Source organism: Somniosus microcephalus, unplaced genomic scaffold (assembly GCF_052327205.1).
Source record: "Somniosus microcephalus isolate GS21.2 unplaced genomic scaffold, FLI_Smic_1.0 unresolved_chr1, whole genome shotgun sequence".
Taxonomy (NCBI): domain Eukaryota; kingdom Metazoa; phylum Chordata; class Chondrichthyes; order Squaliformes; family Somniosidae; genus Somniosus; species Somniosus microcephalus.
This window is the reverse complement of record NW_028225179.1, coordinates 156,545,915-156,618,003: the sequence shown is the minus strand read 5'-3', so window position 1 is coordinate 156,618,003 and position 72,089 is coordinate 156,545,915. Positions and strand designations below refer to the sequence as shown.

Genomic DNA, 72,089 nt, shown 5'->3' with positions numbered 1-72,089 from the left:
GTGGGGGAGGGGGGAGAGAGCAGGTGGGGGAGGGGAAAGAGAGCGGGAGGGGGAGGGGAGAGAGAGCGGGTGGGGGAGGGGAGAGAGAGCGGGTGGAGGAGGGGTGAGAACGGGTGGGGGAGGGGAGAGAGAGCGGGTGGGGAGGGGAGAGAGAGCGGGTGGGGGAGGGGAGAGAAAGCAGGTGGGGAGGGGAAAGAGCGGGAGGGGGAGGGGAGAGAGAGCGGGTGGGGGAGGGGAGAGAGCGGGTGGGGGAGGGAAGAGAGAGCGGGAGGGGGAGGGGAGAGAGAGCGGGAGGGGGAGGGGAGAGAGCTGGTGGGGGAGGGGAGAGAGAGCGGGTGGGGGAGGGGAGAGAGAGCGGGTGGGGGGGGGGAGAGAGAGTGGGAGGGGGAGGGGAGAGAGGGCGGGAGGGGGAGGGGAGAGAGAGCGGGTGGGGGAGGGGAGAGAGAGCGGGAGGGGGAGGGGAGAGAGAGCGTGTGGGGGAGGGGAGAGAGAGCGGGTGGGGGCGGTGACAGAGAGGGGGAGGGCAGAGAGAGCGGGTGGGGGAGGGGAGAGCGGGAGGGGGAGGGCAGAGAGAGCGGGTGGGGGAGGGGAGAGGGGGAGGGGAGAGAGAGCGGGAGGGGGAGGAGAGAGAGAGCGGGTGGGAGAGGGGAGAGAGAGCAGGAGGGGGAGGGGAGAGAGCGGGTGGGGGAGGGGAGAGAGAGCGGGAGGGGGAGGGGAGAGAGAGCGGGTGGGGGAGGGGAGAGAGAGCGGGAGGGGGAGGGGAGTGAGAGCGGGTGGGAGAGGGTTGAGAGAGCGGGTGGGGGAGGGGAGAGAGAGCGGGTGGGGGAGGGGAGAGCGGGTGGGGGAGGGGAGAGCGGGTGGGGGAGGGGAGAGAGAGCGGGTGGGGGAGGGGATCAGAGCGGGAGGGGGAGGGGAGAGAGTGCGGGTGGGGGAGGGGAGAGAGAGCGGGTGGGGGAGGGGAGAGAGAGCGGGTGGGGGAGGGGAGAGAGAGCGGGAGGGGGAGGGGAGAGAGAGCGGGTGGGGGAGGGGAGAGAGAGCGGGAGGGGGAGGGGAGAGAGAGCGGGAGGGGGAGGGGAGAGAGCGGGAGGGGGAGGGGAGAGAGCGGGAGGGGGAGGGGAGAGAGAGCGGGAGGGGGAGGGGAGAGAGAGCGGGAGGGGGAGGGGAGAGAGCGGGAGGGGGAGGGGAGAGAGAGCGGGAGGTGGAGGGGAGAGAGAGCGGGTGGGGGAGGGGAGAGAGCGGGAGGGGGAGGGGAGAGAGAGGGGGAGGGGAGAGAGAGCGGGTGGGGGAGGGGAGAGAGAGCGGGAGGGGGAGGGGAGAGAGAGCGGGTGGGGGAGGGGAGAGAGAGCGGGTGGGGGAGGTGAGAGAGAGCGGGTGGGAGAGGGGAGAGAGAGCGGGAGGGGGAGGGGAGAGAGCGGGTGGGGGAGGGGAGAGAGAGCGGGAGGGGGAGGGGAGAGAGAGCGGGTGGGGGAGGGGAGAGAGAGCGGGAGGGGGAGGGGAGAGCGCGGGAGGGGGAGGGGAGAGAGAGCGGGAGGGGAGGGGAGAGAGAGCGGGAGGGGAGGGGAGAGAGAGCGGGTGGGGGAGGGGAGAGAGCGGGAGGGGGAGGGGAGAGAGAGCGGGAGGGGGAGGGGAGAGAGAGCGGGTGGGGGAGGGGAGAGAGAGCGGGAGGGGGAGGGGAGTGAGAGCGGGTGGGAGAGGGTTGAGAGAGCGGGTGGGGGTGGGGAGAGAGAGCGGGTGGGGGAGGGGAGAGCGGGTGGGGGAGGGGAGAGAGAGCGGGTGGGGGAGGGGAGAGAGAGCGGGAGGGGGAGGGGAGAGAGAGCGGGAGGGGGAGGGGAGAGAGAGCGGGTGGGGGAGGGGAGAGAGAGCGGAAGGGGGAGGGGAGAGAGAGCGGGAGGGGGAGGGGAGAGAGAGCGGGAGGGGGGAGGGGAGAGAGAGCGGGAGGGGGAGGGGAGAGAGAGCGGGAGCGGGAGGGGGAGGGGAGAGAGAGCGGGAGGGGGAGGGGAGAGAGAGCGGGAGGGGGAGGGGAGAGAGAGCGGGTGGGGGAGGGGAGAGAGAGCGGGAGGGGGAGGGGAGAGAGAGCGGGTGGGGGAGGGGAGAGAGAGCGGGTGGGGGAGGGGAGAGAGAGCGGGTGGGGGAGGGGAGAGAGAGCGGGTGGGGGAGGGGAGAGAGAGCGGGTGGGGGAGGGGAGAGAGAGCGGGAGAGGGTGGGGGAGGGGAGAGAGAGCGGGTGGGGGAGGGGAGTTCGTTGCAAGGGTCTGGTTCAGCCTCAGACAGTGGTCAAGGAGGGGATGGAGTTGATGGCCAGGATGCAGAGTTGTTGACAATTTCCAGAGACGATGGCTTAAATCTTCTCAATGTTTAACTGGAAAAAATTCTGATTCTTTCATAACTGGATTCCAGTTAAGCCGTCTGACAACACACTGGTGGTGGAGGGTTCAAGAGAGGTGGTGGAGAGGTAGAGCCGGGTACCATCGGTGCACATCTGGAAACTGAGCCTGTTTCTGTGGATGTAGATCAGTTGACTACAGTTTTTCTCGGGCTCCTTGATGCCACACTCGGTCAAATGCTGCCTTGATGTCCGGGGCTGTCACTCTCACCTCACCTCAGGAATTCAGCTCCTTGGTCCATGTTTGGACTGAGGCTGTAATGAGGTCGGGAGCTGAGTGGTCTTGGCAGAACCCAAATTGGGCATCAGTGAGCAGGTGCCTCTTGATAGCACTGTCAGTGACACCTTCCATCACTTTGCTGATGATTGAGAGTAGACTGATTGGGGAGAGCGGGGGCGGTAATTGGCCGGTTTGGATTTGTCCTGCTTTTTGTGGACAGGGCATACCAAGGCAGTTTTCCACATTGTCGGATAGATGCCAGTGTTGTAGCTGTACTGGAACAGCTTGGCTAGAGGCGCGGCTAGTTCTGGAGCGTAAGTCTTCAGCACGATAGCCGGGATGTTGTCCGGGCCCATAGCCTTTGCTGTATCCAGTGCACTCAGCCGTTTCTTGATATCACGTGGAGTGAATCGAATTGGCTGAAGACTGGCTTCTATGATGGTGGAGACCTGAGGAGTAGGCTGATAGGGATCATCCACTCGGCACTTCTGGCTGAAGATGGTTGCAAACGCTTCAGCCTTGTCTTCTGCACTCACGTGCTGGGCTCCACCATCACTGAGGATGGGAATATTAATGGAGCCTCCTCCTGCTAGTTGTTTAATGGTCCACCACCATTCAAGACTGGATGTGGCAGGACTGCAGTGCTTTGATCTGATGATTGTGGGATTGCTAAGCCCTTTCTATAACATGCTGCTTGTGCTTTGTAGTCCTGTGTTGCAGCTTCCCCAGGTTGGCACTTCATTTTTAGGTACGCCTGGTGCTGCTCCCAGCATGCTGTTCAGCACTGCTTATTGAACCAGTGGTAGAGTGAGGGATATGCCGGGCCATGAGGTTACAGATTGTGGTGGAATACAATTCTGCTGCTGATGGCCCACATCGCCTCATGGATGGCCAGTTTTGAGCTGCTAGATCTATCCTATTTAGCGCAGTGGTAGTGCCACACAACACGATTGAGAGTGTCCTCAGTCACTGCTACCTATCCTGTCTTGGACAGATGCATCTGTGACAGGTAGAGTGGGGAGGATGAGGTCAAGGGCCCAGACTCGCAGTCATGTCTTTCAGGAGATGGACATTGAAGTCTTGCTACTCTCATTGCTTCACGTTAAATGGTGTTCAACATGGAGGAGTACTGATTCATCAGCTGAGGGGTAATCAGCAGCAGGTTCCCTTGCCATGCTTGATCTGAAGCCATGTGATTTCGTGGGGTCTGGGGTTAATGTTGAGGACTCCCAGGGCCACTCCTTCCCGACTATATCGCACTGTGCTGCCACCCCTGGACATACCCAGAGATGGTGATGGAGGAGTTGGGGACATTAGCTGAAAGGTATGATGGCAGTTCAGGACATTAGTGAACCACGTGGGGTTTTACTACAATTATAGCTGTTTATTTATTTAACTGAATTTAAATTCCCAGCTGCCGTGGTGGGATTTGATTTATCGCTCAACCGACATCACGAATACAGATGATCTTGTCATTATCACATTGTTATTTGTCGGAGCTTGCTGCGTGCAAATTTGTTGTCGCTTTTCCTACTTTATAACAGTGACTACACTTTAAAATTATTTCATTGGCTGTAAAGCGCTTTGGAACTTCCTGAGGTGGTGAAAGGCGCTATATAAATGCAAGTTCTATATTTATTTCCCTTTTGTAACAGTTTCTCTGTGGCCAGGAGGTGCATGAATTGTCCTTATTGCTGCTGCCGCTCCTCGGCTTTGTCCCTCCACCTCCCCCAACCCCGCCCCCACCCACTGCATTTTCCTGTCACCCCCTCACCGCTCACTTGCCTCCAGGGAGGATTTGGCGGATTTCCTGTCTCCCGCCTCCCTCCTCAAGGATCACCGAGCACCTTCCCACGCTCCAAATCCGTGAGCAACTCGCCAGCAATATTGTCCTGAAGCCCAACCCTGAGAATGGATTGGGCCTCTGACCAGTTTCATGGAGCGAGCAGTGGGCTCACTGACTCACTGCCTGCCCGATCAATGGGGTCACTCAAAAACCCAACCTCGCTCAATCCAAACTGCCTTTTCACCCTCCCTTTTCTCAGTTTGAGACTATCCCCACTTTGTTGTAGACTCTGTGACTGTGTTAAACCTGTGGATGTTTATCTTCTCTGCGGTTTAGGATCTTGAATACTTCAATAAGATCACCCCAAGCCCTCCCTTATCCAGAGCAAAGACTCCTGACTTCCAGACTAGACACGGACATCAGTGAACATTTAATCTGGGATCTGGGAGCCGGTTTTGTATCTTCTCATCTGGATTTATCAATCAGGAAAAGGAATATAAGAGATTTACCGGGGTTAATGGCGTCTATCATTTCTCTCCACGCTGTGTACTGTAAAGGGCCGTTGAACTTTCCGAGACTCAGGACGCCATCTGCTACTGACAGTACTTGACCGTCCTCACTAATCCTGTAAATATTAAACAGTTGATGTTATAAAGCGACATTTAACACTTTTCTGAGTTATTTTAGCAAATTGTGCAGTTTCAGTAAAGAGCATGTCCTACCTCCTCTTCCGACAAGCTTCCTCCTGAAATAAATAAAACACAAACAGTGAGGAGGATAGTAAAAGACTTCAGGAGGACACAGACAGGCTGGTGAAATGAGCAGACACAGGGCAGGTAGAATTTAACACAGAGAAGTGTGAAGTGATGCATTTTGGAAGGAAGAATGAGGAGAGGCAAAATAAACTAAATGGTACAATTTTAAATGTGGTGCAGGAACAGAGAGACCTGGGGGATCACATTCACGCATCTTTAAGACAATTGGCAAAATAAAGAGAGAGTGGGGATTTTTTAACAATGACTTGTGATGATCTGGAATGAACTGACTGATAGGGTGGAGGAAGCAGATTCCATAGTGATATACACTTCACAGAATCACAGAAACCCCACAGTGCAGATAGAGGCCATTTCGGCCCATCGAGCCTGCACCGACACATATCCCACCCGATCCCGTAACCCCTACATAGAGTCATAGAGTCATAGAGTTTTACAGCACAGAAAGAGGCCCTTCGGCCCATCGTGTCTGCGCCGCCCATCCATCCCTGTCCAGTCTAATCCCATTTTCCAGCATTTGGTCCATAGCCTTGTATGCAATGGCACTTCAAGTGCTCATCCAAATGCTTCTTGAATGTTGTGAGGGTTCCTGCCTCTACCACCCTTTCAGGCATTGAATTCCACATTCCAACCGCCCTCTGGGTGAAAAAGTTCCTCCTCAAATCCCCTCTAAATCTCCTGCCCCTTACCCTGAATCTATGCCCCCTTGTTATTGACCCCCCCACTAAGGGGAAAAGTTCCTCTTTATCTACCCTACATATCCCACCCTATCCCCATAACCCCACGTATTTAATCCCCCTAACACTAAGGGTCAATTTATCATAGCCAATCAACCTAACTCGCACATCTTTGGACTGTGGGAGGAAACCGGAGCACCCGGAGGAAACCCACGCAAACACGGGGAGAATGTGCAAACTCCACACAGACAGTCGCCCGAGGCCGGATTCGAACCCGGGTCCCTGGCACTGTGAGGCAACAGTGCTAACCACTATGCCACCGTGTTGAAAAGGAAAAAATTGCAGGGCTATGGAGAAAGAGCAGGGGGAGTGGGTCTAATTGGTTGCTCTTTCAAAAAGCCAGCACAGGGAAGATGAGCCGAATTGTCTCCTTCCGTGCTGTCGGGTTCGATCATTCTATGTAGTTTGAAAAGTCTGATTTGTGTGTCAGATACTGGAACTCAACATCAGTGTCACTCACAGACACCGTGACTCTCACACCCACCGCACCAGACACACCCACACACTCACAACGTGGAACTGGAACTGGATTGCAATCTGAGTGCCAGGAAAATATTAAACTTGAGCAACACGGAAATAATTACACGCAAAATATCAAGATCGCGGAAGCTCATTCCCGGGAGGTTGCAGGTATTCCCGGGAATCTGCGGACATTGTGGTAGCCGGTTAGTTCGGTGACAACAACAGAACCGCCCCGGAATAGACAAAACAATCTGTCCAATCAGTGTCGAATTATTCAGCAAATGCTGCATTTATTTCAGTTATCATCGGTTATTTTATGACTGTGAAGTTTCACTGAACTGACCCGCAATATAATCCTCACCTTCAGAAATGTCAGCCCGTCTTTTTGTTCCATCTGTTTCTGCAACTTTGAGAGTTTCTCCTGAATAGAATTTAAATTCTCTTGAATTTCTGGGAGGTTTTTCTCCATTGTTTCTAGAATCTCCCCCTCTTGTTCCCTGAGATCTCTGATTAAACGCTGCTCTTTCTCACTGAGAATCTGGTGCATTTTAGCGAACTCGGATGTGATGCGGGTCTGCAGAATGCTCGACTGTTCCTACCAAATGAAATGTGAAACATAATTAATGTACCGCGATAAAGGGAACAAAACTAACCGAGATCCCAGAATATCAGCACAGGGAGACCTTACCCTAACTGCGGAAATCTGCTGTTTCTGTTTTAATTCCGTTTCTAGAACCGCCGATTTCTTCTCTGTGAGAGAATCTGAGGAAGATTTCAGCTGATCCTGGGATTGGGAGAGAAAATCCCAGAATAAAAGTGTTTGTGAAAACAGGCGAGTGAAAGAGTGGATCAAGTGAATCTCTTGTTCATTTTACCCTGTAGATCTCAACAGCTTCATTGATGGGCAGGAAGCGGCGCGACTCGTCACTCTGCCCGTCTCTCCCCGCAAGGCCCGTCACACAGATCAGTTTCTGGTCAGTTTCACAAAACAGCTTCAGTTCTTCCTGATGTTCCTCACAGTGAAGTTTACTTTCCTTCTTTTCCCATTCAGGTTTAATTTTCGCGCTTTCTGGGCCAGACTCGCTCAGGCCCGATTGACCCGGAGGTTTCTGTCTGTAAATTCCTCTCTACATTCCGGCCCGGAGTTTGTCGCCTCCTGGTGTTCGAGGCCGGGTGACACAGGCGCGGCACAAGTTGTGCCCGCACTCCAGTATAACCGGATCGGTGAAGAAATCAAGACAAACGGGACAATTTCAATCCTCAATGAAACTCCCCGCCTCGTGTCTGGAAGCCGGGATGAGTTTCAGCGCTTCCTGATTCAAACTGCTGGGCTGATATTTCTGTGGGTGGATCAGCCCCGGTTCGCCCATCAAATCCTCCTTCAGTTCCCTGCGGTGTTACCGTATTTACTCTGACCGTGATACAAAGTTATATAGTCACACAAAAAAAGACAATTCCCAACTCCCTGTCATGAACTAACACTAAATTGTCACTAAATTGGTCTCTTCGGTTCCCAGCTCTGTTACCGTATTTACTCTTACGCTGTTGCAACGTTATATAGCACACATTAATATTTCTAATCCCTAATAAAAACAGAAAATGCTGGAAACACTCAGCAGATCAGGCAGCATCAGTGGAGGGAAAAACAGAACGTTTCAGGTCGGTGACCTTTGGTCAGAACTGGAAAGTGTTGGAGATTTAACAATCTGTCAGCAAGTACAGAGCCAGGGGAAGGGGGAGGGGCGGGCGCGCTGGGAAATAACAACAGGGAGGGTCTGTGATAGGGTGGGGGGCAGGAGAGAATAAATGTCAAAAGGGATGATGGTGCAAAGCAAAAGAGGGTGGTAATGGGACAAGTAAAGAGACAAAAGGTGGGTCCAGAGGAGGCGTGAATGGTTCCAGCAGAATGGTGACGGTGGTTATGAGCTGAAGTTCTTGGTCTCAGTGTTGAGGCCGGAAGTTGTAAAGTGTCTAATGGCAAGATTCCTAATCCCTGTCATGATGAACTAACGCTACATTATCAGATGCTGCCTGACCTGCTGAGTGTTTCCAGCATTTCCTGTTGTTATTTCAGATTTCCAGCATCCGCAGTATTTTGCTGTTGTATTAGTGTTTGGTTCACTGCCACTTCTCTCCTCGGAATGCCCACCTTGAAGAAGTTCTGCTCTTCTCTCCGACGGGATTTCCGTTTGTCTCTTCAACCTTGTTCATCTTCATTGCTTTCGGTTTCCCTTCTCGTGTTTGATCAGGTATCTGCCAAGACTCGTTTTCACAGCCACGTCTCTTTCCTCAGCATCTGTCTCCGGTTCCGACTTATTCCACGTGGATTCCAACTGAAATTCCACCCTTCGTGTTTCGGATCCCCCCAGGATTACAGATATCTCCGAGATATTCAGCGTTCCTCGAACTACTGCTCTCGCCACATCCTGAGATCCACGCTCAACGCCATGCGTCGCCACATCAACACTCTCGCCCTCTCCATTCAGCAGCACTGACGCACTCTATCTCAAAGCTGTCCTGGGCCACAGTTCCAGTTCATCCTTCGCCTGTAGGGTAGGATTGATTGGGGAATGTTACTCAAATGGTTGATGGTGGATAGGCAATGGCAAACATTCAAAGATCGCATGGATGAACTACAGAATTTGTTCATCCCAGTTTGGCATAAAAATAAAACAAAAAAGGTGACTCAACCGTGGCTAACAAGGGAAATTAGGGATAGCATAAGATCCAGGGAAAAGACATATAAATTGGCCATAAAAAGCAGTATACCTGGGGACTGGGAGCAGTTTAGGATTCAGCAAAGGAGGTCAAAGGGATTAATTAAGGGGGGAAAATAGAGTATGAGAGTAAGCTTGCAGGGAACATAAAAACTGACTGTAAAAGCTTTTATACATATGTGAAGAGAAAAAGATTGGTGAAGTCAAGCATAGGTCCCTTGCAGTCCGAATCAGGGGAACTTATAATGGGGAACAAAGAAATGGCGACCAATTAAATACATATTTTGGTTCTGTCTTCACACAGGAGGACACAAATAACCTTCCAGAGATGTCGGGGAATTTGGGTCTGATGAGAGGGAGGAACTGAAAGAAATCAGTATTTGTAGGGAAATGGTGTTGGGGAAATTGATGGGATTGAAGGCCGATAAATCCCCAGGGCCTGATAATCTACATCCTAGGGTACTTAAGGAAGTGGCCCTAGAAATGGTAGATGCATTGCTGGTCATCTTCCAAAATTCGATAGACTCTGGAACAGTACCCATGGATTGGAGGGTAGCTAATGTTACCCCACTATTCAAAAAAGGTTGTAGAGAGAAAATGAGGAATTATAGACCAGTAAGCCTGACATCGGTAGTGGGGAAAATGCTCGAGTCCATTATAAAAGATGTAATAGCGGAGCACTTAGAAAACAGTGACAGGATCGGACAAAGTCAACATGGATTGACAAAAGGTAAATCGTGCTTGACTAATCTACTGGAATTTTTTGAGGCTATAACTGGTAGAATAGATAAGGGAGAACCAGTGGATGTGGTGTATTTGGACTTTAAGAAGGCTTTCGATAATGTCCCGCATAAGAGATTAGCATGTAAAGTTAAAGCACGTGGGATTGAGGGCAAGGTACTGACTTGGATAAAGAACTGGTTGGCAGACAGGAAGCAAAGAGTAGGAATAAACAGCTCCTTTTCTGAGTGGCAGGCAGTGACTAGTGGGGTACCGCAGGGATCAGTTCTAGGACCCCAGCTATTCACAATATATATAAATGGTCTAGACGAGGGAACTAGATGTAATATTTCCAAGTTTGCAGATGACACAAAGCTGGGTGGGCGTGTGCGCTGTGAGGAGGATCCCGAGAAACTCCAGTATGATTCGGACAGGATGGGCGATTGGGCAGAAACATGGCAGATGCAGTATAATGTGGGTAAATGCGAGGTTATCCACTTTGGTGGCGAAAACAGGAAGGCAGATTATTATCTGAACGGCAATAGATTGGGAGAAGTGGAAATGCAACGAGACTTGGGTGTCCTTGTGCACCAGTCACTGAAGGTAAGCATGCAGGTGCAGCAGGTGGTTAAGAAGGCAAATGGTATGTTGGCCTTCATAGCGAGAGGGTTCGAGCACAAGAACAAGGATGTCTTGCTGCAGTTGTACAGGGCCTTGGTGAGACCACACTGTGAGTATTGTGTGCAGTATTGGTCGCCTTACCTGAGGAAGGATGTTCTTGCCATGGAGGGAGTGCAGGAAAGATTCACCAGACTGTTACCTGGGATGGCAGGAATGACGTATGAGGAGAGATTGGGTCGATTGGGCTTATACTTGCTGGAGTTTAGAAGAATGAGAGGGGATCTCATTGAAACTTATAAAATTCTAACAGGACTGGACAGACTGGATGCAGGAAGGATGTTCCCGATGGCCGGGGTGTCCAGAACCAGGGGTCACAGTCTAAGGAGAAGGAGTAAGCCATTTACGACAGAGATGAGGAAGAATTTCTTCAGCCAGAGAGTGGTGAACCTGTGGAATTCTCTACCACAGAAGGCAGTGGAGGCCAATTCATTAAATATATTCAAGAAGGAGTTGGATATATTTCTTAAGGCTAAATCGATCAAGGGATATGGGGTGAAGGCAGGGACAGGGTACTGAGTTTGGATGATCAGCCATGATCTCATTGAATGGCGGAGCAGGCTCGAGGGGCCGAATGGCCTACTCCTGCTCCTATGTTTCTATGTTTCATCCGGCGCTTCAACAAAAAACGTGTTTTCTTCCTTTCAGATGTCAAGGATCACAAGCTTCAACAACTCTTCGACACCAGCGCCCCTCCGGAACCTTCTTCCCCTTCACTTTCCTCTGACCCCATCCCTTCTTCCAATCTCACCCCCTGCTGTGTTTTCACTCTCCCCTCTGACCTTCCCCTCTCTGACCCCGAGCGAGGGAGGCTGCCTGGCCTGCTGAGTGTTTCCAGCATTTCCTGTTGTTACTACATTATCAGAGCTGCTCATAAGCGGCCGTTTGGAAGAGACAGACGAGTAGATGTCATTTTAGAGACAAAGGCGGGAGTTAACAGTGAACTCAGGAAACGGGAGTGAGAAATATATAAGGACACATTTGAGATGGAAAGTCCGGCTCTCACAAGCGATCTTACAGAGCTCCGTGACCCTATGAGCCTCTGTCCAGTCTAACCAGGTCCGCAGAGAGAGTTGAGCGACACACATTCTGCCCGCAGAGTGAATGCCATCGCGATATTCGCCAGAAGAACCGACACACCAGGAGTGCAGCAGACTGGAGTTGACTTGCCCAAGACAGAGTCTTGAGACCAAGACTGACAGCGATCCTGTTCAGTTCCCGAGTTCTCCAATCACTTGTTCTCCACCATTACTCGACTGAACTCGCTCTGTGGGCACAACAATGCCTTGGTGTCAATCATATTGGTTTATGTCGGGCAATTCAAAGCTCGCTAAATACTGCAGCATATATCAAACCCTACACATTAATGGCGAATCCTAATGTGTGTATATTTCCCACATGATAGTGGATATTAATGTGGCATTTTCTAGCTAATCTTTCCCAATGAGGGCCTTGGAACGTGTAATCAAACAATGGGATTGAATGAAATCAATTTTGAGAAGGTGGATTTGATCAGATCCAAGTGTAAGAATACATAAGAATCAGAGGATGATACAGCACAGAAGGAGGCCATTCGGCCCATCGTGCCTGTGAACCTTCAGAGACAGTCACCGCTTCTTGGGCCGTTTTTAATGGGGATTCTTTCCTGCAGCACTGATATGCTGCCAGCAGGTGGCAGTAATGCACTTTGTAACAATGACAGACTTGCGATCAAACAGCGTCTCAGGGACTGGGAGGGCAGCACTGCCTGAGATGTGAATCCACAGACCCAAAATACCCGACACACCGTTTGAGTATCTCGAGAATCTTTTCTATTTCCGAAAACAAACTTCATTTACTCAAACATATACGAAACAAGCTCCAAATACATTCTGTACAGTATAAAGTCATCTTGGATTTCAAGCCTCACTTTCAATACATCAATGCTCTCAACTTCAACCACCCAATGAGGCAGCGAGTTCCCCATTCTCACCAATCTCCATGTAAAGAAATTCCTCCTAATATTGGAGGAAAGTTGACACTCCAAGGCCTTCCAACATCAGTTGATGTTTTTTCTGGGCCAGTGTCCCTGGGAAGGACCCATTGAGCACAGGGGCCTGTGTTATGGAGTTTCCTGGGAGGACCTGGCCTCGACAGAAAATCCAATGCATCTTAACATAAGAACATAAGAAATAGGAGCAGGAGTCGGCCAGTTGGCCCTTCGAACCTGCTCCGCCATTCAATAAGATCATGGCTGATCTTCTATCTCATCTCCACTTTCCTGCCCTATCCCCGTATCCCTTGATTCCCTTAATATTCAAAAATCTATCGATATCTGTCCTGAATACACTCAATGACTGAGCCTCCACAGCCCTCTGGGGTAGAGAATTCCAAAGATTCACCACCCTCTGAGTGAAGAAATTTCTCCTCATCTCAGTCCTAAATGGCCGTCCCCTTATTCTGAGACTGTGACCCCTGGTTCTAGACTCCCCAGCCAGGGGAAACATCCTCCCTGCATCTACCCTGTCAAGTCCTGTAAGAATTTTGTATGTTTCAATGAGATCACCTCTCATTCTTCTAAACTCTAGAGAATATAGGCCTAGTCTACTCAATCTCTCCTGATAGGACAATCCCCCCATCCCAGGAACCAGTCTGGTGAACCTTCGTTTATTCCCTCTATGGCACGTATATCCTCCCTTAGGTAAGGAGACCAAAACTGTACACAATACTCCAGGTGTGGTCTCACCGGGGCCCTATATAATTACAGTAAGACGTCTTTACTCTTATACTCAAATCCTCTTGTAATAAAGGCCAACATACCATTTCCTTTCCTAATTTCTTGCTGTACCTGCATGTTAACTTTCAGTGATTCGTGTACAAGGACATCCAGGTCCTTCTGAACACCAACATTTCCCAGTCTCTCACCATTTAAAAAATACTCTGCTTTTCTATTTTTCCTACCAAAGTGGATAACTTCACATTTCTCCACATTATATTCCATTTGCCATGTTTTTTCCCACTCACTTAGCCTGTCTATATTCCCTTGAAGCCTCCTTGCATCCTCCTCACAACTTACATTCCCACCTAGCTTTGTATCATCAGCAAACTTGGATATGTTACATTTGGTCCCCTCATCCAGATCATTGATGTAGATTGTGAATAGCTGAGGCCCAAGCACTGATCCTTGCGGTACCCCACTAGTTACAACCTGCCAACCCAAAAATGATCCGTTCATTCCTACACTCTGTTTTCTGCCCGTTAACCAATCCTCAATCCATGCTAGTATATTATCCCAAATCCCATGTTTAATAACCTCTTGTGTGTCACTTTATCGAATGCCTTCTGAAAATACAAATACACCACGTCCACTGGTTCCCCCTTTTCTATTCTGCTAGTTATAACTCAAAAAACTCGAACAGATTTGTTAAACACGATTTCCCTTTCATTAATCTGTGTTGACTCGGCCCAATCCTATTGTTATTTTCTAAGTGCCCCGTTACCACGTCCTCAATAATAGATTCCAGCATTGTCCCCGCTACTGATGTCAGGCTAACTGGTCGGTAGTTCCCCGTTTTCTCTCTCCCTCCTTTCCTAAACAGTGGGGTTACATTTGCTACCTTCCAAGGCGCTATATAAATGCAAGTCTTTCTTTCTAGCAGATAAAATCGATCCTCAATGCTTCAATCCCTCTAAAGATCTTCTCTGTACCTGTCATCTAAAGTCACACCTTGACATTTGCGGAACTTTGTGTTTTAGGGTGAGCGGCTGCAATCATTAACACAATTCAGTTTATGGATCTCTATCTCACACCGTGTGTCACCAGAGGGTTTGTAGTCGGCAGTGAGTTCAGTCTGGAGCAAAGTGCCCTGGAATCTCGATCCCCGCCCATCTCCGCCTCCTCCCTCCCTCTCTCTCAATACAATACAATACAAATCGCTTTATTGGCATGATAAGGTACATCTTATGTTGCCAAAGCATCAAAATACATTTATGGTTGAACACATAAACGCGGTTCCATTCATACCCACTGTCAACACCCCAGGAACCTTCACCCTCCCGGCCAGGGTTCAATTATTCCCCTCCGTGCTCTGATTGGCTGAACTCGCTGAACTGAAGGTGTTCGGCAGCAGAAAAACATCGACACTGAAAGCGGTTTGAATCAGGAAGTGCTGAGGGTGAACATGGCTTCCAGACAGCAGGCCGAGAGTTGGACCGAGGAGGCAATTTGTCCCATTTGTCTGGATTTCTTCACCGATCCGGTTTCACTGGAGTGTGGACACAACTTCTGCCGCTCCTGTATCACACAGTGTTGGGAAAAGAAGGAGACAAACTCCTGCCCGGAATGTGGAGAGGAGTTTCCGGAAATAAACCTCAGAGTCAGTCGGGCCTTAGCGAATCTGGCCGAGAAAGCGCGAAAATTAAAGCTGAATCCGAAAGAGAAGGAAAGTAAACTTCACTGTGAGGAACATCAGGAAGAACTGAAGCTGTTTTGTGAAATTGACAAGAAATTGATCTGTTACATTTGTATAGATGCGCGGGAACACAGAGAGCACCGCTTCAAGCCCATTAAAGAAGCTGTTGGAATCTACAAGGTAAAAGGAACAGGTTTGATCGCCTGATTATTTTATCACATTTTCATGGTCGAACACGTTTATTCTGTGATTTTCTCTCCCAATCCCAGGATCAGCTGAAATCTTCCTTCGATTCTCTCACAGAGAAGAAATCGGCGGTTCTAGACACGGAGCGGCGGCAGAAACAGAAGATTTCCGAAATTAGGGTAAATCTCCCTTTGCTGATTTTCGAAGTTTGATTCGGTTTTTTTTGGTTTTAATGCGGAAAACTATAATTTTTCACATTTCATTTGGTAGGAACAGTCGAGCAGTCTGCAGACCTGCATCACATCCGAGTTCGCTAAAATGCACCAGATTCTCAGTGAGAAAGAGCAGCGTTTAATCAGAGATCTCAGGGAACAAGAGGGGAAGATTCTAGAAACAATGGAGGAAAATCTTCGACAGATTCAAGAGAATTTAAATTCTATTCAGGAGAAACTCTCAAAGTTGCAGAAACAGATGGAGCAAAAAGACGAGCTGACATTTCTGAAGGTGAGGATTATATTTCAGTTTAGTTCAGTGAAAGTTCACAGTCACAAGTTGACGGGCGAGAATTTTGACATAAATGCAGCATTTTCCCAATAATTCGTCACTGATTTAAACCGATCGATTGTTTTGTCTATCCGGGGCGGAGCTGCGATTGTCACCGAACTAATCGGCCTCCCAAATATCTACAGGATCCCGGGAATACCTGCAACCTCCCCGGGAATGAGTTGCCGTGATCTTGATATTTAGTCTGTAATTTTTTCTGTGGTGCCATGTTGTGAGTGTGTGGGTGCGCCATTCAATAAGATCATGACTGATCTGATCCTAACCACCAATCTACTATCACCGAACCATCTCCTGAATCTAACAGAATTAGACACACGAAATAGGAGCAGGATCAGGCTACACGGCCCCTGGGCCCGCTCCGCTACCCACAGGGCCATGACCGATCCGAACCTAGACTTATGTCCAAATTCCTGCCCGCTCCCCGTAACCCTTAATTCCCTTTACTTCTAGGAAACTGTCTATTTCTGTTTTAAATTTATGTAATGATGTAGCTTCTACAGCTTTTTGGGGCAGCATATTCCATGGACTTACCACCCTCTGAGTGAAGTAGTTCCTCCTCATCTCAGTTTTGAAAGAGCAGCCCCTTATTCTAAGACTATTCCCCCTAGTTCTAGTTTCACCCATCATCGGGAACATCCTCCCCGCATCCACCCGATCCAACCCCTTCACAATCTTATATGTTTCAATAAGATCGCCTCTCATTCTTCTGAACTCCAATGAGTAGAGTCCCAATCTACTCAACCTCTCCTCATATGTCCATCCCCTCATCCCCGGGATTAACCGAGTGAACCTTCTTTGTACTGACTCGAGAGCAAGTATGTCCTTTCTTAAGTATGGACACCAAAACTGTATGCAGTATTCCAGGTGCGGTCTCACCAATACCTTGTACAACTGAAGCAATACCCCCCTATTTTTATATTCTGTCCCCCTAGCAATGAAAGCCAACATTCCATTGGCCTTCTTAATCACTTGCTGCACCTGCATACTAAACTTTTGAGTTTCGTGCACCAGGACCCCCAGATCCCTTTGTACTTCAGTACTTTCCAGTTTCTTGCCATTAAGATAATAACTTGCTCTACGATTTTTCCTGCCAAAGTGCATAACCTCACACTTTCCAGTATTGTATTCCATCTGCCAAATCTCTGCCCACTTACTTAGCCTGTCTATGTCCCCTTGCAGGTTTTTTATGTCCTCCTCACTCACTACTTTCCCTCCCATCTTAGTATCATCTGCAAACTTTGATATGTTACACTCGGTCCCCTCCTCCAAATCGTTAATATAGATTGTAAAGAGTTGGGGACCCAGCACTGACCCCTGCGGAACACCACTAGTTACTGATTGCCAGTCTGAGAATGAACCATTTATCCCAACTCTCTGCCTTCTGTTCGATAGCCAATCCTCTATCCATGCCAGAATATTACCCCCAATCCCGTGATTTTTTTATCTTAAGCAATAATCTTTTGTGTGGCACCTTGTCAAATGCCTTTTGGAAGTCTAAATACACTACGTCCACTGGTTCCCCTTTATCCACCCTATATGTTACTTCCTCAAAGAACTCCAGCAAATTTGTCAAACATGACTTCCCCTTCATAAAACCATGCTGACTTTGTCCTATTAAATTATGATTATCCAAATGTCCTGTTACTGTCTCCTTAATAATGGACTCCAAAATTTTACCTACCACAGATGTTAGGCTAACCGGTCTATAGTTTCCAGCCTTCTGTCTGCTGCCCTTTTTAAATAAGGGTGTTACATTAGCAGTTTTCCAGTCTGCCGGGACCTTTGCCGAGTCCAGGGAGTTTGGGAAAATTATTACCAATGCATCCACAATCCCTACCGCCACTTCCCTCAAGACCCTAGGATGTAAGCCATCAGGTCCAGGTGATTTATCCGCCTTGAGTCCCATTATTTTACCGAGTACCACTTCCTTAGTGATTTTGATCGTGTTTAGCTCCTCCCCTCCGAGAGCCCCCTGTTTGTCCAGTGTTGGGATATTCTTAGGCCTAGAAATTCAGTTGGGCGCGCCAGCCGTTAGCGCCTTAGGGGGAGTAGATCTTGAGCGCTAGGCGCTTATCGCCCGGGCGCAGCACGATCTGCGCCTCTCCCCAACTTCAGGACACATTTAGCGCCGGTGCAAAGTCTTAGCGCGCGCCCTGCTGCGCGCGCAGATCATGACGTCATTTAATAGTGCAATGCCCTTTGTGCGCCCCAAACCGGAACTTCACTCGCGCCGGCCCATTGTGCGCCGGGCGGCCCGAGCGACTGTGAAGTGGAACGGTACACAGGCCAGCCGGGCCGCAGGGAGCGCAAATTAAAGGGCACTTACCCAGCAGTATAAAGGCCAGCCATTTTGCAGCAATCACTCTTGAGCAACGGTTTTTTGGACAGAGACCAAGGAGGAGAGTTTACTGGTTTGGACCAACACTTGGACAGGTATTTTTGGCTCAGGCCAGAGCTTACCAATTATCTTTGCCTTCATTCAGAGCTCAGTGTTTGCCAGCATATAATGGGGGCTGCATTGGGTGGCAACGCTGAATTTCAGCCTTATGCCAGAAGGGCTTACAGACGCCGTGAGAGAGTGGCAGCCCTGGCTAGACGCAGAGGGGGCAACAGGCGTCGCCAACTGAGGCCTTACCCACGCAGGGTATACCGCCAGCAGACCTCCTATCTGACGATGTCTGCCGCGATGTGTGTTAGGAGGCTGCGATTCTGAAGGGAGGTGGTTGCAGACATCTGCCGGCTGCTTCAGAGAGATCTGCAGCCACAGCTGATGCGCAGGACGTCTCTGTCGGTGGCAGCGAAGGTGACGGTGGCTCTCAACTTCTATGCCTCCGGCTCCTTCCAATCCGCTACTGGGGACATCGCTAACATCTCCCAGTTCGCCGTGCATTGCTGCATCCGCCAGGTGACCGAAGCCCTTTTCAGAAGGAGACATCAATTCATCTCCTTCCCCATGACCCTGGACAAGCAGCAGCAGCGTGCAGTGGGGTTTGCAAGAATAGCGGGCTTCCCCATGGTGCAGGGCGCCATTGACTGCACGCATGTGGCTTTGCGGGCACCTCTTGAGCATGCCGAGGAGTACCGCAACCGGAAGGGCTACCATTCCCTCAATGTACAGCTGGTGTGTGACCACAGGCAGCGCATCCTAGCTGTCAATGCCCGCTTTCCAGGCAGCAGCCACGATGCCTTTATCCTGCGACAGACAACTGTGGCTGACATGTTCCAGGCACAGCCTCCCCCAAGAGGATGGCTTATCGGGGACAAAGGCTATCCTTTGTGTACCTGGCTCATGACCCCGCTCCGCGCGCCCAGGACCCCTGCTGAAGAGGCATACAACGAGAGCCATCAAGCGACGAGGAACCTCATAGAACAATCGGCGTGCTCAAGCAACGGTTCCGCTGTCTCGATCGCTCCGGGGGAGCCCTCCAGTATTCGCAGGAGCGAGTCTCCCAATTCGTCGTCGTTTGCTGCATGCTGCACAACCTGGCTATCCGCAGGACTCAGGCACTGCCACCTCACGTTGGACCACCACCTCAGGAGGAGGAGCATGAGGACGAGGAGTACCAGCCCAGGAGGGAGGCACAAGGTCCAAGGGCCGCCCGTCGGCGGCTTATTGAACGTCACTTCTAGGCCCCCTGTCAGGGAATGGCTTGTGCCAATGAAAGAACATGATTGCAGCCGCTCCGCAAGCCCTCAGCCGGTTAAGGCAACAAACACTTCAAAGATCAACCATGGACAATGTGAATAAATAAAATGCTTTATTGTACAAACTCTGGGCCCTTCCCACATGAAAACCAAAAACAGACGAAACCCCCAAAAAACACTCAAACACATTACTCGCTCCCACAACCTGGAGAGGATTAACAAAATAGGGCAACTAAAATGGCCGTCATTCTTGGCCTACGTCAAAAACAAACATCACATCATCGTCCTTCAAAAAACAAACATCCAATTCTCGGCCTCAAGAAACAAACACAAATGGCCACACATTCGACTATTTGACCCGCTAGGGCGATGCCTTGGCCATCTTTGGGTGGCCCCTGCCCGCCCTGCTGCTCCGCCTCAAAGTAAGGCCATTGGCTGCTGCAAGGCTGGGGGCAGGCTCCTGAGGGGCACATGTCGTGACGGCAGATGCCCTTGGGGGTCGGCCTAGTCGAGGTCTGGCCGTCGAGCGGGCGGCTGTTGATTGCTGCAGCTGTGGCTGGCCAGCATCAGTCGCTGCAGCAGCTCCTGGCAGCTCCACTGGGGGAGTGGCAGTGGCGGCTGGAGGAATGGCGGCAAGCTGGCGGATGGCAGGCGCTCGCTGGTCGCCTGAGACACTGGCACTCGCCCGGGCCAGCACTGCAGCATGCGCACCAATCTGCTGAGGGACAGACCGCTGTGCTGCTGCAGCGCGCCGGGTGCCCTGGCGATGCCTGGCTGACACAGCGAGTGTGGCAGTAGTGAGTGCCCGTGTTGACCTGTTCACTGACCGCAGCAGAGCAGCCAGTGACTGGACGGCACCACTAATCACCTGGCCAGTCACTGACAGATCTGCCCGGTATTCCGCCCGACTGGTGGCCTCTAAGGGCCCGAAGTCGGCCACACTCCGAGAGAGGGAATCGATGGACTCAGGCAACCGTGCCACTGCCGCCATGAGCTCCGTGTGCCGGCGTTCCGAGTCCGCGGACAAGTCTTCGAGGCATTCCATCTCCTCGGCGAAGAGCATCTCCTGACTGGAGGCCGGACTCTCCCTCTGGGGAGAAGGCCGCTGAGCTGGCCGACCCTTCCTGCGTTGCTGGAGGCCGCTGGGCCCAGCAATTGGACTCCCCTCCGATGCATCCCCCCTCTGGGGAGAAGGCCACCGAGCTTCCACCCCCCTCCCGCCTTTCTGCAGCACGCAGGTCCCAGGAGCTCCCCTCCCCTTCGACACTTCCGCCACGCTGCCCTCCAGGGAAGACGTGTCCCCTACATTGGCCTGGGTGGCCGCGGCTGAGGGTTCCCCTGATGGGCCGCCTTCCTCTTGCTCCTCCTCCTGCTCCTCCTCGGAGGGTCTGTCACTGGCAAGTTGAGGGACCTCCTCTTGACCATCTGAAAGCAGGAAGGCACAAGAGTAGCTTTAGAGTGAGGAGAGGGCGTCAGTGCGGGATGCATGAGTGGTGGCATTCAGCGCATTGGTCGGACAGTGGCAAAGGATGTAGATCTGATGCGCAAGTGGGACGAGAGAGGTGCAAAAGGTGATGTCCTTACCATTGCTGCCCAGAACAGGGTCGGCATCTCCACATGCAACGGGCCCAATCACCCGGCCACCCATGAGGCGCTCCACGCGATGTTGCAGGTCGGTGAGTGGCTGGATATGGGGTCGTCCTCCCCCGGTCGCAGTCCGGCTCTTGCGATTATTCGCCAGCTTGGCCTGCAAGAGAAAGGACGGCCTCTAAGTACAGTGTGTCGCCGTGATCTTGTCTGCACTGCCTCCCATGGTGGAATAGCTTGGCCAGTGTGTTCAGTGCAGAATGTGCAATTGATGCTCATGCCTGTGCCATAGCTGCTGGATGAAGGCTGGCCATTAGAGCTTTCAGGTCCCTTTGCCCATAATGTGAGGTGCACATGCAAGGATGAGGAGGTCATTGGAAAGGGTACTCACCCTGACAATGCGTGTGAGGTCATTTAACTTTTTGCGGCATTGGGCACCGGTCCTGGGGATGTCGCTGTTGGCTGACAGCTTGCTGGCGACATGCCTGCAGGCTCTCCTGTAGACGCGGACCGTCGCCTTCTTGCCACTGTCCGGGTACAAAACATGGCACCTCTTCTCCACAGCAGCAAGCAGCACACTCAGATCACGCTCTGAGAAGCGCTGCGCACGTTCACGGGCCTTCTCCATGTCTTCAGGCGCTATTTGGGTCCAGCAGCAGTGTTCAGGCCTAGCTGGAGGGCTCCACTATCCAGGGCGTGGCAGCAGACACAGTCGACCCTTCCCCCTTAAGAGCTGGCCGGCGCCAGGGTGTCTGCTGTCAGTCACGAGATGGCCGCACCTGCGCTGCACCCGGCCTCGGCGCTATCGATCACCACCTCCGGCTTAGCGCCCAAAGAGAGGCGTCCAGCAGCAGTTTTAGCGCTCGCCCGAACTAGTAGGGCGAAGCTAATGAATATCGGAGAAGTGGCCTAGATTTGGCGGCGGCCGCAAACTTTAGCGGACGCCCCACTTTAGCGCCCCAAAAGTGGCGTCAATGAATTTCTAGGCCTTAGTGTCCTCTACTGTAAAGACTGATACAAAATATTCATTCAGTGTTTTTGCCATCTCCATATTTCCCACCATTAATTTCCCGGTCTCATCCTCTAAGGGACCAACATTTACTTTAGCCACCCTTTTTCTTTTTATATAACTATAAAAACTCTTACTATCTGTTTTAATATTTTTTGCTAATTTACTTTCATAATCTATCTTCCCTTTCTTAATTAATCTTTTTGTTATTTTTTGCTGTCTTTTAAAGTTTTCCCAATCCTCTATCCTCCCACTAGATTTGGCTACCTTATATGCCCTTGTTTTTAGTCGAATACTATCCTTAATTTCTTTACTTAGCCACGGGTGGCTGTCTTTTCTTTTACACCCTTTTCTTCTCAGTGGAATATATATTTTTTGGAAGTTGTAAAATAACTCCTTAAATGTACACCACTGATCATGTATCGTCTTACCCTTTAATCTATTTTCCCAATCCACTCTACTCAATTCCGCTCTCATACCTTCATAGTCTCCTTTATTCAAGCTCAGCACGCTTGTTTGAGATCCAACCTTCTCACCCTCTAATTGAATATGGAATTCAACCATGTTATGGTCACTCATTCCAAGGGGATCCTTTACTAGGACATTTTTAATTAATCCTGTCTCGTTACACAGGACCAGATCTAAGGTTGCTTGCCCCCTGGTCGGTTCAGTTACATACTGCTCAAGAAACCCATCCCTAATACACTCAATGAACTCATCCTCAAGGTAGCCCTGCCCAATTTGATTTGTCCAATTGATATGATAGTTAAAATCCCCCATAATTATAGATGTTCCCTTATTACAAGCCTCAACTATTTCCTGATTGATACTCCGTCCAACAGAGTTGCAACTGTTTGGAGGCCTATAGACTACGCCCACTAGTGTTTTTTTCCCCTTATTATTCCTTATCTCCACCCAAACTGTTTCATTATCCTGATCTTTTGACCCAATATCATTTCTCTGTATTACAGTGATTCCTTCCTTTATTAACATAGCCACCCCACCTCCCCTTCCTTCCTGCCTGTCCCTCCTGATCGTTAAATAACCTGGTATGTTTAATTCCCAGGCATTGTCACCCTGCAGCCATGTTTCTGTAATGGCCACAAGATCATACCCATATGTAGTTATTTGTGCCATTAACTCGTCTATTTTGTTACGAATGCTACGTGCATTCAGATAGAGAACTTTCAAATATGTTTTGTGACACTTAGTTCCTGCTTTTGCCCTTTTTATTACTTTACCTTTTACTCCATACCTTCTGCCCCTTCCTGACACGCTCTGGTTTTTAACTTCCCCACTGCTACCTAAGTCTGTGACCTTCTCTGTTGTCATTTTTATTATTTGCTCTCTAGGAACCTCCCCCCAACTATTTAGTTTAAAGCCCTCTCTACAGCCCTAGTTATATGATCCGCCAGGACTCTAGCCCCAGCACTGGCCAAGTGAAGCCCATCCCAACAGAACAGCTCCCTCCTGCCCCATTACTGGTGCCAGTGTCCCAGGAAGCAAAACCCATTTCTCCCACACCAGTCTTTGAGCCACGCATTTAACTCTCTAATTTTATTTGTCCTAGCCAAATTCGCTTGTGGCTCAGGTAATAATCCAGAGATTATTACCCTTGAGGTACTGTTTTTTAATTTGACCCCTAGCTGCTCATACTCCTTTAACAGAACCGGCTTCCTAGTCCTATCTACGTCGTTTGTACCAACATGGACCACGACAACTGTATCCACCCCCTCCTACTGCAAGTTTCTTTCCAGCCCAGAGGAGATGTCCTTAACCCTGGCACTGGGTAGGCAACACAGCCTTCGGGACTCTCGCTCTCGGCTGCAGAGAATTCTATCTATCCCCCTAATAATACTATCCCCTACCACTACAACATTTCTAGTATCTGATACTCTAATAAGATTTTTCAACTATATCCTGTTTCTATCAGAAGCATTTAATAATTTTTCGTGTAATTTCTGATGGCCTGTTTTCAAATATGCCGCTCATAGAATTACACAGAATTTTACAGCACAGAGACCGGCCATTCGGCCCATCAGATCAATGTCAGTGTTTATGCTCCACACGAGCCTCCTCCCACCTTACTTCATCTCACCCTATCAATATATCCTTCTGTTCCTTTCTCCCTCATGTACTGATCTCGCTCCCTTTTAAATACATCGGTGCTATTCTCCTCAACTTGTGGTAGCGAGTTCCACATTCTAAACACTCTCTGAGTAAAGAGATTTCTCCTCAATTCTCCTTTGGATTCATTACTGACTCTCTTATATTTATGACCCCTCGCTTTAGACTCCCCACAAGTGGAAACATCTTCTCTACATCTGCCCCATCGAATCCTTTCATAATGTTAAAGACCTCGCTCAGGTCTCCTCTCAGTCTTCCCTTTTCTAGAGAATAATCTTTCCTGTTCACTCTTTCCTGTTAGTTGTACCCTCGCAGTTCTGGTATCATTCTTGTAAATCTCTTTTATACGTTCTCCTGTGCTTCTATATCCTTTTTGTAATATCCTCTTTCTACCTGTGTGTGGGCAGCAGTGAGAATTGGGAATTATCAGCAGCTTGTAACAATCTGGGTGTAATTTCTGCTGTCCCGATATAGACGCTCAGTCTCTGTCAACTCAGATTGTGTTTTATTTATTTCAGGAAGAAACTCGTCAGAAGATGAGGTAGGCCATGCTCTTTACTGAAACTCTGCACTGTTTGGTGAAATAGCTCAGAAAAGTGTTTATGGTCAATTTATAACCAATTGTTTGATATTTGCAGGATTAGTGAGGACGAGAATAAACTGACATTAGTAGATACCGCCCTGACTATCGAAAAATTCAACGGCCCTTTACTATACGCAGTGTGCACAGAAATGTTGGATGTCATGAACCCAGGTAAAACTCATATAAGTTCCTTTGGCCTGATTTATATCTTATTTTTATGTATAACGAATCAAATTATATCATAGAAAGTATCTTTTAGTACTAAGTAGCTGCAAATGAACACGGTTAAAAGCGGGCCTGGATGGAGTTAGTGTTATTCACGCACCAAATCCATGTGTAAAAAGCATCGCCTTCAACTGGTCAGCTGAAAATGTCAGCTCCCCGAACATGACCAACACAGGGACCCTCAGATGAACCACAGCCTCCAGAACCCATCGATACTTTGCACACTTCAGCAACAGGAAACACCGCCCTTCCCAACTGAACCTTTCCTCCTCTACAATACTCATCTCCTGATCCATCTCCATCTTGTGTGTCAAACTCATGTCCGTGACCAAGGTCAGGACAGGAAGCCCTGGAGCGAGGCTTTCTCTGCCTGTTGAGGGAGGAGTGGTGAGGGGTATAGAGTTAGCTGGTGCTCACTGTGGACCTGGGGAGCAAGCACTAGATTGCTGAAAGTGTCACCAAGGCTTATTCTCTCAATTGCCTTGAATCATTCCACTCGCCCTAGACAATTATGGCTTATACATCCAGGGATAGCTTCAGGGTAGAGGTATGACAATGGTGCATCACATTGAATAACCACTGGTGTTTTGCCTCCACGTGCGGCCCCGTATGAAGCCTATTTGTTTGCATGGACCAGGCTGGAGATATCTGGAGGTTAAGATATTGGCCAATATTTACTTGTCCGCATTGAGGAGGGATTTAATTTTCTACGATGAGCAATGGTGTTGACCTTTCTGTTCATATGTATTAACATGATTGTGACTAAGTTAAGTGTGTCTGTGTCCTTGTCTCCAGCACACAGTGCGGGGTTTCAGTAGCGGGAGAGTAAGCTCCGTGATTAGGGCCTTGTAAAACTCGGTAGGGGACCTATTAGTTGGCGTGGGACCAGGTCACTATTTTTCCCAGATTGCTCCGGCTGCTTGTCCTAGTGCCCTGTGTCCACTGGAAGCTTGTCCCGTTGGGAGTGAAGAGCACAGTTTAGGTCTCCACTCATGGTTACTGTGCTGTCCATACGTGGGGCGAGTGTGAGGATTGCTGATGTGGGGAATGTGGGGACACCTCATTCAGGACACAGAACTGAAGCATCACTTTGGGTCCTCCTGTTATTCGAGGTTCTTTAGGATGGAGTGGCCTCCTTCTCCAGGAATGCGTGTCTCAGAGTAATGGGAAGGTTCCTGTTGATTAGTGTGACTATCCTCTGCTCTTGGGTCAGTAGAAGGCAGCAAGCATTGGTCCCACCCACTCACTCACAAACTTGGTGTGTTCTGAGGGTGGTGAGGAGGATCTCCTGTAGAAATGGAGCGTCCACCTGTTCTTTTATGTGGGTCAGTTTTGTTTTGTCTGATTATGTGCTGGAGTCTGTTGAGATTCGTGGATATAATTTGATTGATGGACTGTATTCAGGGTGATGTCGGTTTGCTGTCTCCAGGGGGTCTTTTCCACTTGGGGGTGTCTCTGAATCTGGGGTCTGCCTGATTGTACCAGCTTTGCTTGAGTTCCTGTCCAGGCTGCTGTTCAGACTGATCGAGTTGTGGGCCACAGCTGCTTCATCCTCTTTTATTCTCTACATTTTCCCTTGAATTATTTATTCACTGCCCTTCTTACCTTTTCCCCTGTGGTAGCTCTTTTCCTCCCTCCATCTGCGGGATGTATTCTTGATTCTGTTATGTGTTTGTCCCCTAATACGCTAAATATACATTGGCTTTTTACAAAATAATCTGTATCCAAACCCCATTAAATTATCTTGAAAACTTGGAAATAATGAGAGGTCGGTTTAATACTTTTCAATCATATTGATCCACCCACTACATACAGAGACTGAGATTACTGGTACAGGCAGATCATACAGTGACCGTGAGATTACTGGGACAGACAGATCATACAGTGACCATGAGATTACTGACACAGACAGATCATACACTGACCGTAAGATTACTGGGACAAATAGATCAAAATGTTACTGTGAGATTACTGGTACAGACAGATCAGACAGTGACTGAGATTACTGGGACAGACAGAGCAAACAATGAATGTGAGATTACTGGTACAGACAGATCATACAGTGATCGTGAGATTACTGGGACAGACAGATCATACAGTGTCCGTGAGATTACTGGTACAGCCAGATCATACAGTGACCGTGAGATTAATTGTACAGACAAATCATACAGTTACTGAGATTACTGGAACAGACAAACCATACAGTAATCGTAAGATTACCGGTACAGACAGATCATGCAGTGACCATGAGATTACTGTTACAGACAGATCATACAGTGACTGTGTGATTACTGGTACAGACAGATCATACAGTGACCGTGAGATTACTGGAACGAACATATCATACAGTGACCGTGAGATTACTGACACAGACAGATCATACAGTTACTGTGAGATTACTGGGACAGACAGATCATACAGTGACCGTGAGATTACTGACACAGACAGATCATACAGTGACCCTAGAGGCATAGAATCATTGGAAGTTACAGCACAGAAGGAGGCCATTTTGGCCCATCGTGTCCGCGCTGGACAACAAACCTGTCCATCCTAATCCCAAGTCCCAGCTCTTGGTCCGTAGCCCTGCAGGTTACAGTATCCCAAGTGCACATCCAAGAATTTTAAAATGTGGTTAGGGTTTCTGCCTCTACCACCCTTTCAGGCAGTGAGTTCCAGACCTCCAAAATCCTCTGGGTGAAGAAATTTCCCCGCAAATTCCCTCTAAACCTTCCACCAATTACTTTAAATCTGTGCCCCCTGGTTTTTGACCCCTCTGCTGAGGGAAATAGGTCCTTTCTATCCACTTTATCTAGGCCCCTCATAAATTTATACACCTCAATAAGGTCTCCCCTCAGCCTCATCTGTTCCAAAGAAAACAACCCAGCCTATCCAATCTTTCCTCATAGCTAAAATTCTCTATTCCCAGCAACATCCTTGTAAATCTCCTCTGTACCCTCTCTAGTGCAATCACATCTTTCCTGTAATGTGGTGACCAGAACTGCACGCAGTACTCTAGCTGAGGCCTAACTAGTGTTTTATACAATTGAAGCATAACCCCCCTGCTCTTGTATTCTATGCCACGGCTAATAAAGGCAAGCATTCCGTATGCCTTCTTAACTAACTTTTCTACCTGGCCTGCTACCTACAGTGATCTGTAGACATGCACACCAAGATCCCTTTGTACTCCTACACTACTCAGTGTCCTACCATTTAATGTGTATTACCTTTCCTTGTTAGCCCGCCCCCCCCCCCCCCAAATACATTACCTCACACTTCTCCGGATTGAATTCCATTTGCCACTATTCTGCCCACCGGACCAATTTATTGATATCTTCCTGCAATCTACAGCTTCCTTCTTCAGTATCAACCACACAGCCGATTTTAGTGTCATCTGCAAACTTCTTAATCATACACCCTATATTAAAGTCTAGATCATTGATATATACCACAAAAAGCAAGGGACCGAGTACTGAGCCCTGCGGAACCCCACTGGAAACAGCCTTCCAGTCACAAGAACACCCATCAACCATTACCCTCTGCTTCCTGCCTCCGAGCCAGTTTTGAATCTAACTTGACACTTTGCCCTGGATCCCATGGGCTTTTAACTTTGTGACCAGTCTGCCATGTCGAATCTTACTAAAAGCCTTGCTAAAGTCCATATACACTACATCAAATGCACTACCCTCATCTACACTCCTTGTTACCTCCTCAAAAATTCAGTCAAGTTTGTCAGACACGACATTCCCTTAACAAATCCGTGCTGACTATCCTTGATTAATCCGTGTCTTTCTAAATGAAGATTTATCCTGTCCATCAGAATTCTTGCCAATAATTTTCCCACCACTGAGGTTAGCCTGACTGGTCTGTAATTACTCGGACTATCCCTTTCTCCCTTTTTAAACAAGGGTACCACATTAGCAGTCCTCCAGTCCTCTGGCACCACGCCTGAAGCCATGGAGGATTGGAAAATGATGGTCAGGGCCTCTGCTATTTCCTCCTTTGCTTCGCTTAACAGCCTGGGATGCATTTCATCCAGGCCTGGGGATTTATCCACTGCTAACGCTGCTAAACCTCTTAATACTTCCACTCTCACTATGTTTATTTCATCTAATATTTCACACACCTCCGCCCTAATAGCAATGTCTGCTCCTCCCCTCTCCTTTGTGAAAACAGACACAAAGTATTTATTAAGAACCCTACCGACGTATCCCGCGTCCACACACAGATTACGCTCATGATCTCTAATAGGCCCGACCCTTTCTTTAGTTATCCCCTTACGCTTAATATATTTATAAAACATCTTTGGGTTTTCCTTGAATTTACTTGCCAATAATTTTTCATGCTCTCTCTTTGCTGACTCTGAGGTTACTGGGATAAAGAGATCATACAGTGACCATGAGATTACTGGTAGAGACAGATCATACAGTGACTGTGAGATTACTGGTATAGACAGATCATACAGTGACAGTGAGATTACTGGTACAGACAGATCATACAGTGACCGTGAGATTACTGGTACAGACAGATCATACAGTGACCGTGAGATTACTGGTATACACAGATCATACAGTGACCGTGAGATTACTGGTACAGACAGATCATACAGTGACCATGAGATTACTGGTACAGACAGATCATACAGTGACTGTGAGATTACTGGTACAGACAGATCATACAGTGACCGTGAGATTACTGGTAGAGACAGATCATACAGTGACCGTGAGATTACTGGTACAGACAGATCATACAGTGACCGTGAGATTACTGGTACAGACAGATCATACAGTGACCGTGAGATTACTGGTACAGACAGATCATACAGTGACCGTGAGATTACTGGTAGAGACAGATCATACAGTGACTGTGAGATTACTGGTACAGACAGATCATACAGTGACTGTGAGATTACTGGTACAGACAGATCATACAGTGACTGTGAGATTACTGGTACAGACAGATCATACAGTGACTGTGAGATTACTGGTACAGACAGATCATACAGTGACTGTGAGATTACTGGTACAGACAGATCATACAGTGACCATGAGATTACTGGTACAGACAGATCATACAGTGACCATGAGATTACTGGTACAGACAGATCATACAGTGACCATGAGATTACTGGTACAGACAGATCATACAGTGACCATGAGATTACTGGTACAGACAGATCATACAGTGACCATGAGATTACTGGTACAGACAGATCATACAGTGACCGTGAGATTACTGGTACAGACAGATCATACAGTGACTGTGAGATTACTGGTACAGACAGATCATACAGTGACCATGAGATTACTGGTACAGAGAGATCATAAAGTGACCATGAGATTACTGGTACAGACAGATCATACAGTGACCATGAGATTACTGGTACAGACTGATCATACAGTGACCGTGAGATTACTGGTACAGACAGATCATACAGTGACCGTGAGATTACTGGTACAGACAGATCATACAGTGACCGTGAGATTACTGGTATAGACAGATCATACAGTGACCGTAAGATTACTGGTACAGACAGATCATACAGTGACCGTGAGATTACTGGTATAGACAGATCATACAGTGACCGTGAGATTACTGGTATAGACAGATCTTACAGTGACCGTGAGATTACTGGTATAGACAGATCATACAGTGACCGTGAGATTACTGGTACAGACAGATCATACAGTGACCGTGAGATTACTGGTACAGACAGATCATACAGTGACCGTGAGATTACTGGTATAGACAGATCATACAGTGACCGTGAGATTACTGGTACAGACAGATCATACAGTGACCGTGAGATTACTGGTACAGACAGATCATACAGTGACCGTGAGATTACTGGTATAGACAGATCATACAGTGACCGTGAGATTACTGGTACAGACAGATCATACAGTGACCGTGAGATTACTGGTACAGACAGATCATACAGTGACCGTGAGATTACTGGTATAGACAGATCATACAGTGACCGTGAGATTACTGGTACAGACAGATCATACAGTGACCGTGAGATTACTGGTACAGACAGATCATACAGTGACCGTGAGATTACTGGTAGAGACAGATCATACAGTGACCGTGAGATTACTGGTACAGAGAGATCATACAGTGACCGTGAGATTACTGGTATAGACAGATCATACAGTGACCGTGAGATTACTGGTACAGACAGATCATACAGTGACCGTGAGATTACTGGTACAGAGAGATCATACAGTGACCGTGAGATTACTGGTACAGACAGATCATACAGTGACCATGAGATTACTGGTACAGACAGATCATACAGTGACCGTGAGATTACTGGTATAGACAGATCATACAGTGACCGTGAGATTACTGGTACAGACAGATCATAAAGTGACCGTGAGATTACTGGTACAGACAGATCATACAGCGACCATGAGATTACTGGTACAGACAGATCATACAGTGACCGTGAGATTACTGGTATAGACAGATCATACAGTGACCGTGAGATTACTGGTATAGACAGATCATACAGTGACCGTGAGATTACTGGTACAGACAGATCATACAGTGACCGTGAGATTACTGGTACAGACAGATCATACAGTGACCGTGAGATTACTGGTATAGACAGATCATACAGTGACCGTGAGATTACTGGTATAGACAGATCATACAGTGACCGTGAGATTACTGGTACAGACAGATCATACAGTGACCGTGAGATTACTGGTATAGACAAATCATACAGTGACCGTGAGATTACTGGTACAGACAGATCACACAGTGACCGTGAGATTACTGGTACAGACAGATCATACATGACCGTGAGATTACTGGTACAGACAGATCATACAGTGACCGTGAGATTACTGGTACAGACAGATCATACATGACCGTGAGATTACTGGTACAGACAGATCATACATGACCGTGAGATTACTGGTACAGACAGATCATACATGACCGTGAGATTACTGGCACAGACAGATCATAAAGTGACTGTGAGATTACTGGTACAGACATATCATACATGACCGTGAGATTACTGGTACAGACAGATCATACATGACCGTGAGATTACTGGTACAGACAGATCATACATGACCGTGAGATTACTGGCACAGACAGATCATACAGTGACCGTGAGATTACTGGTACACTCAGATCATACATGACCGTGAGATTACTGGCACAGACAGATCATACACTGACCGTGAGATTACTGGTACAGACAGATCATACATGACCGTGAGATTACTGGCACAGACAGATCATAAAGTGACTGTGAGATTACTGGTACAGACAGATCATACATGACCGTGAGATTACTGGCACAGACAGATCATAAAGTGACTGTGAGATTACTGGCACAGACAGATCATTCAGTGACCGTGAGATTACTGGTACAGACAGATCATACATGACCGTGAGATTACTGGCACAGACAGATCATAAAGTGACTGTGAGATTACTGGTACAGACAGATCACACAGTGACCATGAGATTACTGGTACAGACAGATCATAAAGTGACCGTGAGATTACTGGTATAGACAGATCATACAGTGACCGTGAGATTACTGGTACAGACAGATCATACAGTGACCGTGAGATTACTGGTACAGACAGATCATACAGTGACCGTGAGATTACTGGGACAGACAGATCATACAGAGACCATGAGATTACTGGTACAGACAGATCATACAGTGACTGTGAGATTACTGGTACAGACAGATCATACAGTGACCATGGGATTACTGGTACACACAGATCATACAGAGACCATGAGATTACTGGTACAGACAGATCATACAGTGACTGTGAGATTACTGGTACAGACAGATCATACAGTGACCGTGAGATTACTGGTACAGACAGATCATACAGTGACTGTGAGATTACTGGTACAGACAGATCATACAGTGACCGTGAGATTACTGGTACAGACAGATCATACAGTGACTGTGAGATTACTGGTACAGACAGATCATACAGAGACCATGAGATTACTGGTACAGACAGATCATACAGTGACCGTGAGATTACTGGTACAGACAGATCATACAGAGACCATGAGATTACTGGTACAGACAGATCATACAGTGACCGTGAGATTACTGATACAGACAGATCATACAGTGACCGTGAGATTACTGGTACAGACAGATCATACAGTGACTGTGATATTACTGGTACAGACAGATCATACAGTGACCGTGAGATTACTGGTATAGACAGATCATACAGTGACCATGAGATTACTGGTACAGACAGATCATACAGTGACCGTGAGATTACTGGTATAGACAGATCATACAGTGACTGTGATATTACTGGTACAGACAGATCATACAGTGACCGTGAGATTACTGGTATAGACAGATCATACAGTGACCGTGAGATTACTGGTACAGACAGATCATACAGTGACCGTGAGATTACTGGTATAGACAGATCATACAGTGACTGTGATATTACTAGTACAGACAGATCATACAGTGACCGTGAGATTACTGGTATAGACAGATCATACAGTGACCGTGAGATTACTGGTACAGACAGATCATACAGTGACTGTGAGATTACTGGTACAGACAGATCATACAGTGACCGTGAGATTACTGGTACAGACAAATCATACAGTGACTGTGATATTACTGGTACAGACAGATCATACAGTGACCATGAGATTACTGGTACAGACAGATCATACAGTGACCGTGAGATTACTGATACAGACAGATCATACAGTGACCGTGAGATTACTAGTACAGACAGGTCATACAGTGACCGTGAGATTACTGGTACAGACAGATCATACAGTGACTGTGAGATTACTGGTACAGACAGATCATACAGTGACCGTGAGATTCCTGGTACAGACAGATCATACAGTGACCATGAAATTACTGGTACAGACAGATCATACAGTGACTGTGAGATTACTGGTACAGACAGATCATACAGTGACCTTGATATTACTGGTACACTCAGATCATACATGACCGTGAGATTACTGGCACAGGCAGATGATACAGTGACCATGGGATTACTGGTACACACAGATCATACAGAGACCATGAGATTACTGGTACAGACAGATCATACAGTGACCGTGAGATTACTGGTACAGACAGATCATACAGTGACTGTGAGATTACTGGTACAGACAGATCATACAGTGACCGTGAGATTACTGGTACACTCAAACAAGTATACCGCTTTGGATACTGTTGAGCGGGATGACTCACCAGGGGAAGGCGGCAGCAGCCAGCTTCCTGGCACTGGGGGTGCTCCTGCTGCCCAGGAAGGGAGGAAAAAGAGTGGGAGAGCAATAGTGGTAGGGGATTCTATAGTAAGGGGAACAGATAGCCGTTTCTGTGGCCGTAGACGTGAATCCAGGATGGTTTGTTGCCTCCCTGGTGCCAGGGTCAAGGATGTCACTGAGCGGCTGCAGGGCATTCTGGAGGGGGTGGGTGAACAGCCAGAGGTCGTGGTCCACATTGGTACCAACGACATAGGCAAAAAGAGGGATGAGGTCCTGCAGCAAGAATTTAGGGAGCTAGGGGCAAGATTAAGGAGCAGGACCTCAAAGGTTGTAATCTCTGGATTACTCCCGGTGCCACGTGCTAGTGAGTATAGGAATGGGAGGATAGAACAGATGAATGCGTGGCTAAAGGGATGGTGCAGGGGGGAGGGCTTTAGATTCCTGGATCACTGGGTCTGCTTCTGGGACAGGTGGGACTTGTACAAGTCGGACGGTTTACACCTGAACCAGAGGGGAACCAATATCCTTGCGGGGAGGTTTGCTAGCACTGCTGGGGGGGGTTTAAACTAACTCGGCAGGGGGATGGGATACAGAGTGGAGCTATAGTAGGGGGTGATGTACAGCCAAATACGGAGGAAAAAACAAGTCAGCAGGGAAGGCAGAGCAAAGATGTGAAGGCAAAAGGGAATATGACAGGGCTGGAAGGCATTTATTTTAATGCAAGGAGTCTTGCAAGTAAGGTGGATGAACTGAAGTTGTTGTTGAACACATGGGAGTACGATATTGTTGCTATCACGGAGACATGGTTGAGGGAGGGTCAGGACTGGCAGCTGAATATTCCGGGGTATAGAATCTTCAGGCGAGACAGAGGGGGGTGTAAAAGGGGAGGGGGTGTTGCAATATTAATTAAGGAGTCAATTACTGCTGTAAGGAGGGATGATATATTAGCGGGTTCCTCTAATGAGGCCATATGGGTAGAACTTAAAAACAAAAAGGGGTCAAGCACTTTGCTGGGAGTGTACTATAGGCCCCCAAACAGTCAGGGGGAGATAGAGGAACAGATATGTAGGCAAATCTCAGAAAAGTGTGAAAATAATAGGGTAATAATAGTGGGGGATTTCAACTTCCCCAATATAAATTGGGATAGTCAGAGTGTGAAAGGCTTAGAGGGTGCAGAATTCTTAAAGTGCATCCAGGAGAGCTTTTTGAGCCAACATGTAGAAAGTCCTACAAGAGAGGGGGCGGTACTGGACCTAATTCTAGGGAATGTAGCCGGGCAGGTGGTGGAAGTGTCTGTAGGAGAGCATTTTGGCGATAGTGACCATAATTCGGTGAGATTTAAGGTGGTCATGGAAAAAGACAAAGACGGCCCGGAAATAAGGGTTCTAAATTGGGGGAAGGCCGATTTTAATATGATAAGGCAGGATCTGGCCAAAGTGGACTGGGAGCAGCTACTTATAGGAAAATCCACATCAAAACAGTGGGAGGCTTTCAGAAGGGAAATAGAGAGAGTACAACACCAACATGTTCCTGTAAAGGTCAAGGGTGGGACCAACAAGCAAAGGGAACCTTGGATGACAAGGGATATACAAAAATGCATTAGGAAAAAAAGGGGGGCTTTTGGCAGTTACAAAAGACAAAAGACAGAGGAAGCCCTAGAGGAGTATAAAAGGTGCAGGGGCATATTAAAAAGGAAATTAGGAGGGCGAGGAGGGGCCATGAAATAACACTGGCGAGCAAAATAAAGGAAAATCCTAAGATGTTTTATAAGTATATTAAGGGCAAGAGGATAACCAGGGAAAGGGTAGGGCCCATTAGGGACCAAAGTGGCAAGCTGTGTGTAGAGCCAGATGAAGTAGGTGGGGTTTTAAATGAATTTTTTGCCTCTGTGTTCACTATGGAGAAAGACGATGTAGACATAGAAGTCGGGCAAGGGGACTGTGACATACTTGAACATATTAGCATCGAGAGGGAGGAGGTACTAGCGGTTTTAGCAGGCCAAAAAGTGGATAAATCCCCAGGCCCGGACGAGATGTATCCCAGGCTGTTGTGTGAGGCAAAGGAGGAGATTGCAGGGGCTCTGACACAAATTTTCAGAACCTCTCTGGCCACAGGGGATGTACCAGAGGACTGGAGAACAGCTAACGTAGTACCATTATTCAAGAAGGGTAGCAGGGCTAAACCAGGGAATTACAGGCCAGTGAGCCTAACATCTGTGGTAGGGAAATTATTGGAAAAAATTCTGAGGGACAAAATTAGTCTCCACTTGGAGAGGCAAGGATTAATCGGGGATAGTCAGCATGGCTTTGTCAAGGGTAAATCATGTCTGACCAATCTGATTGAATTTTTCGAGGGGGTGACTAGGTGTGTGGATGAGGGAAATGCTGTGGATGTGGTTTACATGGACTTCAGTAAAGCTTTTGACAAAGTCCCGCATAGGAGACTGGTCAAGAAGGTAAGAGCCCATGGGATCCAGGGGGCCTTGGCGCGTTGGATCCTAAACTGGCTGAGTGGCAGGAGGCAGAGGGTGATGGTCGAAGGTTGCTTTGGTGACTGGAAGCCTGTGTCCAGTGGGGTACCTCAGGGATCGGTGCTGGGTCCCTTGCTGTTTGTGATCTACATTAATGATTTGGATGAGAATGTAAAGGGTATGATCAGTAAGTTCGCGGATGACACGAAAATTGGTGGGGTGGTAAATTGCGAGGAGGAAAGCCTCAGGCTACAGGACGATATTAACGGGTTGGTCAGATGGGCGGAAAAGTGGCAAATGGAATTTAACCCTGAAAAGTGCGAGGTGATGCATTTTGGACGGACAAATAAGGCAAGGGAATACACAATGAGTGGTAGGACCCTAGGAAGTACAGAGGGTCAGAGGGACCTTGGTGTACATGTACATAGATCCCTGAAGGCAGCGGAACAGGTAGATAAGGTGGTTAAAAAGGCATATGGGATACTTGCCTTCATTAGCAGAGGCATAGAATATAAGAGCAGGGAGGTTATGATGGAGCTGTACAAAACGCTGGTGAGGCCACAGCTGGAGTACTGTGTGCAGTTCTGGTCGCCTCACTATAGGAAGGATGTGATTGCTTTGGAGAGGGTGCAGAGAAGATTCACCAGGATGTTACCTGGGATGGAGCGCCTCAGCTATGAAGAAAGACTCAACAGGCTGGGGTTGTTTTCCTTGGAGCAAAGGAGGCTGAGGGGGGACCTGATTGAGGTGTACAAAATGATGAGGGGCATAGATAGGGTAGATAAAGAGGAACTTTTCCCATTAGTAGGGGGGTCAATAACAAGGGGGCATAGATTCAGGGTAAGGGGCAGGAGATTTAGGGGGGATTTGAGGAGGAACTTTTTCACCCAGAGGGTGGTTGGAAGCTGGAACTCACTGCCTGAAAGGGTGGTAGAGGCAGGAACCCTCACAACATTCAAGAAGCATTTGGATGGGCACTTGAAATGCCATTGCATACAAGGCTATGGACCAAATGCTGGAAAATGGGATTAGACTGGACAGGGATTGATGGACGGCGCAGACACGATCGGCCGAAGGGCCTCTTTCTGCGCTGTAAAACTCTATGACTCTATGACTCATATCATACAGAGACCGTGACATTACTGGTACAGACAGATCATACCTGACCGTGAGATTACTGGTACAGGCAGATGATACCGTGACCGTGAGATTACTGGCATAGACAGATCATACAGTGCCTATGAGATTACTGCTACACTCAGATCATACAGTGACCGTTAGATTACTGGTACACACAGATCATACAGTGACCATGAGATTACTGGCACTGACAGATCATACAGTGACCATGAGATTGCTGGCACTGACAGATTATACAGTGACCGTGATATTACTGGCACAGACAGATCATACAGTGACCGTGAGATTACTGGTATACACAGATCATACAGTGACTGTGAGATTACTGTGACAGTCAGATCATGATATTACTGGCACAGACAGATCATACAGTGACCGTGAGATTACTGGTACAGACAGATCATACAGTGACCGTGAGATTACTGGTACAGACAGATCATACGGTGACCGTCAGATTACTGGTACAGTCAGATCATGATATTACTGGCACAGACAGATCATACAGTGACCGTGAGATTACTGGTACAGACAGATCATTCAGTGACCGTGAGATTACTGGTACAGACAGATCATACAGTGACCGTGAGATAACTGGGACAGACAGATCATACAGTGACCGTGAGATTACTGGTACAGACAGATGATACAGTGACCATGAGATTACTGGTACAGACAGATCATACAGTGACCGTGAGATTACAGGTACAGACAGATCATACAGTGACCGTGAGATTACTGGTACAGACAGATCATACAGTGACCGTGAGATTACTGGTACACTCAGATCATACAGTGACCGTGATATTACTGGTACAGACAGATCATACATGACCGTGAGATTACTGGTACAGGCAGATGATACCGTGACCGTGAGATGACTGGCATAGACATATCATACAGTGCCTATGAGATTACTGCTACACTCAGATCATACAGTGACCGTGAGATTACTGGTACAGACAGATCATACAGTGACCGTGAGATTATGGGTAATGACAGATCATACAGTGACCGTGAGATTACTGGCACAGACAGATCATACAGTGACCGTGAGATTACTGGTACAGACAGATCATACAGTGACCGTGATATTACTGGTACAGACAGATCATACATGACCGTGAGATTACTGGTACAGGCAGATGATACCGTGACCTTGAGATTACTGGCATAGACAGATGATACAGTGCCTATGAGATTACTGCTACACTCAGATCATACAGTGACCGTTAGATTACTGGTACACACAGATCATACAGTGACCATGAGATTACTGGCACTGACAGATCATACAGTGACCGTGAGATTACTGGCACTGACAGATTATACAGTGACCGTGATATTACTGGCACAGACAGATCATACAGTGACCGTGAGATTACTGGGACAGACAGATTATACAGAGACAGTGAGAGTACTGGTACAGACAGATCATACAGTGACCGTGAGATTACTAGTACAGACAGATCATACAGTGACCATGGGATTACTGGTACAGACAGATGATACAGTGACCGTGAGATTACTGGTACAGACAGAACATACAGTGACCATGGGATTACTGGTACAGACAGATCATACAGTGACCGTCAGATTACTGGTACAGACAGATCATAGAGTGAACATGAGATTACTGATACAGACAGATCATACAGGGACCGTGAGATTACTGGTACACTGAGATCATACAGTGACCGTGACATTACAGGTACAGACAGATCATACAGTGACCATGAGATTACTGGTACTTCCAGATCATACAGAGACCGTAAGATTACTGGTACAGTCAGATCATGATATTACTGGCACTGACAGATCATACAGTGACCGTGAGATTACTGGTACAGTCAGATCATACAGTGCCCGTGATATTACTAGCACAGACAGATCATACAGTGACCGTGAGATTACTGGTACAGACAGATCATACAGTGACCGTGAGATTACTGGTACAGACAGATCATACAGTGACCGTGAGATTACTGGTACACTCAGATCATACAGTGACCGTGAGATTACTGGTACAGACAGATCATACAGTGACCGTGAGATTACTGGTTGTGGTAAACCACTTTTATCGTTACACTATAGTTATGACGAATTGATAGGTATATCACTGGTACAGACAGATCATACAGTGACCGTGAGATTACTGGTACAGACAGATCATACAGTGACCGTGAGATTACTGGTACACTCAGATCAAACAGTGACCATGAGATTACTGGTACACTCAGATCAGACAGGGACCATGATATTACTGGTACAGACGGATCATACATGACCGTGAGATTACTGGTACAGGCAGATGATACAGTGACCGTGAGATTACTGGCATAGACAGATCATACAGTGCCTATGAGATTACTGCTACACTCAGATCATACAGTGACCGTTAGATTACTGGTACACACAGATCATACAGTGACCATGAGATTACTGGAACTGACAGATCATACAGTGACCATGAGATTACTGGTACAGTCAGATCATGATATTACTGGCACAGACAGATCATACAGTGACCGTGAGATTACTGGTACAGTCAGATCATACAGTGCCCGTGATATTACTAGCACAGACAGATCATACAGTGACCGTGAGATTACTGGTACAGACAGATCATACAGTGACCGTGAGATTACTGGTACAGACAGATCATACAGTGACCGTGAGATTACTGGTACAGACAGATCATGCAGTGACCGTGAGATTACTGGTACAGACAGATCATACAGTGACCGTGAGATTACTGGTACAGACAGATCATACAGTGACTGTGAGATTACTGGTACAGACAGATCATACAGTGAGCGTGATATTACTGGTACAGACAGATCATACATGACCGTGAGATTACTGGTACAGGCAGATGATACCGTGACCGTGAGATTACTGGCATAGACAGATCATACAGTGCCTATGAGATTACTGCGACACTAAGATCATACAGTGACCGTTAGATTACTGGTACACACAGATCATACAGTGACCATGAGATTACTGGTAGAGACAGATCATACAGTGACCGTGAGATTACTGGTAGAGACAGATCATACAGTGACTATGGGATTACTGTTACAGATAGATCATACAGTGACTGTGAGATTACTGGTACAGACAGATCATACATTGACCTTGTCATTACTGGTACAGACAGATCATACAGTGACCGTGAGATTACTGGTACAGGCAGATCATACAGTGACCGTGAGATTACTGGTAGAGACAGATCATACAGTCAACATGAGATTACTGATACAGGCAGATCATACAGTGACCGTGAGATTACTGGTACACTGAGATCATACAGTGACCGTGACATTACTGGTACAGACAGATCATACAGTGACCTTGAGATTACTGGTACTTCCAGATCATACAGAGACCGTGAGATTACTGGTACAGTCAGATCATGATATTACTGGCACAGACAGATCATACAGTGACCGTGAGATTACTGGTACAGTCAGATCATACAGTGCCTGTGATATTACTAGCACAGACAGATCATACGGTGACCGTGAGATTACTGGTACAGACAGATCATACAGTGACCGTGAGATTACTGGTTCAGACAGATCATACAGTGACCGTGAGATTACTGGTACAGACAGATCATACAGTGACCGTGAGATTACTGGTACAGACAGATCATAGAGTGAACATGAGATTACTGATACAGACAGATCATACAGTGACCGTGAGATTACTGGTACACTGAGATCATACAGTGACCATGAGATTACTGGCACAGACAGATCATACAGTGACTGTGTGATTACTGGTACAGTCAGATCATACAGTGCCTGTGATATTACTAACACAGACAGATCATACGGTGACCGTGAGATTACTGGTACAGACAGATCATACAGTGACCGTGAGATTACTGGTACAAACAGATCATACAGTGACCGTGAGATTACTGGCATGGACAGATCATACAGTGCCTATGAGATTACTGCTACACTCAGATCATACAGTGACCGTCAGATTACTGGAACAGACAGATCATACAGTGACCGTGAGATTATTTGTACAGACAGATCATACAGTGACCATGAGATTACTGGTACAGACAGATCATACAGTGACCGTGAGATTACTGGTACAGACAGATCATACAGTGACCGTGATATTACTGGTACAGACAGATCATACATGACCGTGAGACTACTGGTACAGGCAGATTATACCGTGACCGTGAGATTACTGGCATAGACAGATCATACAGTGCCTATGAGATTACTGCGACACTCAGATCATACAGTGACCGTTAGATTACTGGTACACACACATCATACAGTGACCATGAGATTACTGGCTCTGACAGATCATACAGTGACCGTGAGATTACTGGCACTGACAGATTATGCAGTGACCGTGATATTACTGGCACAGACAGATCATACAGTGACCGTGAGATTACTGGTACAGACAGATCATACAGTGACCATGGGATTACTGGTACAGACAGATGATACAGTGACCGTGAGATTACTGGTACAGACAGATCATACAGTGACCATGGGATTACTGGTACAGACAGATCATACAGTGACCGTGAGATTACTGGTACAGACAGATCATTCAGTGACCATGGGATTACTGGTACAGACAGATCATACAGTGACCGTGAGATTACTGGTACAGACAGATCATACAGTGACCGTGCGATTACTGGTACAGACAGATCATAGAGTGAACATGAGATTACTGATACAGACAGATCATACAGTGACCGTGAGATTACTGGTACATTGAGATCATACAGTGACCGTGACATTACTGGTACAGACAGATCATACAGTGACCATGAGATTACTGGCACTTCCAGATCATACAGAGACCATGAGATTACTGGTACAGTCAGATCATGATATTACTGGCACAGACAGATCATACAGTGACCGTGAGATTACTGGTACAGACAGATCATACAGTGACCGTGATATTACTGGTACAGACAGATCATACATGACCGTGAGATTACTAGTACAGGCAGATGATACTGTGACCGTGAGATTACTGGCATAGGCAGATCATACAGTGCCTATGAGATTACTGCTACACTCAGATCATACAGTGACCGTGATATTACTGGTACAGACAGATCATACATGACCGTGAGATTACTAGTACAGGCAGATGATACCGTGACCGTGTGATTACTGGTACACACAGATCATACAGTGACCATGAGATTACTGGCACTGACAGATCATACAGTGAACGTGATATTACTGGCACAGACAGATCATACAGTGACCGTGAGATTACTGGTATACACAGATCATACAGTGAACGTGAGATTACTGTGACAGTCAGATGATGATATTACTGGCACAGACAGATCATACAGTGACCGTGAGATTACTGGTACAGACAGATCATCCAGTGACTGTGAGATTACTGTGACAGTCAGATGATGATATTACTGGCACAGACAGATCATACAGTGACCGTGAGATTACTGGTACAGACAGATCATGCAGTGACCGTGAGATTACTGGTACAGACAGATCATACAGTGACCGTCAGATTACTGGTACAGACAGATTATACAGTGACCGTGAGATTACTGGTACAGACAGATCATACAGTGACCGTGAGATTACTGGTACAGACAGATCATACAGTGACCGTGAGATTACTGGTACAGACAGATCATACAGTGACCGTCAGATTACTGGTACAGACAGATTATACAGTGACCGTGAGATTACTGGTACAGACAGATCATACAGTGACCGTGAGATTACTGGTACAGACAGATCATACAGTGACCATGAGATTACTGGTACACTCAGATCATACAGAGACCGTGAGATTACTGGTACAGACAGATCATACAGTGACCGTGAGATTACTGGTACACTGAGATCATACAGTGACCGTAACATTACTGGTACAGACAGATCATACAGTGACCTTGAGATTACTGGTACTTCCAGATCATACAGAGACCGTGAGATTACTGGTACAGTCAGATCATGATATTACTGGCACAGACAGACCATACAGTGACCGTGAGATTACTGGTACAGTCAGATCATACAGTGCCTGTGATATTACTAGCACAGACAGATCATACGGTGACCGTGAGATTACTGGTACAGACAGATCATACAGTGACCGTGAGATTACTGGTACAGACAGATCATACAGTGACCGTGAGATTACTGGTACAGACAGATCATAGAGTGAACATGAGATTACTGATACAGACAGATCAAACAGTGACCGTGATATTACTAGCACAGACAGATCATACAGTGACCGTGAGATTACTGGTACAGTCAGATCATACAGTGCCTGTGATATTACTAACACAGACAGATCATACGGTGACCGTGAGATTACTGGTACAGACAGATCATACAGTGACCGTGAGATTACTGGTACAGACAGATCATACAGTGACCGTGAGATTACTGGTACACTCAGACCACACAGAGACCGTGAGATTACTGGTACAAACAGATCATACAGTGCCTATGAGATTACTGCTACACTCAGATCATACAGTGACCATCAGATTACTGGAACAGACAGATCATACAGTGACCGTGAGATTATTGGTACAGACAGATCATACAGTGACCGTGAGATTACTGGTACAGACAGATCATACAGTGACCGTGAGATTACTGGTACAGACAGATCATACAGTGACCGTGATATTACTGGTACAGACAGATCATACATGACCGTGAGACTACTGGTACAGGCAGATTATACCGTGACCGCGAGATTACTGGCATAGACAGATCATACAGTGACCGTGAGATTACTGGCACTGACAGATTATGCAGTGACCGTGAGATTACTGGTACGGACAGATTATACAGTGACCATGGGATTACTGGTACAGACAGATGATACAGTGACCGTGAGATTACTGGTACAGACAGATCATACAGTGACCATGGGATTACTGGTACAGAGAGATCATACAGTGACCGTGAGATTACTGGTACAGACAGATCATTCAGTGACTATGGGATTACTGGTACAGACAGATCATACAGTGACCGTGCAATTACTGGTACAGACAGATCATAGAGTGAACATGAGATTACTGATACAGACAGATCATACAGTGACCGTGAGATTACTGGTACACTGAGATCATACAGTGACCGTGACATTACTGGTACAGACAGATCATACAGTGACCATGAGATTACTGGTACAGTCAGATCATGATATTACTGGCACAGACAGATCATACAGTGACCGTGAGATTACTGGTACAGTCAGATCATACAGTGCCCGTGATATTACTAGCACAGACAGATCATACAGTGACCGTGAGATTACTGGTACAGACAGATCATACAGTGACCGTGAGATTACTGGTACAGACAGATCATACAGTGACCGTGAGATTACTGGTACAGACAGATCATACAGTGACCATGAGATTACTGGTACAGACAGATCATACAGTGACCGTGAGATTACTGGTACAGACAGATCATACAGTGACCGTGAGATTACTGGTACACTCAGATCATACAGAGACCGTGAGATTACTGGTACAAACAGATCATACAGTGACCGTGAGATTACTGGTACAGACAGATCATACAGTGACCGTGAGATTACTGGTACACACAGATCATACAGTGACCGTGAGATTACTGGTACAGACAGATCATACAGAGACCGTGAGATTACTGATACAGACAGATGATACAGTGACCGTGAGATTACTGGTACACTCAGATCATACAGAGACCGTGAGATTACTGGTACACTCAGATCATACAGTGACCGTGATATTACTGGTACAGACAGATCATACATGACCGTGAGATTACTCGTACAGGCAGATGATACCGTGACCGTGAGATTACTGGCATAGGCAGATCATACAGTGCCTATGAGATTACTGCTACACTCAGATCATACAGTGACCGTGATATTACTGGTACAGACAGATCATACATGACCGTGAGATTACTAGTACAGGCAGATGATACCGTGACCGTGTGATTACTGGTACACACAGATCATACAGTGACCATGAGATTACTGGCACTGACAGATCATACAGTGACCGTGATATTACTGGCACAGACAGGTCATACAGTGACCGTGAGATTACTGGTATACACAGATCATACAGTGAACGTGAGATTACTGATACAGACAGATTATACAGAGACAGTGAGAGTACTGGTACAGACAGATCATACAGTGACCGTGAGATTACTGACACTGACAGATCATACAGTGACCGTGAGATTACTGGCACTGACAGATTATACAGAGGCAGTGAGAGTACTGCTACAGACAGATCATACAGTGACCGTAAGATTACTGGTACAGACAGATCATACAGTGACTGTGAGATTACTGTGACAGTCAGATGATGATATTACTGGCACAGACAGATCATACAGTGACCGTGAGATTACTGGTACAGACAGATCATACAGTGACCGTCAGATTACTGGTACAGACAGATTATACAGTGACCGTGAGATTACTGGGACAGACAGATCATACAGTGACCGTGAGATTAGTGGTACAGACAGATCATACAGTGACCATGAGATTACTGGTACAGACAGATCATACAGTGACCGTGAGATTACTGGTACAGACAGATCATACAGTGGCCGTGAGATTACTGGTACACTGAGATCATACAGTGACCGTGACATTACTGGTACAGACAGATCATACAGTGACCTTGAGATTACTGGTACTTCCAGATCATACAGAGACCGTGAGATTACTGGTACAGTCAGATCATACAGTGCCTGTGATATTACTAGCACAGACAGATCATACGGTGACCATGAGATTACTGGTACAGACAGATCATACAGTGACCGTGAGATTACTGGTACAGACAGATCATACAGTGACCGTGAGATTACTGGTACAGACAGATCATACAGTGACCGTGATATTACTGGTACAGACAGATGATACCGTGACCGTGAGATTACTGGCATAGACAGATCATACAGTGCCTGTGAGATTACTGCTACACTCAGATCATACAGTGACCATGAGATTACTGGTACACTCAGATCATACAGTGACCGTCAGATTACTGGTACAGACAGATCATACAGTGACCGTGAGATTACTGGTACAGACAGATCATACAGTGACCATGAGTTTACTGGTACTTACAGGTCATACAGAGACCGTGAGATTACTGATACAGTCAGATCATGATATTACTGGTACAGACAGATCATACAGTGACCATGAGATTACTGGTACACTCAGATCATACATTGACCGTGAGATTACTGGTACAGACAGATCATACAGTGACCGTGAGATTACTGGTACAGACAGATCATACAGTGACCGTGAGATTACTGGTACACTCAGATCATACAGAGACCGTGAGATTACTGGTACAGTCAGATCATACAGTGCCCGTGATATTACTAGCTCAGACAGATCATACAGTGACCGTGAGATTACTGGTACACTCAGATCATACAGTGACCGTGAGATTACTGGAACAGACAGATCATACAGTGACCGTGAGATTACTGGTACAGACAGATCATACAGTGACCGTGAGATTACTGGTACACTCAGATCATACAGAGACCGTGAGATTACTGGTACACTCAGATCCTACAGAGACCATGAGATTACTGGTACAAACAGATCATACAGTGACCGTGAGATTACTGGTACACTCAGATCATACAGTGACTGTGAGATTACTGGTACACTCAGATCATACAGTGACCGTGATATTACTGGTACACTCAGATCATACAGAGACCGTGATATTACTGGTACAGACAGATCATACATGACAGTGAGATTACTGGTACAGACAGATCATACAGTGACCGTGAGATTACTGGTACAGACAGATCATACAGTGACCGTGAGATTACTGGTACAGACAGATCATACAGTGACCGTGAGATTACTGGTACACTGAGATCATACCATGACCGTGATATTACTGGTACAGACAGATCATACAGTGACCGTGAGATTACTGGTACAGTCAGATCATACAGTGCCCGTGATATTACTAGCACAGACAGATCATACAGTGACCGTGACATGACTGGTACAGACAGATCATACAGTGACCTTGAGATTACTGGTACAAACAGATCATACAGTGACTGTGAGATTACTGGCACAGACAGATCATAGAGTGACTGTGCGATTACTGGTACAGACAGATCATACATTGACCGTGAGATTACTGGTACAGACAGATCATACAGTGACCGTGAGATTACTGGTACAGACAGATCATACAGTGACCGTGAGATTACTGGTACACTCAGATCATACAGAGACCGTGAGATTACTGGTACAGTCAGATCATACAGTGCCCGTGATATTACTAGCACAGACAGATCATACAGTGACCGTGAGATTACTGGTACACTCAGATCATACAGTGACCGTGACATGACTGGTACAGACAGATCATACAGTGACCTTGAGATTACTGGTACAAACAGATCATACAGTGACTGTGAGATTACTGGCACAGACAGATCATAGAGTGACTGTGCGATTACTGGTACAGACAGATGATACAGAGACCGTGTGATTACTGGTACAAACAGATCATACAGTGACCGTGAGATTACTGGTACACTCAGATCATACTGTGACTGTGAGATTACTGGTACACTCAGATCATACAGTGACCGTGATATTACTGGTACACTCAGATCATACAGAGACCGTGATATTACTGGTACAGACAGATCATACATGACAGTGAGGTTACTGGTACAGGCAGATGATACCGTGACCGTGAGATTACTGGCATAGACAGATCATACAGTGCCTATGAGATTACTGCTACACTCAGATCATGCAGTGACCGTTAGATTACTGGTACAGACAGATCATACAGTGACCATGAGATTACTGGCACTGACAGATCATACAGTGACCGTGAGATTACTGGCACAGACAGATCATACAGTGACCGTGAGATTACTGGTATGCACAGATCATACAGTGGCCGTGATATTACTGGCACAGACAGATCAGACAGTGACCGTGAGATTACTGGTACAGACAGATCATACAGTGACCGTGAGATTACTGGTATGCACAGATCATACTGTGAACGTGAGATTAGTGGTACAGACAGATCATACAGTGACCATCAGATTACTGGTACAGTCAGATCATGATATTACTGGCACAGACAGATCACACAGAGACCGTGAGATTACTGGTACAGACAGATCATACAGTGACTGTGAGATTACTGGTACAGACAGATCATACAGTGACTGTGAGATTACTGGTACAGACAGATCATACAGTGACCATGAGATTACTGGTACAGACAGATAATACAGTGACCGTCAGATTACTGGTACAGTCAGATCATGATATTACTGGTACAGACAGATCATACATGACCGTGAGATTACTGGTACAGGCAGATGATACGGTGACGGTGAGATTACTGGCATAGACCGAGCATACAGTGCCTATGAGATTACTGGTACACACAGATCATACAGTGACCATGAGATTACTGGCACTGACCAATCATACAGTGACCGTGAGATTACTGGCACTGACAGATTATACAGTGACCGTGATATTACTGGCACAGACAGATCATACAGTGACCGTGAGATTACTGGTATACACATATCATACAGTGAACGTGAGATTACTGGTACAGACAGATTATACAGAGACAGTGAGAGTACTGGTACAGACAGATCATACAGTGACCGTGAGATTACTAGTACAGACAGATCATAGAGTGACCGTGAGATTACTAGTACAGACAGATCATACAGTGACCATGGGATTACTGGTACAGACAGATGATACAGTGACCGTGAGATTACTGGTACAGACAGATCATATAGTGACTGTGTGATTACTGGTACAGACAGATCATAGAGTGACCATGGGATTACTGGTACAGACAGATCATACAGTGACCGTGAGATTACTGGTACAGACAGATCATACAGTGACTATGGGATTACTGGTACAGATAGATCATACAGTGACTGTGAGATTACTGGTACAGACAGATCATACATTGACCGTGTGATTACTGGTACAGACAGATCATACAGTGACCGTGAGATTACTGGTACAGACAGATCATACAGTGAACATGAGATTACTGATACAGACAGATCATGGAGTGAACATGAGATTACTGATACAGACAGATCATACAGTGACCGTGACATTACTGGTACAGACAGATGATACAGTGACCATGAGATTACTGATACTTCCAGATCATACAGAGACCGTGAGATTACTGGTACAGTCAGATCATGATATTACTGCCACAGACAGATCATACAGTGACTGTGAGATTACTGGTACAGTCAGATCATACAGTGCCCGTGATATTACTAGCACAGACAGATCATACAGTGACCGTGACATGACTGGTACAGACAGATCATACAGTGACCGTGAGATTACTGGTACAGACAGATTATACAGTGACCATGATATTACTGGCACAGACAGATCATACAGTGACTGTGAGATTACTGGTACAGACAGATGATACAGTGACCGTGAGATTACTGGTACAGACAGATCATGCAGTGACCATGAGATTACTGGTACAAACAGATCATACAGTGACCTTGAGATTACTGGTACAGACAGATCATACATGACTGTGAGATTACTGGCACAGACAGATCATACAATCACTGCGAGATTACTGGTACAGACAGATCATACAATGACCGTGAGATTACTGAAACAGACAGATCATAATGTTGCAGTGAGATTACTAGTACAGACATATCATGAAGTGAACGTGACATTATTGGTACAGATAGATCATACAGTGACTGTGAGAGTACTGGTACAGACAGATCATACAGTGACCATGAGATTACTGGTACAGACAGATCATACATTGACCGTGAGATTACTAGTACCGACAGATCATACAGAGACCGTGAGATTACTGGTACAGTCAGTTCATACAGTGATCGTGATATTACTGGCACAGACAGATCATACAGTGACCGTGAGATTACTGGTACAGACAGATCATACAGTGACGGTGATATTACTGGCACAGACAAATCATACAGTGACCGTGAGATTACTGGTACAGACAGATCATACACTGACTGTGAGATTACTGGAACACTCAGATCATACAGTGACCGTGAGATTACTAGTACAGACAGATCATACAGTGACCGTGAGATTACTGGTACAGACAGATCATACAGTGACCGTGAGATTACTGGTACAGTCAGATCATACCGTGAACGTGAGATTACTGGTACAGACAGATCATACAGTGACCGTGAGATTACTGGTACAGACAGATCATACAGTGACCGTGAGATTACTGGTACAGACAGATCATACAGAGACCGTGCGATTACTGGTACAGACAGATCATACAGTGACCATGAGATACTGGTACTTACAGATTATACAGAGACCGTGAGATTACTGGTACAGACAGATCATACAGTGACCATGATATTACTGGTACAGACAGATCATACATGACCGTGAGATTACTGGTACAGGCAGATGATACCGTGACGGTGAGATTACTGGCATAGACCGAGCATACAGTGCCTATGAGATTACTGGTACACACAGATCATACAGTGACCATGAGATTACTGGCACTGACAGATCATACAGTGACCGTGAGATTACTGGCACTGACAGATTATACAGTGACCGTGATATTACTGGCACAGACAGATCATACAGTGACTGTGAGATTACTGGTATACACAGATCATACAGTGAACGTGAGATTACTGGTACAGACAGATTATACAGAGACAGTGAGATTACTGGTACAGACAGATCATACAGTGACCATGAGAATACTGGTACAGACAGATCATAGAGTGACCGTGAGATTACTGGGACAGACAGATCTTACAGTGACCATGAGATTACTGGTACAGACAGATCATACAGTGACTTTGGGATTACTGGTACAGATAGATCATACAGTGACTGTGAGATTACTGGTACAGACAGATCATACATTGACCATGTGATTACTGGTACAGACAGATCATACAGTGAACATGAGATTACTGATACAGACAGATCATGGAGTGAACATGAGATTACTGATACAGACAGATCATACAGAGACCGTGAGATTACTGGTACAGTCAGATCATGATATTACTGGCACAGACAGATCATACAGTGACTGTGAGATTACTAGCACAGACAGATCATACAGTGACCGTGACATGACTGGTACAGACAGATCATACAGAGACCGTGAGATTACTGGTACAGTCAGTTCATACAGTGATCGTGATATTACTGGCACAGACAGATCATACAGTGACCGTGAGATTACTGGTACAGACAGATCATACAGTGACGGTGATATTACTGGCACAGACAAATCATACAGTGACCGTGAGATTACTGGTACAGACAGATCATACACTGACTGTGAGATTACTGGAACACTCAGATCATACAGTGACCGTGAGATTACTAGTACAGACAGATCATACAGTGACCGTGAGATTACTGGTACAGACAGATCATACAGTGACCGTGAGATTACTGGTACAGTCAGATCATACCGTGAACGTGAGATTACTGGTACAGACAGATCATACAGTGACCGTGAGATTACTGGTACAGACAGATCATACAGTGACCGTGAGATTACTGGTACAGACAGATCATACAGAGACCGTGAGATTACTGGTACAGACAGATCATACAGTGACCATGAGATTACTGGTACTTACAGATTATACAGAGACCGTGAGATTACTGGTACAGACAGATCATACAGTGACCATGATATTACTGGTACAGACAGATCATACATGACCTTGAGATTACTGGTACAGGCAGATGATACCGTGACGGTGAGATTACTGGCATAGACCGAGCATAAAGTGCCTATGAGATTACTGGTACACACAGATCATACAGTGACCATGAGATTACTGGCACTGACAGATCATACAGTGACCGTGAGATTACTGGCACTGACAGATTATACAGTGACCGTGATATTACTGGCACAGACAGATCATACAGTGACTGTGAGATTACTGGTATACACAGATCATACAGTGAACGTGAGATTACTGGTCCAGACAGATTATACAGAGACAGTGAGATTACTGGTACAGACAGATCATACAGTGACCATGAGAATACTGGTACAGACAGATCATAGAGTGACCGTGAGATTACTGGGACAGACAGATCATACAGTGACCATGAGATTACTGGTACAGGCAGATCATACAGTGACTGTGAGATTACTGGTACAGACAGATCATACAGTGACTTTGGGATTACTGGTACAGATAGATCATACAGTGACTGTGAGATTACTGGTACAGACAGATCATACATTGACCATGTGATTACTGGTACAGACAGATCATACAGTGAACATGAGATTACTGATACAGACAGATCATGGAGTGAACATGAGATTACTGATACAGACAGATCATACAGAGACCGTGAGATTACTGGTACAGTCAGATCATGATATTACTGGCACAGACAGATCATACAGTGACTGTGAGATTACTAGCACAGACAGATCATACAGTGACCGTGACATGACTGGTACAGACAGATCATACAGAGACCGTGAGATTACTGGTACAGTCAGTTCATACAGTGATCGTGATATTACTGGCACAGAGAGATCATACAGTGACCGTGAGATTACTGGTACAGACAGATCATACAGTGACGGTGATATTACTGGCACAGACAAATCATACAGTGACCGTGAGATTACTGGTACAGACAGATCATACACTGACTGTGAGATTACTGGAACACTCAGATCATACAGTGACCGTGAGATTACTAGTACAGACAGATCATACAGTGACCGTGAGATTACTGGTACAGACAGATCATACAGTGACCGTGAGATTACTGGTACAGACAGATCATACAGAGACCGTGAGATTACTGGTACAGACAGATCATACAGTGACCATGAGATTACTGGTACTTACAGATTATACAGAGACCGTGAGATTACTGGTACAGACAGATCATACATGACCGTGAGATTACTGGTACAGGCAGATGATACCGTGACGGTGAGATTACTGGCATAGACCGAGCATACAGTGCCTATGAGATTACTGGTACACACAGATCATACAGTGACCATGAGATTACTGGCACTGACAGATCATACAGTGACCGTGAGATTACTGGCACTGACAGATTATACAGTGATCGTGATATTACTGGCACAGACAGATCATACAGTGACTGTGAGATTACTGGTATACACAGATCATACAGTGAACGTGAGATTACTGGTACAGACAGATTATACAGAGACAGTGAGATTACTGGTACAGACAGATCATACAGTGACCATGAGAATACTGGTACAGACAGATCATAGAGTGACCGTGAGATTACTGGGACAGACAGATCATACAGTGACCATGAGATTACTGGTACAGACAGATCATACAGTGACCGTGAGATTACTGGTACAGACAGATCATACAGTGACTTTGGGATTACTGGTACAGATAGATCATACAGTGACTGTGAGATTACTGGTACAGACAGATCATACATTGACCATGTGATTACTGGTACAGACAGATCATACAGTGAACATGAGATTACTGATACAGACAGATCATGGAGTGAACATGAGATTACTGATACAGACAGATCATACAGAGACCGTGAGATTACTGGTACAGTCAGATCATGATATTACTGGCACAGACAGATCATACAGTGACTGTGAGATTACTAGCACAGACAGATCATACAGTGACCGTGACATGACTGGTACAGACAGATCATACAGTGACCGTGAGATTACTGGTACAGTCAGATCATACAGTGCCCGTGAGATTACTGGTACAGTCAGATCATACAGTGCCCGTGATATTACTAGCACAGACAGATCATACAGTGACCGTGACATGACTGGTACAGACAGATCATACAGTGACCGTGAGATTACTGGTACAGACAGATCATACAGTGACTGTGAGATTACTGGTACAGACAGATGATACAGAGACCTTGAGATTACTGGTACAAACAGATCATACAGTGACTGTGAGATTACTGGCACAGACAGATCATAGAGTGACTGTGCGATTACTGGTACAGACAGATGATACAGTGACCATGAGATTACTGGTACAGACAGATCATACATGACTGTGAGATTACTGGCACAGACAGATCATACAATGACCGTGAGATTACTGAAACAGACAGATCATAATGTTACAGTGAGATTACTAGTACAGACATATCATGAAGTGAACGTGACATTTTTGGTACAGATAGATCATACAGAGACCGTGAGATTACTGGTACAGACAGATCATACAGTGACCGTGAGATTACTGGTACAGACAGATCATACAGTGACCGTGAGATTACTGGTACAGACAGATCATACAGTGACCGTGAGATTACTGGTACACTGAGATCATACCGTGACCGTGATATTACTGGTACAGACAGATCATACAGTGACCGTGATATTACTAGCACAGACAGATCATACAGTGACCGTGACATGACTGGTACAGACAGATCATACAGTGACCTTGAGATTACTGGTACAAACAGATCATACAGTGACTGTGAGATTACTGGCACAGACAGATCATAGAGTGACTGTGCGATTACTGGTACAGACAGATCATACATTGACCGTGAGATTACTGGTACAGACAGATCATACAGTGACCGTGAGATTACTGGTACAGACAGATCATACAGTGACCGTGAGATTACTGGTACACTCAGATCATACAGAGACCGTGAGATTACTGGTACAGTCAGATCATACAGTGCCCGTGATATTACTAGCACAGACAGATCATACAGTGACCGTGAGATTACTGGTACACTCAGATCATACAGTGACCGTGACATGACTGGTACAGACAGATCATACAGTGACCTTGAGATTACTGGTACAAACAGATCATACAGTGACTGTGAGATTACTGGCACAGACAGATCATAGAGTGACTGTGCGATTACTGGTACAAACAGATCATACAGTGACCGTGAGATTACTGGTACACTCAGATCATACAGTGACTGTGAGATTACTGGTACACTCAGATCATACAGTGACCGTGATATTACTGGTACACTCAGATCATACAGAGACCGTGATATTACTGGTACAGACAGATCATACATGACAGTGAGATTACTGGTACAGGCAGATGATACCGTGACCGTGAGATTACTGGCATAGACAGATCATACAGTGCTGATGAGATTACTGCTACACTCAGATCATGCAGTGACCGTTAGATTACTGGTACAGACAGATCATACAGTGACCATGAGATTACTGGCACTGACAGATCATACAGTGACCGTGAGATTACTGGCACAGACAGATCATACAGTGACCGTGAGATTACTGGTATGCACAGATCATACAGTGACCGTGATATTACTGGCACAGACAGATCAGACAGTGACCGTGAGATTACTGGTACAGACAGATCATACAGTGACCGTGAGATTACTGGTATGCACAGATCATACTGTGAACGTGAGATTAGTGGTACAGACAGATCATACAGTGACCATCAGATTACTGGTACAGTCAGATCATGATATTACTGGCACAGACAGATCACACAGAGACCGTGAGATTACTGGTACAGACAGATCATACAGTGACTGTGAGATTACTGGTACAGACAGATCATACAGTGACTGTGAGATTACTGGTACAGACAGATCATACAGTGACCATGAGATTACTGGTACAGACAGATCATACAGTGACCGTCAGATTACTGGTACAGTCAGATCATGATATTACTGGTACAGACAGATCATACATGACCGTGAGATTACTGGTACAGGCAGATGATACGGTGACGGTGAGATTACTGGCATAGACCGAGCATACAGTGCCTATGAGATTACTGGTACACACAGATCATACAGTGACCATGAGATTACTGGCACTGACAGATCATACAGTGACCGTGAGATTACTGGCACTGACAGATTATACAGTGACCGTGATATTACTGGCACAGACAGATCATACAGTGACCGTGAGATTACTGGTATACACATATCATACAGTGAACGTGAGATTACTGGTACAGACAGATTATACAGAGACAGTGAGAGTACTGGTACAGACAGATCATACAGTGACCGTGAGATTACTAGTACAGACAGATCATAGAGTGACCGTGAGATTACTAGTACAGACAGATCATACAGTGACCATGGGATTACTGGTACAGACAGATGATACAGTGACCGTGAGATTACTGGTACAGACAGATCATATAGTGACTGTGTGATTACTGGTATAGACAGATCATAGAGTGACCATGGGATTACTGGTACAGACAGATCATACAGTGACCGTGAGATTACTGGTACAGACAGATCATACAGTGACTATGGGATTACTGGTACAGATAGATCATACAGTGACTGTGAGATTACTGGTACAGACAGATCATACATTGACCGTATGATTACTGGTACAGACAGATCATACAGTGACCGTGAGATTACTGGTACAGACAGATCATACAGTGAACATGAGGTTACTGATACAGACAGATCATGGAGTGAACATGAGATTACTGATACAGACAGATCATACAGTGACCGTGACATTACTGGTACAGACAGATGATACAGTGACCATGAGATTACTGATACTTCCAGATCATACAGAGACCGTGAGATTACTGGTACAGTCAGATCATGATATTACTGCCACAGACAGATCATACAGTGACTGTGAGATTACTGGTACAGTCAGATCATACAGTGCCCGTGATATTACTAGCACAGACAGATCATACAGTGACCGTGACATGACTGGTACAGACAGATCATACAGTGACCGTGAGATTACTGGTACAGACAGATTATACAGTGACCATGATATTACTGGCACAGACAGATCATACAGTGACTGTGAGATTACTGGTACAGACAGATGATACAGTGACCGTGAGATTACTGGTACAGACAGATCATGCAGTGACCATGAGATTACTGGTACAAACAGATCATACAGTGACCTTGAGATTACTGGTACAGACAGATCATACATGACTGTGAGATTACTGGCACAGACAGATCATACAATCACTGCGAGATTACTGGTACAGACAGATCATACAATGACCGTGAGATTACTGAAACAGACAGATCATAATGTGACAGTGAGATTACTAGTACAGACATATCATGAAGTGAACGTGACATTATTGGTACAGATAGATCATACAGTGACTGTGAGAGTACTGGTACAGACAGATCATACAGTGACCATGAGATTACTGGTACAGACAGATCATACATTGACCGTGAGATTACTAGTACCGACAGATCATACAGAGACCGTGAGATTACTGGTACAGTCAGTTCATACAGTGATCGTGATATTACTGGCACAGACAGATCATACAGTGACCGTGAGATTACTGGTACAGACAGATCATACAGTGACGGTGATATTACTGGCACAGACAAATCATACAGTGACCGTGAGATTACTGGTACAGACAGATCATACACTGACTGTGAGATTACTGGAACACTCAGATCATAGAGTGACCGTGAGATTACTAGTACAGACAGATCATACAGTGACCGTGAGATTACTGGTACAGACAGATCATACAGTGACCGTGAGATTACTGGTACAGTCAGATCATACCGTGAACGTGAGATTACTGGTACAGACAGATCATACAGTGACCGTGAGATTACTGGTACAGACAGATCATACAGTGACCGTGAGATTACTGGTACAGACAGATCATACAGAGACCGTGAGATCACTGGTACAGACAGATCATACAGTGACCATGAGATTACTGGTACTTACAGATTATACAGAGACCGTGAGATTACTGGTACAGACAGATCATACAGTGACCATGATATTACTGGTACAGACAGATCATACATGACCGTGAGATTACTGGTACAGGCAGATGATACCGTGACGGTGAGATTACTGGCATAGACCGAGCATACAGTGCCTATGAGATTACTGGTACACACAGATCATACAGTGACCATGAGATTACTGGCACTGACAGATCATACAGTGACCGTGAGATTACTGGCACTGACAGATTATACAGTGATCGTGATATTACTGGCACAGACAGATCATACAGTGACTGTGAGATTACTGGTATACACAGATCATACAGTGAACGTGAGATTACTGGTACAGACAGATTATACAGAGACAGTGAGATTACTGGTACAGACAGATCATACAGTGACCATGAGAATACTGGTACAGACAGATCATAGAGTGACCGTGAGATTACTGGGACAGACAGATCATACAGTGACCATGAGATTACTGGTACAGACAGATCATACAGTGACCGTGAGATTACTGGTACAGACAGATCATCCAGTGACTTTGGGATTACTGGTACAGATAGATCATACAGTGACTGTGAGATTACTGGTACAGACAGATCATACATTGACCATGTGATTACTGGTACAGACAGATCATACAGTGAACATGAGATTACTGATACAGACAGATCATGGAGTGAACATGAGATTACTGATACAGACAGATCATACAGAGACCGTGAGATTACTGGTACAGTCAGATCATGATATTACTGGCACAGACAGATCATACAGTGACTGTGAGATTACTAGCACAGACAGATCATACAGTGACCGTGACATGACTGGTACAGACAGATCATACAGTGACCGTGAGATTACTGGTACAGTCAGATCATACAGTGCCCGTGAGATTACTGGTACAGTCAGATCATACAGTGCCCGTGATATTACTAGCACAGACAGATCATACAGTGACCGTGACATGACTGGTACAGACAGATCATACAGTGACCGTGAGATTACTGGTACAGACAGATCATACAGTGACTGTGAGATTACTGGTACAGACAGATGATACAGAGACCTTGAGATTACTGGTACAAACAGATCATACAGTGACTGTGAGATTACTGGCACAGACAGATCATAGAGTGACTGTGCGATTACTGGTACAGACAGATGATACAGTGACCATGAGATTACTGGTACAGACAGATCATACATGACTGTGAGATTACTGGCACAGACAGATCATACAATGACCGTGAGATTACTGAAACAGACAGATCATAATGTTACAGTGAGATTACTAGTACAGACATATCATGAAGTGAACGTGACATTTTTGGTACAGATAGATCATACAGAGACCGTGAGATTACTGGTACAGACAGATCATACAGTGACCGTGAGATTACTGGTACAGACAGATCATACAGTGACCGTGAGATTACTGGTACAGACAGATCATACAGTGACCGTGAGATTACTGGTACACTGAGATCATACCGTGACCGTGATATTACTGGTACAGACAGATCATACAGTGACCGTGAGATTACTGGTACAGTCAGATCATACAGTGCCCGTGATATTACTAGCACAGACAGATCATACAGTGACCGTGACATGACTGGTACAGACAGATCATACAGTGACCTTGAGATTACTGGTACAAACAGATCATACAGTGACTGTGAGATTACTGGCACAGACAGATCATAGAGTGACTGTGCGATTACTGGTACAGACAGATGATACAGAGACCGTGAGATTACTGGTACAAACAGATCATACAGTGACCGTGAGATTACTGGTACACTCAGATCATACAGTGACTGTGAGATTACTGGTACACTCAGATCATACAGTGACCGTGATATTACTGGTACACTCAGATCATACAGAGACCGTGATATTACTGGTACAGACAGATCATACATGACAGTGAGATTACTGGTACAGGCAGATGATACCGTGACCGTGAGATTACTGGCATAGACAGATCATACAGTGCCTATGAGATTACTGCTACACTCAGATCATGCAGTGACCGTTAGATTACTGGTACAGACAGATCATACAGTGACCGTGAGATTACTGGCACTGACAGATCATACAGTGACCGTGAGATTACTGGCACAGACAGATCATACAGTGACCGTGAGATTACTGGTATGCACAGATCATACAGTGACCGTGATATTACTGGCACAGACAGATCAGACAGTGACCGTGAGATTACTGGTACAGACAGATCATACAGTGACCGTGAGATTACTGGTATGCACAGATCATACTGTGAACGTGAGATTACTGGTACAGACAGATCATACAGTGACCGTGAGATTACTGGTACAGACAGATCATACAGTGACCGTGAGATTACTGGTACAGACAGATCATACAGTGACCGTGAGATTACTGGTACACTGAGATCATACCGTGACCGTGATATTACTGGTACAGACAGATCATACAGTGACCGTGAGATTACTGGTACAGACAGATCCTACAGTGACCATGAGATTACTGGTACAGACAGATCATACAGTGACTGTGAGATTACTGGTACAGACAGATCATACAGTGACTGTGAGATTACTGGTACAGACAGATCATACAGTGACCGTGAGATTACTGGTACAGACAGATCATACAGTGACCGTGAGATTACTGGTACAGTCAGATCATACAGTGCCCGTGATATTACTAGCACAGACAGATCATACAGTAACCATGAGATTACTGTTACAGACAGATCATACAGTGACCGTGAGATTACTGGTACAGACAGATTATCCAGTGACCGTGAGATTACTGGTACAGACAGATCATACAGTGACCGTGATATTACTGGTACAGACAGATTATACAGTGACCGTGAGATTACTGGTACACTCAGATCATACAGTGACCGTGATATTACTGGCACAGACAGACCATGCTTTACCTAAAGCCATGAGACTTCAGGAGATCTGGAGTGAATATTGAGGACTCCCAGGACCAATCCTTCCCGACTGTATACCACTGTGCCACCACTCCTGGTGGGTCTGTCCTGCCGGTGGGACAGGAAATGTCCAGGGATGGTAATGGAGGAGTTTGGGACAGTGGCTGAAAGGTATGATTCTGTGAGTATGAGTATGTCAGGCTGTTGCTTGACTAGTCTGTGGAACAGCTCTCCCAATATTGGCACAAGTCCCCAGATGTTCATGAGGAGGACTTTGCAGGGTCGACTGGGCTGGGTGTGCCATTGTCATGTCCGTAGCCGGTACCGATGTCAATGCTGGGTGGTCCAAGCGGTTTTATCTGTGGTATTTATGGCAATACTAAAGGAATATGTCTCCACAGGTTGAGATATGGCCCTTGCTGTTAGCCTTTGTTTTTATAATTCACTGCGGATGTTCTAACATTTCAAAACAAGTATTCAAAAAAACAACGAACATGTAATTCATAACAATCTTACAATCCCTGACTCGTATCTCAGTCTCTGGAATTCCATTAATTCTCTCAGCTTTTCTCACAGACTGACTGTCGCTTTGCTAACAAGGCTTGTTAAAGTCTGCACCTTTAATATTTGGTCAAGCAGGCCCAAGGCCTCTTTCTTCCATTTTAAAATCTAACCGGGTCTACCCAAGGCATATTACACTGGTTTATAAGCACGATTATTCAAGAATTGGCGAACATTGACTAACAGTTACCTAATACCAACCTAAACCTACAACTAATAATGTTTATTTCATTTCGTCCATGTTAGCTAGTGGGAATGTGAAATGGGGATTTCTCAGGATTCTTACACTGGGACAGACAGATACTCACTGGAGGACTTATCAGGAACAGTTGTAAGCGTGTAGCTCTCATCTCCTTACGCTGCTCGAAGCTCGAAGTCCAAGTCCCTCTGAGCTTTTGGGTGTTGTTCCATTTATCGACCCCGCCCATAAAACTGGCCCCGCCGCCAGATCGGGATAATGAGCCTGGCGAGTTTCCGCTGATTGTGCCCGTTTGAGGAAGCTCTTCAAATTGAACTAATTTTTAGGGGCACAGACACTAGTAGGCACGTTTTAACAGTTTTTAAATATTAAAATATATTTAATTTACGAAGAAACCGACTAGTGTACACCAATGAAACTAGTAAATGGTTCAGTACAGTTTTAAAGTCATTCTTGGTCATTTGAAAGCAGACTACTCACAGGTGGAGGATTAGACACTCTTAATAAAATGCTTATTTTTTGTGACCATAGAATGATACAGAACAAAAGGAGGCCATTCGGCCCATCTTTGGTAGAGCTATCCTATTAATCCCAGTCCCCTGCTCCTTCCCCACAGCCTTGTCATTTTTTCCCTTGAACTATTTATCCAATACTCTTTGGATTGTTACTATTGAATCTGCTTCCACTGCCCTTTCAGGCAGCGCGTTCCAGATCACAACAACTCGCTGTGTAAAAAATGTTTCCTCATGTCGCCTCTGGTTCTTTGGCCAATCACCTTCAATCTGTGTCCTCTGGTTACCAACCCTTCTGCCATTCGAAACAGTTTCTCCTTATTTACTCGATCAAAAACATTCATGATTTTGAACACGTCTGCCAAATCTCCTCTTAACCTTCTCTGCTCTGAGGAGAACAACCCCAGTTTCTCCAGTCTCTCCACGTGACTGAAGTCCCTCATCCCGGGTACCATTCTACTAAATTTCTTCCACACCCTGTCCAAGGCCTTGACATCCTTCCTAAAGTGCGGTGCCCAGAATTGAACACAATCCTCCAGCTGAGGCCTAACCAGTGATTTATAAAGGTTTAGCATAACCTCCTTGCTTTTGTACTCTATTCCTGTATTAATAAAGCCAAGGATCCCATATTATTTTAACAGCCTTCTCAACTTGTCCTGCCACTTTCAAAGATTTATGTACATACCCCCCCAAGGGTCTCTTTGTTCCTGCACACCCTTAAAATTGTACCATTGAGATCATATTGCCTCTCCTCATTCTTCCTACCAAAATATCACTAAACACTTCTCTGCATTAAATTTTGTCTATCATTTGTCTGACCATTTCACCAGCCTGTCTATGTCCTTCTGAAGTCTGTTACTATCCTCCTCATTATTTACAACATTTACAAGTTTCATATCGTCTGAAAAGTTTGACGTTTCTACTTTGAGGAACACACACACACACATCTACCCATATACACCCAGTCCCACAGAGAGACTTTCCTCAGTTAGTAATCTGGTAAGGAGTATGGAATGTGTTCAACCCCCAGGTATTTTAACCCCAGTTTGTGGTGCATTAAACTGGGAACAGTATTTAGTTGTACATTGAGGCTCCAGTTCCAGCTTTTGTTCATTTTAGTATTTATATCCCCACAGAATCCCACAGTGCGGAGGCGGGTGTAATGTTTGATATTTTCAGAAGCTGTGACCTCCCTCCCTGGAAGTCCCGGCGTTTTCTGCTGTTGTCAGATCCTCGTTTCCTCCCCTCAGGGCGGCTCTTTTCTCGAATTGAGAAACAAAAAAATCAGTCAGAAAGGGGGATCTCGGTGAGAACATCTCTCCCCGATCCCCGGCCAGTCTCTCCCCCCGATCCCCGGCCAGTCTCTCCCCGATCCCCGGCCAGTCTCTCCCCCCGATCCCCGGCCAGTCTCTCCCCGATCCCCGGCCAGTCTCCCCCCGATCCCCAGCCAGTCTCTCCCCAATCCCCGGCCAGTCTCTCCCCCCGATCCCCGGCCAGTCTCTCCCCCCGATCCCCGGCCAGTCTCTCCCCCCGATCCCCGGCCAGTCTCTCCCCCCGATCCCCGGCCAGTCTCCCCCGATCCCCGGCCAGTCTCTCCCCCCGATCCCCGGCCAGTCTCTCCCCCCAATCCCCGGCCAGTCTCCCCCCGATCCCCGGCCAGTCTCTCCCCCCGATCCCCGGCCAGTCTCTCCCCCCGATCCCCGGCCAGTCTCTCCCCCCGATCCCCGGCCAGTCTCCCCCCGATCCCCGGCCAGTCTCTACCCAATCCCCGGCCAGTCTCTCCCCCCGATCCACGGCCAGTCTCTCCCCGATCCCCGGCCAGTCTCTCCCCCGATCCCCGGCCAGTCTCTCCCCCCGATCCCCGGCCAGTCTCTCCCCCCGATCCACGGCCAGTCTCTCCCCCCGATCCCCGGCCAATCTCTCCCCCCGATCCCCGGCCAGTCTCTCTCTAACCCCGGGTGAATCTTTCTAATTCTCTTCTTTTTCTCCCAGTCTCTGTGACCCTGGATGTGGAAACAGCGCATCCACAGCTCGAGGTGTCTGAGGATCTGAAGAGTGTGAGATGGACCGCGACCGAGAGGAATCTCCCTGACACCGGGAAGAGGTTTACAGGCAAGCCCTGTGTGCTGGGATCGGAGGGATTCACATCGGGGAGACATTACTGGGAGGTGGAGGTGGCGGGGAATCGGGTCTGGAGTCTGGGAGTAGCCGCAGAGTCTGTGGAGAGGAAGGGTTTGTTCACACTGAGCCCGGAGACTGGATTCTGGACCATCGGGCAGTTTAATGATGGGTTTAATGTAAACTCCTCCCCTCGACCCCGTCTCCTCGCCGGTCCGATCCCCGGGAAGGTGGGAGTTTATCTCAGTTATGAGTCCGGGACAGTTTCATTTTACAGCGCGGACACCAAGTCCCATCTGCACACCTTCACTGGGAATAAATTCACGGGGAAACTTTATCCTTTCTTTGGGACTTGGGATGTGAAAAAGTGGCTGAGAATCTGCTCCGGCTCCGATCCGGGTCTGTAAAATGGGCGGGGCCTCGGGCCGGCCCGCATCATCCATGACGTCACAGTGACTTGACCCCCCACGCCATTCGGGTCAGGAGCAGGGGTCAGGGGTCAGGAGTTAGAAAATGTAATTTCCAAATTACACATTGTAAAATCCCAATGAGACTGTAAATACAACCAATAAAAATATAAAATGTCAGAAGAAGAAAGAAAGACTTGCATTTCTATAGCGCCTTTCACGACCACAGGGCTTCCCAAAGCGCTTTACAGCCAATGAAGTACTTTTTGGAGTGTAGTCACTGTTGTAATGTGGGAAACGCAGCAGCCAATCTGCGCACAGCAAGCTCCCACAGACAGCAATGTGATAATGACCGGATAATCTGTTTTTTGTTACACTAATTGAGGGATAAATATTGGCCAAGGCACCGGGGAAAACTCAAACACAAAAGCAAAATACTGCAGATGCTGGAAATCTGAAATAAACAGAGAAAATGCTGGAAATACTCAGCAGGTCAGGCAGCATCTGTGGAGAGAGAAACAGAGTTAACGTTTCAGGTCGATGACCCTTCCTCAGAACTCTTCTCTGAAATAGTGCCTTGGGATCTTTTACATCCACCTGAGAGAGCAGACAGGGCCGCGGTTTAAGGTCTCATCGAAAAGACACGTCCGACAGTGCGGCGCTCGCTCAGTACTGCACTGGAGTGTCAGCCTAGATTGTTGTGCTCATGTCTCTGGAGTGGGACTTGAACCCACAACTTTCTGACTCAGGAAGCGAGAGTGCCACCAACTGAGCCACTGGCTGACACTGTAATAAAAACAAAGACTAAAATAAAAAGTAAAACCGACAGCAACTCCATCCCTGCCCTTTCTCATCACTGCCCCACTCCTTTATATTAAAAAGCAGGTATAAGTTGTGCTCTCAAAATGAGGACGTTCCTCAGTTCATCAGCACCATTAGTGATGAGAAACACACAAACTATCTCTCTTCAAGATGACGGGGAGTTTGCAAATCTCCGGTTTAACGGGCTGAATGTTTACTTTTACTGCGGTGCGGGCTGTAAAACGGGCGGCCGATCCGCTAACGCTTGTTGTGGTAAAAGTGAAAATTCGCCCCAGAGTGTTTGACGTTCCCCTGCAGTTGATTGTAGTGCCACTTTCAGCCAGGAGATGGTGATGGCGAGCTGTACAAAGCGCTGTAAAGTTTTACAGTGCAGTATCACCACCTGCTGGTGGAAACCGGTACTGAGGGAATATCAAAAACAGCAAATGCTGAAACACTCGGCGGATCAGACAATTCAGGCAGGACCTTCCTTCAGAACTGAAAGACGATGGGATCAGAAAAAGAATGGAAAATAAACACGAGCGTAGAATTCCCTGTTCCGTGCTCCTGGCACACACCGAGTCCCTGTCGGGAAAATCCGCATTCCCGGTCTGTCCAATGTTCAAAAAAGCACAGGTTGGGATTGTGGAATTTCCCAATATGGGCTCTTGCTGTGTGTCAGGAGAGCGGAATTCCAAAATCTGGGCCTGTATTCCGAGTACAGAGAGGAGATTAATCAGTTAAAAAATCTCTGAAGTGGTTGCTGAAGACATGAAATTTATTTCCAGAGGGTGCCTGGGAGATACTTTGGTCAAAAGTGAATGGAAACTAGTTACTGGATTATCCTAGGCAGCGCCCTAGGTATGTGTCAGACCGTTACTTCACCCCTTGGTCCTGGATTTGAATCAAACAACAACAACAAATTGCATTTATATAGCACCTTAAACATAGTAAAATGACCCAAGGCGCTTCACAGGAATGTTATCAAACCAAATCTGATACTGAGCTTGGTCAAAGAGGTAGGTTTAATGTAATGTCCATGTAATGTAATTAGCGCCACAGTCACTCGGAGGAATGCCAGGGTTCGATGAACAGACTGTGACTATCTTCTTGTTCAGTATTACTTCTTTGTACTGGATGTTTAATGCATAATAAACCTGTTTTGCTGATACACAATATATCTGTACCCAGAGTGCTTTGTGTAGTCATGGAGAAATTATTCTAAAGAACTTTTAAAAGCGACATCACCCCTCAGTCTTCTCTTATCTAGAGAAAAGAGCCTCAGCCTGGGTGTTCTCCAGTGACTCCTCCCGCTGGACGTGGCCATCAGGTGAGGGCACAACTGAGCTCAGCTCGGCTGTTCCCGAGACTGGAGTTAGTGCCTTCAGGAGAAGAAGCGAGGAAATTGAGGATTGAGGGACTTCTACAAAGAAAGCCACATTATAAAAAGGCGATTGGCTGTGCTGGTGCTCAGCTCACTGTGCCACGGTGCTCGCTGCACTCCACACATGGTGATCTCCCAGTCTGAGCTGTGCTGCCCTATAAGCTGCAGTGAAATCTCTTTTACAGCCCTCAGTGCATTGAGAAATATTGTGGTTTTCAACTTATTTTTTTCATGAGTAAGCTCTGTCACTGTAGTGTGGCAAATTTAGTTGTCCCCTTTTCCCCCGCCCCTCCAGTGCCACACATCTGTTCCCAGCTGATGGGGCTCACTGGCAAACTGTTCCTCCCGGATATAAAACACAAAGTGCCGGCAGTGCATGGCAGACCAGTCAGTATCTGTAAAGAGAAAAGAGCCGATTGATGGTTTGAATGTGAATCTTTTCATCAGAACTCGTGATGAGGCGTTATACACCTGAAACACCTTTTCCAATTCAGGTTTATTGTATTAGTAGATTCTGTTTTTTATATTATTGTTCACACCATGTCTCTGCTAATACGGAAATGTAACCTGCTTCGAGCAGATACAGAAGAAGAGAGCACCTTTGTTTCATTTCTTTACCTCCCTGCCTGTGCTGGGACGTGTCTTGGCTCTGATGTGAGCTCCCTGCTTCTGCTGGGATGCTGATTGCCTCTGCTGTGTGCTTCATGCATCTGCTGGAACACACCCTGGTTCTGCTGGGAAACCCCATGCCGCTGTGTGATTGATGCTCCTTTCCTCTCTTCTTTACCTGCCTCTGTTGGCCTGAGTAAGATCTGGATCTCAATGTGTGGCCAACAACAGTGCCCGTGAACTTTCTTCCACTACATCCCCGGGTATCTTGCTCCTGACAGACCAGTAAGCAGCGCCTGAACTTCCTGCTTTACAGTTTTTGTCTGACAACATTTTTGTTACTTTCGTTCGCTTTGTTTGTATTGTTAGATTAATGAATGTAATAAACATGGCGAGACTGCTCTAAAACTACGTGATCGCTGGTTGGATGCAAATTCATTACGAACAAAAAAAATCAATGAACGAATTCTGGGGATAAAATCGGTTTTTGGGCGGTCGTTCAAAATGTCCAGCTAAGTCCAGAATGAGGTGTGAACTGCAGGAATAAACACAGGAAATGCTGGAAATACTCAGCAGGTCAGGCAGCATGTGTAGGGAGAGAAACCGAGTTTCAGGTCGATGAGCCTTGGTCAGAACTGCAGGAAGCCGGTGAGCTCGCTGCCTGTAATGTGGCTCCACAGCCGGAAGGTGGCGCTCCATGGCCGTGTCTCCGGTGGATTCCCGCGGTCCGGCTCACTCGAGCTGCTTTCCCACCGCGGCCATTGGCCACACTTCCCCAAGGCCCGCCAGCTTCACTCGCTCTCAGAAGGAACCGCATGAAGGTTCCGTCAATGACCAATTCCGGAGTCTGTTCCGCGACCCGTCTGCGTGCGATTCACAGGCTGAAATAGAAGAGCCCGTGTCCAGTGACAATGACCTGGTCATTGGCCGGAGAGCCTGTCACTCAGTGACGGGGCGGGTCTCTCCCGGGGGAAGCGGATTGGCCGGAGAGCCTGTCACTCAGTGAGGGGGCGGGGCCAGTGACAATGACCTGGTCAACAGTCAGTTCCAACCCTCAGCTTATCAGCTCCGTCTCATTTTAATCGGGGTTTCACTGCAGAGCAGAGGAGCGCTGCAGAGTGAGTGAAGGCGGCTGGAGAGCGGGGAGGGGGGAGCTCGGGAAACGCCTCAGAGCCCCGGGACAGACCGGCTTTAGAAAGACCCAGAGTCCAAATTCACCGGTGGAAGGTCCGGGGGACACTCGGGGACATTTCCCGATAGTCAGTCCGCCTCTGAGGGCAAGTCCGCGGGCCGGAGGAACCTGTTCCAGGGTCTGATCCGACACACTGCTGAAAACAGATAAGAACATAAGAACATAGAAGATAGGAGCAGGAGTAGGCCAATCGGCCCCTCGAGCCTGCTCCACCATTCAATAAGATCATGGCTGATCTGATCCTAACCGCCAATCCACTATCACAGAACCATCTCCTGAATCTAACAGAATTAGACACATGAAATAGGAGCAGGATCAGGCTACACGGCCCCTGGGCCCGCTCCGCTACCCATAGGGCCATGACCGATCCGAACCTAGACTCATGTCCAAATTCCTGCCCGCTGCCCGTAACCCTTAATTCCCTTTACTTCTAGGAAACTGTCTATTTCTGTTTTAAATTTATGTAATGATGTAGCTTCTACAGCTTTTTGGGGCAGCATATTCCATGGACCTACCACCCTCTGAGTGAAGTAGTTCCTCCTCATCTCAGTTTTGAAAGAGCAGCCCCTTATTCTAAGACTATGCCCCCTAGTTCTAGTTTCACCCATCATCGGGAACATCTTCCCCGCATCCACCCGATCCGACCCCTTCAGAATCTTATATGTTTCAATAAGATCGCCTCTCATTCTTCTGAACTCCAATGAGTAGAGTCCCAATCTACTCAACCTCTCCTCATATGTCCATCCCCTCATCCCCGGGATTAACCGAGTGAACCTTCTTTGTACTGACTCGAGAGCAAGTATGTCCTTTCTTAAGTATGGACACCAAAACTGTACGCAGTATTCCAGGTGCGGCCTCACCAATACCTTGTACAACTGAAGCAATACCTCCCTATTTTTCCTCTTGTTTCCTCTTACGATCCAGATGCTGTCACGTTTTTCCATTTGCTACTCACAGCAGCGCACATCTGGGGCACTAACAGATACCTCAGTGGCAGTAATTTACTGACTGAATTCAATCTAGTCTCCTCCTACACTACTAAAGTCTCTATAAATAGCAGATATTACCACACAGACCAGAGGTTTACAGATTGAAATAACTGTAATATTTACTTGAAATTAAACAGTGGTGTGAGAAACACACATTTGGCAAAGCCTAACGGTGCGATTTATATAAAAATAGTTGCCAGGATAAAGTTACTCTCGGCTCAGTTGACTCTGGTAAGATTATCTGGAGATTCAATATATAAACCAGTGTAGTTTAGCATCAAATCCCTGGGCTGGGACCTTCCACCCTCCCTCTGGCAATGAATGCACACAGCTGGGGGGAGTGGGTGGAAATGTGGCTCTGGGCGCAGTCCACCTATTTCACCGCCCATTGGGTTTCCTGCCACAGACGGGCAGGCCCATTGAAATTATATTCAATGCACAGAATTACTTCAGTTTCAAATACAAAAACAAAACACTGCGGAAGCTGGAAATCTGAAATAATATCAGAAAATGCTGGAAATACTGAGCAGGTCAGGCGGCATCTGTGGAGACAGAAACAGAGTAAACGTTTCAGGTCTATGAGATTTCAAATATTGGGACTCGGTCTTCAGTGGAATGTGACTGCCGAGCTGCATGAACCTTCTGTGCATTGCCGGGTATGTCCTGGGGTCGGGGATGCGATTTGGAGGGAGGGGTTAGTGATCAGGAGAGGGAGGGGGCAGTGATTGGGAGAGGGAGGGGCAGTGATCGGGAGAGGGAGGGTCAGTGATGGGGAGAGGGAGGGGGCAGAGATCGGGAGAGGGAGGGGCAGTGATCGGGAGAGGGAGGGTCAGTGATCGGGAGAGGGAGGGCAGTGATCGGGAGAGGGGTCAGTGATCAGGAGAGGGAGGGGCAGTGATTGGGAGAGGGAGGGGCAGTGATGGGGAGAGGGAGGAGGCAGTGATCGGGAGAGGGAGGGGGCAGTGATGTGGAGAGGGAGGGGCAGTGATGGGGAGAGGGAGGGGCAGTGATGGGGAGAGGGAGGGTCAGTGATCGGGAGAGGGAGGGCAGTGATCGGGAGAGGGAGGGGGCAGTGATCGGGAGAGGGAGGGGGCAGTGATCGGGAGAGGGAGGGGGCAGTGATCGGGAGAGGGAGGGGCAGTGATGGGGAGAGGGAGGGGCAGTGATGGGGAGAGGGAGGGGGCAGTGATCGGGAGAGGGAGGGGGCAGTGATCGGGAGAGGGAGGGGCAGTGATGGGGAGAAGGAGGGGCAGTGATGGGGAGAGGGAGGGGGCAGTGATCGGGAGAGGGAGGGGCAGTGATGGGGAGAGGGAGGGGGCAGTGATGGGGAGAGGGAGGGGCAGTGATGGGGAGAGGGAGGGTCAGTGATCGGGAGAGGGAGGGCAGTGATCGGGAGAGGGGTCAGTGATCGGGAGAGGGAGGGGGCAGTGATCGGGAGAGGGAGGGGCAGTGATCGGGAGAGGGGGCAGTGATCGGGAGAGGGGCAGTGATGCGGAGAGGGAGGGGGCAGTGATCGGGAGAGGGAGGGGGCAGTGATGGGGAGAGGGAGGGGCAGTGATGGGGAGAGGGAGGGGCAGTGATCGGGAGAGGGAGGGGCAGTGATGGGGAGAGGGAGGGGGCAGTGATCGGGAGAGGGAGGGGCAGTGATGGGGAGAGGGGGGGCAGTGATCGGGAGAGGGAGGGGGCAGTGATGGGGAGAGGGAGGGGCAGTGATGGGGAGAGGGAGGGGCAGTGATCGGGAGAGGGAGGGGCAGTGATGGGGAGAGGGAGGGGGCAGTGATCGGGAGAGGGAGGGGGCAGTGATCGGGAGAGGGAGGGTCAGTGATCAGGAGA

At 47.0% G+C, this 72,089-nt stretch overlaps 1 pseudogene across 1 annotated transcript; it reads left to right on the top strand.

The window, feature by feature from the left end:
• The first annotated feature begins 14,635 nt into the window (after positions 1-14,635).
• LOC147096312 (zinc-binding protein A33-like) lies at positions 14,636-67,267 on the top strand (annotated as a pseudogene). The gene is made up of 6 exons (XR_015074883.1): positions 14,636-15,046; positions 15,136-15,231; positions 15,323-15,556; positions 24,503-24,525; positions 24,623-24,738; positions 64,749-67,267. The product of XR_015074883.1 is annotated as a zinc-binding protein A33-like (transcript).
• Positions 67,268-72,089: the final 4,822 nt, after the last annotated feature.